Here is a 72089-nt window from a genome sequence, read left to right as displayed (position 1 = left end):
AACCCATGTTACTTAGTTCGATTTTAAGTGTTCTTTATTTTTTTGGTGTTTGATCCGTTTTTTCAAGAATTTTTAAGTTTTTTTACTTTTTTAAGTGTTTAATATATATATATATATATATATATATATATATATATATATATATATATATATATTTGCTTTGGTTGTGTTTTTTGGTTGTTTTCAGGTCCAACTAAGATTCTTGGTTCAGTTTATGGTGAAACCAAAAATTTTGGGTCAACCTGGTGAGGTCAACTCGGTGGGGTCAAGTGAAGAAATATGGGTCAAAAGGTTTATACCCAATTTGGTTTGCCCTTTTCTGTTACAAGTTTTTTGGGTTTAAGGGTGTGTTTGACAAACACCCTTTAAATTTATTTTGGATAGTTTAATTTTTTAAAAAAATAGGTTATTACCAAACAAAGCCTAAAAATAATTAAAAATATTTTCTTTTTTTTCTTGCATATAACCAAAAATCCTAAACTCATTTAGGCATATTTTTCAAAGAAAATTTAAAATATTTTAACATATTTAAAAAAATTGCATGGATTTTATAACAAGTTTATAAAATTTCAAAGGATTTTGGCATATATTTTAAAAATATTTAAAAATGTATTTTTGGCAAAGAGATATTATTCACTTTTAATATAAGGATGAAAAACCTAAAAGGGATTAATATCCAAAATATTATTAGGGATAATAAATATTATTCACTTTTAATATAAAGATAAAAAACCTAAAAGTGGTTAATATCCAAAATATTATTAGGAGTAATAATTTTATCACTAACTATAGTATAAGGATAAAGAAACTTGCATGAGGTTAATATCTAAAATATTATTGTGAATAATACAACTCATTGACTTCTAATATAATGATAAATTCTAGTTTACCTTGAAATAAGCCTTAACGATAATTGAGGATCTTTCATCTTCCTCAACTGCATTCTTGACCTAGAAAACCAAGTTTTGTTCATCGTAGCAAACTCACCATAATAGGACATTAGAAATATATATCATCAGACTATAGCAAACAATAAAAAAAAAATACAGTTTATCTCACGTAAGGCATATTAGTGGTGTTAATATCTTCCCTTTATGCAATTAGTCCTACCTAAAATCTCTAAAAAAACAAGTTAGTGTTCCTAGTAGCCGTAATACTATGTGGCGACTCCCTAACCAAATAAAAGACCTTCCAAGCCCCCATCCGGAAAGGGTCGCCACGACATCGTACCCTAGTGATCGAGGGTACAACAGTTTGATTTGCTTTGTTTTGCACAATAAAATCCTTTTTAATTTATGTTGTTATTTGATTTGCTTAGTTTTGTATAACACACACACACACACTAGTCCATTGGCCTACGACATAAAAAATTTTTAAAATATAATAAAAATATTAAGAACGTGAAGAATTCTTTAATTGTTTTATTCGAACCCACTTAATGGGTCAATTTTGAAATCTCGCAACTTAACTATTTGTCTAACTCGAGTTACAAACTAAATCGCGTCGGAGTTAGATTGAATTAAATTGATTGGTTTCATGAATCCAAATGCAATCTTGATAATTGGTAAAAACATGGCTTAACTTTTGAATTTCAAGATGATAACTTTTTTAACAAAAACTATTGAGCCTGTCACACATGTGCGGCTTCATGGCAAATGCATCCAATCTTGGATTGTATCTAGAAAATTAGGAAAATAGGGGAAACAAGGAATTCTTGTCTTTTATCAGTGGAAAGAGGGAATGAGAGTTGCCAGCTAATATTTTAATCACTAGAAACCCTAATTGGTCTTAAAGATCAAGTACGGGGACTAGCTGCGTAAAGAGAAGGTATTAGCATTCCAAATATGCCCTACCTAAGATAAGATGCATTATTTAATCGTGTAAAAACCTAACCGTTCTAAGGTCAATAAAAAAATTTTAATATCATGAATATATCACGTATAAGTTCGTAACCCCAGATACTAAAAGAAAACAAAATACTTTTTTTGGTATTTTTGAAATATTGGCGTAGTTCTTATAACTTTAATGAATTGGTTATTAAAGCGAAAATGCATGCTAATACATATTTTTGAATTTTTTTGTTGTATGAAAATAAAAATATGATTTTTTTATAAGCTTTGAGAGACTTGGGGTGTATGCATGAAAAAAAAACATTTTTTTAAAAAACTTTTTGCAACGTTTCAGAGAAAACAAAGTATTTTAACACAGAATTTGTATCTTTACAGTATAAAAATACAAATCAATATTAATAAAAAAATGGTAGAAAAATACATGACTAAACCATAAATTTTGTTTTTAATTAATATATAATATTGCATTATATATTATTATTATAATATTATATTGGGTTGGGCAAGCCAAATCAATGGGTCTGAGCCTAACCTATTTGGGCCGAGTTCGGCCCAAAAGGAAATTGGTTGAGTTCGACCCACAGAGTGTTGGGCCGATACTGGCCCAAAGAGTGTTGAGTCGATGTTCGACCCATTATACACACACACACACATACACACACTGGGCTGGACTCGACACAACCATATTGGTCTGATCCGGCGATGTCCAGCTCAATGAATTGTGAATTAATTCATTCTCCACTATTCATATTGCATGTGAACAATAGAGCCAAAAGAGAAGAAAAAAATGAAGGAAGAGAGGGGCTAACCTAGCGATGGTGGTGCTGTTGTTGGTGGTGTTGCTGGTGGGGTGGTGCTGGTGGCATTTGTGTTGGTGACTCTAAACAACGGTAAAAAAAAAACGGTGGTCGCTGTTGGTTGTTCTTTCTCTGTTTCCTCTTTTTTTTTCCTGTTCTTTCCTCTTTGTTATCCTTTCTTTCTTTTTGTTTTTTTTCTCTCATTTTTATCTCATAATTAAAAAAATATTTATAAAAAACAAATTAGTAATGTCAATTGACTCCATGACACAGTTTGTTGAGGGATTGAAATCGATCCAATTTGTAATTGTCTCTGTCATAACCTATTTTTTGGTTATTCTTCAAATTCACTTCTTTTTCTTTCTAAACAAAAATAAAAAAATAAAATAAAGACTGGCGATGCGGATAAAGCAGGCTGAGAAGGATCTCAAATATATGGGAAAATCAAGCTGCAATTTTGGATGAAATTTTAAGTCTAATTGTACCTTATTATACCAAAAGACTGAAAAAACAATGCAGATTCAAGGTCAAATTAAATGATTATAGGACGAATCTGCATAGAAATTAAATTTAAGGGCATAATTAGATTTTTAATAGGCCAATTTGATTTAATCATAGGCCAAATTAAAGTTTAATTATGTTCAAGAATTAATTTGAGTCCAATTAAAGAATTTAATTGAGTGTCAGGACTTAAAATAGATCAAATTAATTTTATTAGGGGTTTATTTGGTAAAAAATTAAGTTTGGGACCCTAATTTAGGCTTAATTAAGAATATTAGAATTTTAAGAGATCAAATTTAATTTTTACCACGTCAGTTGGTTGATATCAGGGGCAAAATTAGAAGAAAATCAAAGTTTTGGGGTCAATTAAAGGTTAAATTGAAGAAATTCGTAGCCAATGACCAAATTATAAAAGGCGTCAAACTCTAGGGATCCAATTGACAAGAATTAGGAGCCAAATTGAAAAGGATTGAAAGTTTGATGGTCCATTGGGGGTGAAATTACATATATCCAAGACCAAGAACCAAAATGAAAAAGGCGGCCAATTTTAGGCTGACATTTGAATTTGATAGAGATGCAATTGAATTGATTCTTGAAAACAAAATTGCAATTAAGGACTTGATTAAATAAATCATAAATTGAGGACTGATTTGGAATGTGACATGCTTTGGCTCTATTTTCTTTTAAATGAAACGACGCGCTTTGTGCAAATGACATCGTTTCATGTACTATTAAAAAAAAAAGATGTAAATGGTGCCATCTTCTTCTTGCAACACACGTAAAGGTAGGGGAAGAAATTATTTCTTCCCCTCCTTTGTAGTAGCTTTTTTCCCTTTCTCTCTCTCCCTCCATTTGCCCAAAAACCTGACACAACTCATACCTCCACATGCCCTGCCACCATGATGAAGAAAAGAGAGGGGAGTCATGCCCTGCGAGAGGCTCTAGAGTGGCTGTAGCCACCTTACCCTATCCCCATGACTGGACAGGGGAGGTTGACCCTCTCCTTTTGCCCCTTATAAATACTATGAAACAGAGGACAAATAAGGCGAGGCAAAGGGAGGTGAAAAACATAGACGAACGACAGAGAGAGAAGGGGACGAGGGGAGGAAAAACAGAGAACGACCTTTTAGAGAGACAAAGATTTTAAGAGAAAAGGGAACGAACAGACCGAAGAAAAGAGGGGGCACATTAGTAACAAAATTGAGCACCAACCTAAAAATAAAAACTTATTTGAAATAGTGATAACCCTATAAAAAGCAAAAATATAAAAATAAATCATGCAGTTTATTCTCCAACCAATCTAATTTTGAAGGATAAAATCAAGAAAAAACTATTCAAAACAATTAATGAATAAAACACCAACCTATTACCATAGTTTTTAGACCTAGCCCATTAACTTGATAAACCCAAGAAAATTTTTTAAAAAAATGGACTTTAAAAGATTTTTTATCTCACATTGAAAAGATATTATCTTCTCCTTTTAAGTTGAAGCATTTAAATCAAAAGAACTTTTTTTATCCCATATTGGAAAAACAAAACTTTTTTCTTGTGAACATATATATATATATGTTGTAACCCAATTCTGGATCCACCAAGATTTTCTCGAATGTTATTTTATTTCTATTATTATTTATAAAAATCCAAAAAAATTAAGAAAAAAAGTTTAAAAATTCAAAAATATACTTTTCTCGAGTCAACCGCATCTTCCCATCAAAACCGAGTCCACCGGGTCAATACGGGTCAAACCATGTCGACCAGGGTAAAAAATAAGTTTCGGGCCGTTTCGGGTCAAAACCGAGTCCACCGGATCAATACTGGTCAAACCATGTCGACCAGGGTAAAAAATGAGTTTCGGGCCGTTTCGGGTCAAAACAGTCATTTTTGACCAAAACCGAGTCCACCGGGTCAATACGGGTCAAACCATGTCGACTAGGGTAAAAAATAAATGTCGGGTCGTTTTGGGTCAAAACCGTCATATTCGGTCAAAACCGAGTCCACTGAATCCATACGGGTCCAACCATGTCGACCAAGGTAAAAAATGAGTTTCAGGTTATTTTGGGTCAAAACTATTATTTTCGGTCATTAAAATTGATTTTTAGCGGTTGAAACGAGATTTTTCTAATACTGATTTGTTTATTATTATATATAATAAAACAAAATTAATAATACAAATTTGTTATATTAGGCGGGGCAGTTATACTAATTGTAGGCGGAGTAGTTGTGCGTACACAATTTTTCTTAAAGCAGATCCGTGTTGTTCCCTGTCATTGGCTATAAATAGCCAGTGATCGTTCGACAGAGAAGGTGAAGAGAAAAAAAAAAGAAAAAAAAAAGAAAGAAAACAAATTTTTACCATTCACGTTTTTTTTACTATTTCTTCATGCGAGTAGGATATTGATTTTCAAAAAAAACAATTTGAAAAATACCAAATATATCCTAACCGTTAGATCAAATAGTGTTTGGATCTGAACTGTTGATTTAATAGGGTACAATAGGACTTACCACACTAGATTAAAACCCAAATCCATCTCAGCCTTTAAAACAATTTACTCTTAGTGGCGCCACGTCACACGGTGTACCAAGCTTTCGGTACACCGCGACACACCGGATCACACCTCTGATCATGCGGACCGTCCGATCAACCTGCAGATCCAGCCAATCACAGCCGTAGGATCAGTTCAACTGCGATCCAACGGTTCACAGCCTTCAGCTGCACCGTTGCACCATGCGCGCGTTCACACCGTAGCACTTCTCAGACTCCCTCTCTCCTCTCGCCGGCGACGCTCTCTCTCCCATCCGATCTCCACTTTCCGGCCGTCTCCAGCCTCCGCACCACCACAGAAAGGTTTCTCCCCTGCTGTAAACAAAAACCCCGGTGGTTTTCATCGTTTTCTCCGCCTCATCTGGCCGGAAAAAGACCGCGATCGTTGCCGGCCACCAAAGCTTCAAGCCGTCGATTCTCCTTCGTCAGCCATCAACGGCCATCGAGACCACCACCATCAGAATCCTCGACCTCAGATCTACCAGGATCGACCATCGTTTGGTCAGAAATCTCGCCGGAAAATCTCCCCGCAGCCAACAGTAGCTGCGCGTGTGCCACACACGCCGCCAGTGGCATTTTCATAATTTTCGAAGAACTTCGAGGGTATTTCAGTATTTTACCTATACAGTAGCACTCAGGTAATTTTTTTGGGTTTCTACTGGTATTTTGGATATTTTTTATATATATAAATGCTTGTAAATTTTCTTGCATGTTGTAAAAAATACAAAAATCAAAGTCGACACGTCTCTTTTTTAAAAGGACCGATGTCAAAAATGTAAATACCAAAATGGATTATATCCATTATTTCTTTTGGTAACCCAGACGTAACTCTCCTTTTTAGGGATAAACGTCAATATTTTAGACGAGTCTCCTAATTTTTAGGGACTGATGTCATTTTTAACGTGTCTCCTATTTTTAGGGACCGACGTTAATCATTTAAAAAATAATTACAAATAAGTCCAAAATATAATCGCATTTGAATCAAACAAAAAACACACAAGTAAGGGTAACCTTTCTATTGAAAGGATGTTTTAAGGGTGTTGTCTACCTTCCCTTAATCATAACTAACCCCGTACCCGAATCTCTGGGACCAGTGTCTAATTTGGGATTTCTAGTTTCCCTCAAATTACTAGATGGTGACTCCAATAAAATCTTTGTTTCCCCCAATTGAGATAAAACCATTTTTGTTAAATAAACAAAAAAAAACGGGAGCCGTCGCCCGACGTCGTGTATCGATAATATATATATATATACACACACACACACACACACACACTAATGGGCTTTTATTTCCATATTAAAAAATTAAAAGCTTCTTCTAGTGTTTATATAGTGAACTTTAATAAGAATTAGTAACAAACAAAGAAAATATGGTAGGCTCATGCGGCAATGCCTATGTTATATGTACATCACCTTTTTTTCTTCCTTGACAATTATTTTATTCCACATGTATGCCATATAAAAAATATGCCCCTCTAGCAATCCAGTGATTCTTTTGCTTGTTAATTGATTCATTCAATCTGTTTAGAAAAATTATAACCTTAAAAAAATCATCACAATCTAGTTAAAACATAAACCCAAAATTTATTTTAAAAAATAGCATATCAAATAATGCATTATCATTAAAAAAAAAAAAAAGGAGAAAAGAACAAGGCCATGCCAAGCCTAGAGCTTGGCCCATGCCTAAAGGGCTCGCGTGCAGGCTTGCAATGTCAGGCCTAGTTACGCGGGCCTTTATTATTATTTTGTTAGATAATGAGGTGAATAACATGTCGTCCGTCCCATCTGAATTAAAAGAAAAACATGGCAAATGACACGTCACTCATTATACCCAAATTCCAACCACCACAATAGCCGGAAAATCAAGGTTGTTTGTTTTTTTCTTCTAGAAACTCATTTTCAACCTATTCTCAACCCATAACACTTAGAAATCATTATAATAACCTTTTTAAACCAATCCTTAACCTCTAAAAGCGCAAACAACCAGTCAAAAATCCAAAATTAACCTGGAAACCAATTTCTTCTTGATCTCAGAGATGGGTTTTTTAGGTACTTTAAAGGTAAAAAAAACACCCAAGTCAAATTTCTCTCATCACATGGAACCATTTGGAACAAAAGGCTAATGTTTTTGTGGTCAGAATCGAAGATATGATATTTTTCTCTCTGTAAGCTAGATTTCGATAATCCTCTCTCTCTCTCTCATCTCACCCACTAAGAACTGAAAATGATGAAAATGAAGTTTAGTAGCGAAATGCAATTGTTAAAAATACAAAGGACAGGTCACCTTATAGCACAAAAAAATATAAGGGACAAAAATGTACTTCATAGATAAATTTCATCGTGCTACCCATGTCAGCCTTGTTTTGTATTTCAGTCTTCTGACTTTCAATTCAACACTCAGCTATAAAAAAAAAACATTCAATTAGGCTCTAATTTGAGCTCAATGGCGCTAAAATAAAGTTGAAGAACCAAATTGAGAATTTTTAAAAATCTTACGATCAACAGTAAAATGTGAAAGAAAGGAATAGTACTCGCGTTTTACTCGCGTTTTATATTGTAGTTTTATATTGTAGGTAATTTTACACACAAACTACTTTCTTTATTACGGCACAAACATTAGGTAAATTAAGAAGTCTGGCATCAAATTTATGGATTATTTGTTACATACGTGAAACTAGTGACAGGATTGCAGTGCTACATGTGCGTTTCACTATAGACGCTCAAGAAACAAATTATAAGTAAGTATCCTGACAAGCAATCGTAAAAGAAAATATAGTATGGCTAGCTCATGACCTGACCCAATTAAGATTATTCCTAACACATTAGATCACCCTGTGGGTTAATTTGAGTTTTCCAGAACCAAACGATCTCGGGGCCGAAATGTACCACAGAAGACTCCAACCTATAATATGGTTACTGGAGTCCAATGCAAATTAGATCGGCCTTCCCTTGATTTTGTATCAACTTTCAAAGGATTATTGAAGTCTTTGCATTTTTCCCTAAGGTTTTTCAGAGCCTACAAGATCACAAATTGGAATCTTAGAGATGATGATTTGCTCTTGTTTTAGTCTCAATTAAATATTATTACAACTATATTTTTTCACCTGATATGGAAATATTAAAGATGTTGGGTGTACACATGAATAATAAATATTCTACGTTAAAAAGAAATAGAAAAATAAAATGTTTATACATAAATTGACCTCATAATCTATTAGTTTAGACTTCTGGTCGAAAGTAATGTTTATACAAAAGTGGAGGTCTATGCATTTGAACTGTAATATATTACTTCATTATCAAATGAGTTTCAAAACTCTTGAGATTATCAATTTTGTGCTAGCATCATCCATTTAGTCTTTGTGGTAATTAAACGACTCTCTTTCAGTCCTTTCATTCAAAACATCAAAATGTTCGATATGAATGTGCTCGTTAAATGCTTTCATCCAAACTAACCTTGTCAAATGAACTTCTAATTTTTTTAAGCAGGCAAAATTGAAAATTGATTATATGTTACTATTCGGGATTCTTTGAATTAAATTTAATTTAGAGATTTTAATAGAATTTCGGGTTCAAAATATTTTTAACTAAGAAATTTCAATCTCTAAAAATACTATAAAAATAAATCAAAGGTTAGCTCTTGTGATTTACAATATCAAAATTAGGAAATTTAATCTAAAAACTAACTTTTCTAAAATACCCATCTAACCTTTTTTTAAAAGAAATTTAAAGAAATAAAATAAAAGTAACGAGAGTAATATAGAAAACAAAATGAATTGAATTTTATCTTTTCTAAACATGTAAATTTAATTTATTTATCAATTAAATTCAAATCAAACACCATAATTGAATTCATTTATAGCAAAGAATTGGATCCAAACATGCTAATAAAAATATAATTAGATTGTTATAAAAACTAGGGAAATGACTATTTAAGTTGCAAACAAATATATAAAGGAAGATATTTATTATTGGGTTTTTAAACTAAAGGGATCAAAGTGTTATTTTCCAAAAACTGTAGGGAGTAAATAATAGTTGAATCTATCTGAAAGGTGTTTGCCAATTTTCACTAGCCATTCTAGCTTGTAAAATCTAAAGGTTAAGCCACCTTAGTGCTTAAGCTATGATTTTGTCCTTGGATTGTGGCCATCATTTAACCATGTGGGCCAAATCATGTCGGTGAAAATAGTTGCTCATGGGGTCCACTGGAGTATATTAGCAAGCTAGAAAATGGAAATTGTGATGGCAAACACCCTCACCTAGACCAGTGGTGGTAGGAAGACAGTAATATTGCCAGGCATTTGCAAGGGAGGGGGCCTAAAACATGTACCAGACATGTTTCTGTGTAAAGATAAAGAAGCAAGAGTTTAAGTCAAGTTTCTCCCCGATTTTAATTTTTTCAAGTGGTTTTGCTTTATCTCGTAAGGGCAGGAATAAATGTCATGTTGCAAATTTCGATCGGAACCATCATCATAAATTATAGGCTATAAGTGCTTTAAAAATACTATTCTTTCAACTAACTAAAGCATAAAAGCACAACCCCACCACTTACATCCTTTCTGCAACAAAAGAGGAAAAAAAAAAGAGAGAGAGAGAGAAGAGGACATCCTTACACATGATCACAAAAAGAAGCCAATGAAGAAAAGGAGGATCACTCTGGGAGAGTGCATTGAATCTAGTAGTTGATGGGATTAGACCTAACTTCCTTACAGATACTTAGAATCAATTTAAAAAGAACTTGGGACCCTCCACAGGCTGCCTTACACGGTCAAATTATGTGAACATTGAAGGAAAGTTGAAGGGAAACACTGCATTTAGATTATGTTTGTTTTTGCGGTGCTACACGGAAACAAACGGATCCGTGTTGTCTGCAACTTAATTAAAAATCTTACCTAGGGTTCACTTGCTCTACAATATACAATAGTAAGACATATAGGTCAAGGGAAAACTAAAGTAAAATCATTATTTCAAGATATAGTATTTTCAGGTCCAACACGCTTAGAAGAGTTGAAGTTTTGGCTCTCTATGTCTTGTCCAAGAGAGTGATCATGTGATAGAGATGGATTGTAAGAATACCATTTTGACCAAAAAAGATAATTAAAGAAGTTGATGAGACTTAGGACAGCTAGTAACCAATAGAAAAGGTCTAGCTTGTCTTTGTTTAGGTCATTGTCACTAAGCCAGCCACCACTAGAAGAGCTAGAGGTAATTTTGTTCACTAGAGAAACAAGGAGGGAGCTCAGGTAGAAGCCAAATGAGTATGAGCAATAAGTCATGGCAGTTAGAAAGGATTGCATCCCTTCCAAGGACTGTTTGTAGAAGAACTCTATAAGACCCACTGCAGTGAACATCTCTGAGAGACCAAAAATGAGAAATTGGGGAGCAATCCAAAATATGGACAACGTTTCCTGATAATCCAGAGCTGAGGTTCTTCTCTTCCTTTCAATTACTGCAGCTGAAACCATGGAAAATGTTGCGATAAAGAGTCCAACGCCAACCCTTTGCAGAGGAGTGATTCCAGAATCTTTCCCGGTGATTCTCCGAGCAAATGGTACAAAGGCAGTTTCATAGAGAGGGACAACAAAGATAAGCATGATGTAAGGGATGGATTGAAGTGAAGCTGGAGGGATTTTGAAGCTTTTTGTGATCCGTGTGTTCATAGCACTTCCTTGTTGAACAGAGAAAGTTTGAAGCTGTGCTAAAATAGTGTTGAAAATTATAGTGCAGGAAAATATGGGAATGACTGAGATAAGTATCTTCACTTGCTCCACTTGGGCCACTGTGCATAATCTCCAGGTACTCTCACTTGCCTCACTTCCATCTTGGACTCTGATACAGGCCTTATCCAGGAACCTGTACTAATTTGAAGAATTCAACTATTAAAAAAAATTACTTGGTTTATATTGTAATAATTTATTAAAAAATAATTTTATAAACATATTTATTTTATGTCATGTCACCTTTATCTTTTCAACATAGAATCTCAATATTTTTTTAACTAAAATATTAGCCAAAAACAATGTAAAAGTCTCTACATGTATAGATCTACTTGATTAGGATAGACACTCAGTATTGTTGCATTGACATGATCAAATTAAAATGAGCAAAATTATCACAAATCAATGAAATTTTGAATTACAATTATAAAATCTTGATTTCATTTTTCGTATCGTACCTGAACTTTTCAGTATGAAGCAAGTTGCTGGCATCAGTTGACGTGGCTGGGACGTGGCTTGACACATTGTTGTGGCAGCCATGAAGCATCTGTGCGTTCGAGGGACAGATTTGCTTTCTTTTTGTTATTGCAGCAACAAAAACCTAATGAAGAGAATAGAAAATTAATCAAAGAATTAAAGGAGAAACAATTGTAGACATATATTGAAAAATTAAAAATAACAAAGCAGGTAGATCATGGGCGGTGGCATATATATGGTGATGCCAACTAGCTTTTTTTAAAAAAAAATTTATTCAGGAATAAAACACAAGGAAAAAACCGAGGCGCAGGATGCGATGATCCTTGAATCAGATGTGTATTAAGGCCATGGTGCATGAAGTCATAACATAGATCACTAAGCTGTATGCCCTTTATATTAAATAAAGCTATTTGTAATATTAAATGTTAAGGATTAATGTTATTTTAATCAGGGAAAGGAAACCAGACATAGCCTTTGATTAGTCAAATTATATGCACTAGTTTAGTTCTATAATCACAAAGATTGAATCTGAACCAAGCAAAGAAACAACAAATAAAACCTGAGCCACAGAAAAATTACAAAAGAGATGTTGAATTATCAGGCAAAAGGAAACTCTGATAGCAATTGGAGAGAAAGAAACTGGTGGATATATAGTTAATCAAAAGTAAAAAAAAAAAAAAAAACTCCACACACACTTTTCTATTTTAAAGCAAAAGGGAGAGGGATGGACTTAGGTTCAGGTTAAGCTTAAATCAAAGGTGGGGAAAGAGTTAAGTAGGAAAAGCAGACTTGCATGCTTTTTGCTCACAACCCAGAGGTAAAAAGCCTTCCTAACTTGTAAAATTAAACATAAAAAGTCTATAAAGCATTCAAAGTTAAAGAAGAAAGGAAAATGAGATTACCTGAGCAAATGGAGTGAAGATACTTCCTTTAGGGGGCTTGTTCCTGTACGAAAATGAACCTGAAATCAAGCAAATCAATCCTACAGCCATGGCAGCAGCAGAGACTCCAAAACCAACATCCATTCCTGAATGGGTTTGGACCCAAACAAGAACTGTTAGGGCAATAAGCTCTCCAATGCAGAAAGCAAAATAGGCTACATTGAAGTAGGTGGAGAGCTTCTTGGATTGCTTGGGGTCTTCCTTCTTGAACTGGTCTGCCCCGTGAGAAATTATGTTCGGTTTTAGACATCCACTTCCTAGAGCGACCAAGTAGAGCGCCAAAAAGAATATCAAAGCCTTGTAGCCCTTGGCTTCCACACAGTCAACTCCATCAGATACCATATCACATCTAGGTGGCCTCAACTGCGGGAGATGGGCTTGAACGGACAATAATATGAAACCCTGTAGCATGGGGGGGGATTAATGGTGGTGAATACTTCGAAGAAGAATGATTGAATATTTTTCATGTTGGAATTTCTTAGCTCCTTCGGGGCCAGAAAACAATTATAGGAAAATAATAAAAAAGAATACAACATGGGGATTCTTCTAAATATTTATGTAAGAATGGAATGACGAGGATTTTCAACTTATGCGGGATGTTCAATAGATTTCTTATTTACGGTAAGATTATTTTGAAGGATAATAAAATATAGGGGCCTCTATATTTCTAGACAGACAAAAGAATCTTAGATAGGCAACTTGTAGATAGTGTTTGAGTTTTAAAAGATTTAGACAGTACAAAATAAAAGATAATGTCGGAAGAAAAAAGGAGTACTTACAGAGAGCTCCACAAACCCAAAGATTAGCATGGTCCAAAAGCTCCCAAGGTAAGAATCTGAGAGGAACCCACCAAGGAGGGATAGGAGGAAGACAGTTCCTACAAAGTTCGTGACTATGTTCGCGGACTTTGACAAAGGAAAGTGCATGTCATTGAACACATATGTAATGAGATTGTTCCCAACAGCAGCAATTCCCATCATCTCAAAAGCCTGAAGCCCTGAATCATAATAGCAAACAATGAAAATGTCACTTTTTTCTAATGAAAATTCTGTCTTGCTTTTATGTATGATTATTGAACTGCTAAAAGAAACTAGAATATACGAACAGTATTAAAATAAAAGACAAGGAATACCACACCGAACCCTATAACAAAATCAATCATATAGCCTTGCCGAAACAAGGTTATATACTGTGGGGGAACCTAAAGACCATTAACCACTTCATAGTTTGTGAAACCTCACTGTTCCTCAATTCTTACAGAGAAACGAGAGAGTTACTAACTAGGCATGCATGGAGACAAGCTCAATATTTTAAAAGATATATAGTGAGGAATTTTTATGATGTGTATAACTATTAACTAAGTACATATATATGCACAAAAATACACACTTAAAGGGAGGGTGAGAGGGGAAGAGAGAGAGGAGAGAGAGAGAGAGAGAGAAACCAAGAACGAAAACAGCGGCAGCCATTCCACCATGCTTAGACTTGCAGATTCTGCCTCTCCAATCAACAGACGTCTCCTCCACAGCACCAGACAAGGAATCTTGTTTAAACTTCATTCTTGTCTTCTCCACACTATTATCCATAGTTAATATTCTGTGTCTTAAAACCTCTCTGTTCTATCTAAAAATTAGTGATCTTTATATATCAATATACCTTGTCTATTAGACACAAGAAAGAAAGACACTACTTGACAAACTCCAAATCCAAGAAAAAAAATACTATAATATTATGCTGAAATCAATAAAAGCTTTTAACTTATCTTCAAAGGGACTGCTTTTATGATTTTGAGACAAGCTAAGAAGATGGTTAGCCCCCATATTTATAATGTTATCCTTCATTTCCTCGCTGCCGATTTTTTTTCTCTTATCAGCACTCCTCGTCAACAGACTCACTTGCTAGTACTGCACTATAGTGGCATGGTCCCATGATTTGCTCAAAAACTTAGCTAAGCAAGAAGCCCCCCACAAACAATCCACAGTAACTAGCTAAGCATGTAAACTAAAGTCTAGAAATTTCTTTCCACTAACCGTAGATTGGTGTGAAATTATCCGGGTACAATGGACCGTACATGTAGCCAAATACAAGCCAGACGCTCGTGAATCATTGCCAATGTAGTTAGTATGTCATCTCTTGAAGTGGCATATATGGGCCATATTTACCACCCAAGTGGAGCATTAGTTCCACTTACTTTGTGCTCTCTAATTGTGTTTTAAGAGAGTATGCCCGGCCATTTATATATTTTCAAGGTTTCAATTTGTGTCTATGAAATTTTCTTGATATTGAGGTCCAAAATCGAATGATATCTTATGGGTGCTCATTTACAGTAGCTAATAAAATTATCTCAACTTGCGTGTTTACTTATTTATTATTTGTCAGAAATTCATTGTGTTTGCTTCTGTTTCACAAATAGTGAATCTGAATTCCAATTTTTAAAGTGGTGCAAATGTGCAAGTAAATTATGAATGCATTGAATTTTTTCAGGTAAAAGTTGTGAACGACAAAAAGTTATTAATATAAAATGGATTTCATTCTTTGTTGAGTAAAATATCAAGTTTACACGCAACACTACCATAAAATTATCTAACACTAATTTCAGGGATTGATTTGCAATAATAGTTGTAAAGTTATACTTGAAATAGAGATCTTGCAATATCCAGGAAGCTTTCTGGTACTCGGTTGAACTTGGTTTTGTGAAATAAAATATATTTTGGCTAATTTAAAACAATTTAGTATTAAGGGATCAAAATTGAATATAAAACAAATATAAGGATTGAGATAAGCAGGGAGGACAACTAGGTTGGCACGTATAGGAAGCTTCCACCGTCTTTAGACAGTAGACAAACACTAGCTTATAAGGTAGAATTGGAAGCGCCTAGTCACCCTTTCTAATGGTTAGACGTGTGTATACGACATCGTGACAGTTTGATTCCAATAAAAAAAAATTTCTCCTCCCTCTTTTCTTCCTTAGCTTGCTTGCTTGTAAAATTTAAAAGGTGTCATGTTATTTGTTAATTATATCAAATTTGATCCTTATTCTTTTATTTTTTAAAAAAAAATCCATTCATTTGCAATTGATTTCATTTGATTTTTACATCAAATTTGATCCTCATTCATTTAGTAGCTATTTTTTTTGTTCTTTTATTAATTGATTTCTTTTTCAATTTCATCTCAAAGCATTTTGTTTCATTTTATTTTTATGTCAAATTTGGTCTTTATTCTTTTAATAGCTATCCTTTTAGATCTTTTTTTTTAAAAAAATTCATTTCATCCTTCAAAATTAGGTTGGTTAGAAATTAGATTTCGTAATTTTTTTGTTGCGGTGATTTTAGTCTCATGTCATGGGTATGAAATATTAACCTGAATTGACATCAATCTTTTTTTAATCTTTTTTTACATCATTGTTTTTGTTATTTTATCCTTCAACATTGAGTTTGTTGAAGATTGAGATTCATGATTTTTATTTTTTTTGCTTTTCGTTTTATAATGTTATCTCAGTCTCATTATCTAGATCGTGTGTCCGACAAGTTTGTCTAAGTTAGCTCAAATCTTTTTTTTAGGTTATTTTTCAACATTCAATATTTTCCAACTCCATGTTTCAACATTTTTTATATATATAATTGAGCTTCAAATATTTTGTCGTTTTGCCTTATATAGGTTGTTCCATAGGTTTTACGAACTTATCTAGGTTTGGTAGTGTTTAATTTTTTTAAAGATCATTTTGTTGTCTTGTTTTTTTTTTCATTCTTTTTATATTTAGATTTTTTAGAATTAGGAATCTTTCTATTTTTTTTAATGTTAATTCGGGTTGGTTTTCTTTGTCATTTTTATCATGCTTTAATATTGAGTTTTTTTTTTAATTGAGCTTATGATTTTTTTCTTTTTCTATGTATCATTCATTATTACATATTCTTTGTAAATTTGGTCTATTTAGTGTTGATATTTTTTTTATCATATAATAAATTAATGGAATCATTTTATTGAGCCCAATGAGATTTATGACTTAAATTGTATATTTTTTTTATTTGTTTAAAATACCCTAGCAGCCCCCGGACTCATCCTTTTTTTTTTTTTTTTGGTCTTTAAGAAATTCAAAAATTCAGCTTAACTCCTGACGAATCGCCGTGACACCTATTTATGAAACATGGCGTAGAGGATAATATGGGCACCAGGCATGCAACAAGGAGCATCTATATATATATATAATGAACATGAGTTGGATGTAGGAGCCTAATCAATCCACTGTAATATATATGAAACTGAAGGTTCAATATTAGAAAAGAAATTTCCAAGATTGATTTGACAAAACATTGAACTTGAGACTGCATCACATGATTTTCTTCCGACCATGTTTTGTTTTATATGGAGTGACTCTATTTGAACTCATAACTTCCCCAACCGAGTATCTTTATTTGAGGGTTTATTTGTGGGGTATAATTTAATTAATTAGATTATAGATTTGTTTTATAAATTTAAAGATTTATATAATTATTAATTTTAGAGTATGTAGAATTAGTCGAGTTGCATATCAGACATCCATATTAATAAAGAAATATATCTTTATTTAATAATATTAATGATAATAATAGGCTTAAGTATTTATGATGCTGGTACAGTAGTTATTGATTATAAACCAAATTTGATAGATATTGAACCGTAATTGAATTTTTGTTTAGATAATTATTTTACTTATATATATATATTATTTAACTTGAAATTCCATTCAAATATATCTCTATATATATTAGTTTTTTAATAATAAATAACAATCCTAAAATAAATATAAATATTAAGCTAGAATCGTTTCAAAAAAATTAATTTTTGTATAAATAATTACTTTACTTAATATGTAATGAATAAAATATGAATATTAAACGAATCCAAACTTATTGTCATATATATATGTTTAATATCTATATTTATTCTAGGATTATTATTTATTACTAAAAAAATAATATATATATATATATTATTTTTTTAATAATAAATAATAATCCTAGAATAAATATAGATATTAAACCCAATCAATTCAAATAGATGAGTTTTTATATAAATAATTACTTTACATTACATGGTATGTAAGAAATAAGATATGAATTATCACACTTGATTTGAAATCTAATCCAAACTTATCTCTCGATATATCTAAAGTCTTGTTCAGCATCCAACACACGACACCTGTCCAGAAAGGGTATGATGATGGGTCAACCTTTGATTCCTAAAAATTCTTTTGTGGACTCCTTTAGCGAAGAAGTAATCTGTCCCCTCGTTAGTATTGTATTCCAGAAGAGATTGCACCTCTCTTTTTTTATTTTTCTTTTCTTTTCTTTTGAGATGGGGATGCACAGATTCGCCATAATTGTAGCCAATAATAAAATAAAATTAACTTTGAAAGGTATAATTTAATTAGTTAAATTTTAAATTTATGTTTTAAAAATTAGTTCAGGTGTTATAAATTTTAAAGTTTTTAAATTTTAATTTAATTATTAATTTCAAAGTCTTGAAAAATTAATCGATATATATATATATATATATATATATAATATATAATCTGGATCGGACAACTAACAACTAACTTAAAAAAAAAAGTGATGCATCAGCTGGGATAACATATGTGTTGTGGTAGCAAAGGAAATTTTTTTAAATTTAAAATAAATATTTAAATCAACTTGTATATAACCCAACTAAAATATATTGTCCAAGGGTGTTGCTGTGTTTATATAAGATGTCTCTATAATGTGTACAACTGTATTCCAAAGGCCGGAAGATATGGCTTTCAAAATACGGACTAAAGTCACACGCAACGTGGCAAAATCCCATGTGTGTATATATATATATATATATATCAAATACTTTTCTAACTTCTTACTTGTAATAGTTATTTATTTAAATATCTTCTTACAACTTTGATGAAAAATTCCATGTGTGTATATACTATGTATGTATGTATGTAAGTATATTGTAAAATTCATAAATTCATAATTTGTAAAATTCTTACAATGCTAGGTATAGAAATCTAAGATCAATAGGTGAAAAGCAACTCATTTCACCATAGAAAGAGAAAATACAAATTACAACAATGGAGGAGAAGAAACACCTCTCTCTTCTCTCAATACCTCTGTAATTCTTTCTTACACTCTCATTCTCCATACTGCTGTGCTGTTTATTTTCTACCCTTACAATTAAGCTCTCTATTTCTAGGTGAAAATGAGGAACAAGCCACCCATGTTTTTAGTAAATAATGGCAGCCACCTCCTCTGCATTTCCAGCAGATTAATTTCTAGCTATCATGGCTACCATCTTCGACATCTTTATACAACCATCTTTGATCTTCGCTTTCATTTATGACTTGGCTTTCTATGCAACCATGCATGCATCCTTTTACTTGAGCCGATTATATCCACACTCTTAACAATATCCTGCTGTAGACAAATGACAAACTCCCACTTGATTTGAGTGGTTCGTCTTCCAAGCTCATGTTCGAGTGATATATGACAATCTTTACAACGATGTCTCTCTTATGAGTCTGGCTTATTTGAATATAACTTTAATTCTGAGAAACGAGTGTTCAATTTTATCAGGAGCTCGCTGATCTTACAAGAACCTACTCATCCAGGAGTCTGTGTGCCTGCCCTCTACTCCAACATAAGTGTCGTGACTTGCTCCTCCACGAGTCAACACCGTTCTTCATCAAAAAGTCCAACTAGCTTTCCATTGTTATCATGGGGCAACCCATGAAAGTCAATATGCACTTCTCTTCATACCGTTGAGTGTTAAAATTCATTCAAGAGCTCATCATTTCAAGAACTCACACAAGATTCTACGCACTCAATAGCCTATGCATGCCCTCTGCTCCTACCTAAGAGCCTATCATACTACTTTATAAGTCTCTTCACTTTATCATTAGGACAACATCCATGAAAGTCAATCGGCTTTTATCTCCATACTCGTCTTAGCCAATACTAAATACTTGGCTAGGCAATCACTTGTCGTATCCACTTGTGTTTAGCGGTAACATCGACTCAGTAAATATTTGTACTTAGGCTCTCACTCAGGCCTCAAAATATGGCATGTTTTAATTTCTCAATTAACGTGTACCACTTATTTTTCAACATCATCTCTTACCTGGGTCTCAAAATTTGGCACACGTTACTCTTTTTTTTCTTCAATTAATGTGTCCCACCACTTCTTCTTCTTCTTCTTCTTCCTCTTCAACATCATTTGTCAGTTGATCCACCATCAATAAAATACCCTAAAATTAGCTCAACAATTAGACACACAATTGCATCAAGAATGATCCAATTATCTGAAAATGAGTTTAAAATCATCTGAATACCATTTCAAGCGGCTCTAATTTATGGCCTAATGGATGACCCATATTAAACAACAAATCTTGTTGTATGTAGGATTAACCATACCGGATCTCTACCCTCAGCTTGCATGGTGGCCCGACTCAGCTCAACTTCCTCTGCATTTCTTTATAGAGAGTGTAGGAAGATGTGGCTTCATTCGTGCTCTGTTTTGGGTGTAGTTTTCATATATAGATGAAAATGCTTACCCTAATGGTACTCCATTTGTAATTGTTAGGGTGAGATGTTTGATTGTCAACGATTATTTGGCAATAGAAATGGAAGGAAAGATTTACTTTAATGGGATTGAAGGTTTCAACTTGAAGGGAAATGGCTAAAGCATTGTTAAAGGATTAGTTTAGCATTTTGAAGAAATAGGAGAAATGACTCGATGTAGAGGATCGATATTCAAGACTGTCCTTAATTATATTTTAATTATGCCATTAATTCATTGATAAAATGATATTTCTTCAATATATCCTTTTAACTATGATTTTCATTCGAATTAATAGAAAAAGTTGAGTGGCTTCTGCATTGCATCACTTTAGTACTGTCAGATGAAGAAAATAAAAGTAATTATAGCCTGTTAGATAATTATTACTTTAACCATAGAAATACAAGGACACTTATTAGAAATACAAGGACAGTTAAGTAATTTCCTCATAAATATTCGGAATTATGATTACATAGTGTACGTTCGAGAGAAAATGAGGGAGGAAAAAAGAGGGCATTTTAGTTCTTTTATTTGAATAAGAGTGGAGAGTGCAGGGAAGGAGAGTGGAGAAAAAAATCAATTATTTTTTTATTTAAAACATGAATAAAAGTTTATATATATATATATATATATATATATATATATATATATATATATATTATTTTGTTGATTTTCTCTTCTATTTCTTTGTAAAAGGAAGCGATTGAGAAATGGGGGTCAACATTGATGTATGAATTTGTTTATGCAAAATTTAGTTTTAAAATACATTTTACTTAAAAAATATTAAGTGAAATGTTTTGTGTACTTTTTAATTATTTAATATATTTTTTGAGTATTTTTTTAAGACACATTTTGATATGTTAATATTAAAAATATTTTTTAAAAAATATTATTTTTAATATATTTTTTAAAAAAACATATTTTAAATTACAATTATTATCAAACTCCCGACCACCCGAATGTAACCATCATATCCTTTCCCTTGAGGAGTGAACCTATCCAATATTTGTCATTTTACGTTACAGTCATGGACCAACCTACTGACATAAAGCCTGTAAATGCTTTTTAGGTATAATGTTTGGATAGGGCAAGCACAGCATATATAGTACTAGGCAACAAATTAATGTGCGACTACTGTAAACAACAGTAGCCTTCAATCAGTGACGTGCCAAGACTCGTCCACCTGTAAGAAGCCACGTAGAGGCTGTCATTGTGGAAAATCAAGCCTCCGTTCTTTTTAACAAAGCCACGACAGTTCATGGGATAGTGGCAAACATTGAATAGGTAGTTGTCGTGAACACCGGGTGTGGTGGCCGTTATACTCGCCGTTTTGAACGCCACTTCTTGGCCCTGTCCCTGAGGCCTATGCAAAAGCATCTGTATAGGTCATAACCCGTAGGGTGCCTCGTGGTGGTATATCCTTCGATTTAATTATATTCCACAGAGCTAGACAGCGACCGATTTGTTTTTTTACAATTAAATCTCAAGATATTTTACACATTATTACAAAAAGTATAATTATTTTTAGTGAGAATATATTTCCAATAAAATAAAAATAAAATGTTTAGACTTTTTGGAATTAGATCTATATATAATTTGCAACTATCTCTCTTTTTTCTTGCAACACCATTTTTTATATATAAAAAAAAATTGTTGCAAATTTGCAGTAAAAATTTGAGTTTTTAGTATTAGTGTTATGAAATCGTAAAAAGTACATACTTACCCAATTCTATTTATTTTCTATATTAAATATATACATAATTATTTACACTTTTTATGTACAATAATGAATATTTTACCTTGTTATATATAGGCTATTTATGATATATATGAATTATGTAAATAAGTTAATTCTTATAGGACTTTAAAGTTGAAATAAATATGTGTATAAAAACTATACTAAATTAATATGATATTCCATCTATAATATAATAATATGGATTTTCATTTTAATGTAGCTACTAAAAGATTTATAATAAATTTATGTTCTTTATCATCATTTTAATTTAAGGAATGCAACAATATATCTATTTACAAAAGAACTTCATTGTTTATCATCAAATATTTTAATTGTTTTATTTTACGGTATCACATAACACAATTAATTAAGTATGAGGTAATATATCTTATTTTAATGAAAAAAATAGAATTGTGTTAGGAGAAAGAATAGAAAAAAATATAGATAAAAAGATACTAGTTGTGAAGGATAACCAGCTGAGCACAAGAGTTTCTTTAGCTTTGAAATGGTAGAAATTTGTGGAGATAAAATCTTGCAAAAAAGAGTAAAAGGGATAACAACTATTGAGTGAAGCTTCAAATGCATAAACCTTCTTTAAATTAGTAGTTGATGTTTATAAGACACACTTATAATTTTTCCTTTTATATTTTAATGATGTTTTGAACTTATTTTGGTATTACATTGTGTTGAGATAGGATTTTGACGAATGCATAAAAATAATGTTTTTCTTAGCTCAATCTTAATTTGAGTGTGTTATTAATGTTACAGGATGCAAAAAAAAATATGTTTGTGATTGTATTTTTTTTGGAATGAAGTGGTTTTGGAACCTATCAAAAATGGTAGTGCACTTTTGATGTTTGCTTTGATACATGTTCTTAGTTTATGGGTTTGTGTGAGTTCTATTGAATGTTAAAATGCTAGTTTTGAACACCAAATTATTGAATATACTTACTGTTTTAATTTGAAAGTTTTGGGAATTGGAATATTAGGCATGATTTTGATGATTTAGTGTTGTTTGTTGTTCATATTAGCTCAATGATGTGTAACAATGTTAATGTTGTTTTTTGAACCAAAAAAGCTTGGTTTTTGGGCTTGCAAGGCAAAATTTTAAGTTTGGCAATAGTTAGGGTATTTCTGGGCAATTCTAGGTTCTTGCTCTTCATGTTTTTTGGAAGAACATTGTCTTTGCTACATGATTTAGACCAGTTTTGGTCCGATTCTTTGCCACAACAATTTTGCGAGACTTGATTAATCAATAATCAAGGGTTCATTTACATCAAAAACTGTTTTTTTTTAGTTTTAATCTTAGGGTTTTATTTTTGCATCAAAATCTATTTTGATCAAATCATGATTATTGATTGATAATGAATGATATTTGATGCTTAATTATTGTTCATTGATCGATTTTCAACGTCTATGTCATTGGATTGTTCATATCTAGTCTGGATTTTGATTCATGTTTACTAGGCATATAATTTATGTTCTTGAGTTTTTTGGGTTTTGATCCGTTTTTGATAAAAAATAATTCATGTTTTGCAAGTTTGATATGTTATATGTTTTGATTTTTTTTTTCTGTCATACTAGTCTTTTTATTTTGGTTTATGGTCGAACCAAAGACTTTGAGTCAACCTGATCGGGTCAAGTTCGGGTTATTTGGGTGAGGTCTTGTTTGGTTTTCAACTTTTTTATAAAGAATTTTTTTACTTAAGGGTGTATTTGGCAAGCATACCTTTATGTCTATTATGGCAATTTTATTTAAACAAAAAATGATTTCTTGCCAAACAAAGCCTTATAAAAAATATTTTACAGCAATGATTTTTTTTTTTTGCATATGGTCAAAAATACTATATTTATAACTATTGCTTGGATTTTAGCTTATATTTCAAAAAACATAAAAAAATTATTTTTTGTAAAACCTATTACTCACTTTTAATACAAGGATAAAAAAAAACTTATAGGATATTAATATCTAGCATATTATTAGGAGTAATGACTCATTCACTTCTGATATAAAGATAAAAGAAAAAAAGCTTACAAGGGGTAATATTATTAAGGATGACACAACAGTACCTAGTACCCAAAATTCAAATTTGTTTAAAAGAAACCTCAACAATAATTAGAGATATTTCAACTCGTATTCCATGTTATAAGAGTCATGAACATTGAAATACTGAAGGAAAAGGTAAAATTTTAATATTCACCAAATTTCTTTGGATTTCTAACTTTAGCCCCTTCACAATCCATAAGTTGTGAATGAGCTAACTTTCTTCTGATATCTTTTTATTCTTGATCTAAAAAATCATGATTTGTTCATCATAACAAACCCGACATAATAAGCTGATAGAATTAAGAAATACCATTAGATCATAGCAACCAAAAACAAAGAAAAATGACACAACTTATCTCATGTAAGACGTACTAAGGGTGCTAATATTTTCTCTTTACGCAACCAGTTTCTTGCCTATAATCTCTAAAGATTAGTAAGGATTCTTAATAACCATAATATTAGATAACAAATCTTTATTCAACTAAAGACTTCTCAACTCATCCGGGAAGGGTTGCCACAACGTCGCACTCTCGAGAGGGTAGGACAACTATTATCAACAGTTATCCCCTTTAGAGATGAAAAATTGTTCCATTTGTTACAATAGTTTCTAAACTTTTAAACTCTTTTCACTTTCACCTTTACCTCTTTTATTATATAATCTTCCTTTTGAATTCAATTTTTTTTACTGTAAAATTCAACAAAAGGTGCAACATAGTAAAACAGTTAATTCAATACAATAAATACAACATAGGCCAAAGAGGTTGCAGAACACAAAGAGAATTCTCATATATTGAAGTTAATGTTTGGTTGAAATTCGATTTGCTTGAAAAATAAGGCATTGATCTTTTTTAAAAAAATTGTTTTGCTTTGAATGTAAACAATCCATCTCTAATTTATTGAAAATATAATTGTTTTGAAGGTAGTTGTTAGTTAGTAATTATCATTCTCGGTAATGCTATTGTTGTTTTAGTACAATATAGCAATAGTAATAGTTACCCCTTCCTAATTAAATAAAAGAAATTAATCATGTCCCTTCGTTGGAAACAATCGAGGGTCCACATATTCCTCATCAATACACATATGATACAGTTTGAAAAATATACAAGGCATGATGATGATCACCATGATGCTGAACTCCAGGTAATTAGGCTTAGTTTCTGCCCTCTTTAGTATCCCTGGAGAGTATTTAAGAGTAAGGTAATAGTTGTAGTTTAAAATATTTATTTTTAATTTTAAAAAAATATTTTTGATATTAGTATATCTAAATGATTGAAAAATATTAAAAAATTAATTAAAAAAATTTAAATTTTTAAGAAATACAGTTTCAATCGTATTACCAATAACCAAGTTAATCATTCAAATTACTAGTTCCATACCCTTTTCCTCTAAATCGATTGCCTTTTCTTTTTGAGTAAGTTTGGATACAAAGAATTCAAATTATCCTCAAGTCTTGGCATTGATGTTTGGTAGAGAAGTACTAGTAGAGTTGACCTTTCCTGCTATTGAGTTCTCCTTTGAATAATATTTCGTGGAGCCTATCACCTTCATGATCATTCCTCAAATTTCTCCAGCATAAGTCAACCCTTGTTTGATTTCAAAATCGCGCTATTCTCTCCCTCTTTCACTCACTCCAATAAACAAAATCATCGGCTCTTGAGTGTGTAAAGTAAAGAAGAGCAGACCATCCACTTGGCTGAAATCTGAAAAAAAGAGAGTAAAAATACATACTAATGGAACCGACCAAAGCTATCAGATCTCTCTTACAACTTCTTTTAATTGTTTATGTAAACAGCTTTACTAAACTTCTTCTCAAAAGGTCAAAAGAAGTAAGGATTAGTTGGTCGGCTCAAAGAAAATTGGATTAGTAGTGAAGGTAGTTGATCACACGAAATCTTCCCCTTTTTGTCATCCTTTTGGGCACCTTAATTTTTTTTTTTAATTCACTTAATCACTTCAAATCTTCCTTCCAAAACATTGTTCTTGGTGTGTGTGTGTGTCTATATATATATATATATATATATATATATATATATATTCTTAATGCTAAGGGTATATCTTGGATAAATTTAGCCAAGTATTTTTGTCACTATTATTTTATTAAAATCATATGCGAAATTTCAAGATATTGGTTTGGTAACTGAGGAGGTGAGCTCTCTTGAAGTTAGTATTTTAAAAAATTATTATATTCTTTCCAATGCATATATAAACCAGTATAATTGTGTATTCTTAAAATTATCCGGGTGGAAACTTAACTTTAATTATACTTATATTAATCCGAGAATACCCTTTTTAAAAAGAAGAAGAAGAAGAAGAAATGGCGGGGATCAATGGGCCCACATCTAAATAATATAAAAATATAAAAAATTAATTTTAAGTCAAGAAAAAAAAATTAAAAAAATTAAAATAAATAGTCTCTTAGCATTGAGTTTGCACTGGAGCATTCCACTTCATGCTATTACTCAACAAAACATCAATAGTGCAGTCAATATGTCTCTTCCTGGTTGGTCTCAGCATTTGGCAATGCTCGTTATTAGGAAAAAGGCATAGATGTTTCTGCCACAAGATGTCAAACAGCGCACTGATGGTCCGCATGATAGGTGACATTTTACATACCAAAAAAATTTCAATCCAAAAAATATGTTTAGGAGACAGTTTGTTTTCTAAAGAAGTAAAGTTTTGTTTTTGATAATTAGATTAAATTTTGATTAATTTAATAATATAATTAAAAAATAAGCCATAGAAACAACAAAATAAATTAAAACAAATAATATTATCCTGGGCAAAATGGGGTTAACATGCGAAACTCTTTGCATGGCATCTGAGATCGTGATAACATTATAGAAAGATGATAATAACAAAAATCAACTATAAAAAAACACATGAAAAAAAAATCTAAGTCAGCTCGGCCCAACATTTTAAACCCGTGATCCGAAAGAGTAACAAAATCTCGATTAATGAAATGCTGAAGGATAAATAAATAAAAAAGTTCCAACAAAAACAGTATTAAAAACAAAACAAATATCAGTAAAGAAAATAAGGATTAAATTTGACACAAAATAAAATGAATTAAAATATTGAGGGATGCAATTGAAAAATTAATAATTAAGAGAATAATATAAAATATTGAGGGATGCAATTAAAGAAATTATCCAATTAAGAGAATGGTATAAACTATTGAGGGATGCAATTGAAAATATAATTTAATTAAGATAATAATTAAAAAAAATAAAAATAAAAAGTATAGGGATCAAATCTAAAAGGTAAAAAAAACAAGAAAAGAAGGAAAGAGAATTCCAATTCTATGACTAATCTAAAACAAAATAAATAGCAATAAAAATAAATAAAAATTAAATATGAAAGAAAAATAAATTAAAAGGTTGATTTGAAAATATGCATTGTTGGCTCTAGAACCAAGAATGAGAGAGGAAAGAAAAAAAAATAAAACAGTCATCGGTGCAAAACCAAACACATTTTGGTCATACGTGTCACCCAGTAATGAAGGAGATGTCGTGAGGATTAAAACATCATCTTGGAAGTTATAAATTTTAGAAAGCTTCAATCCCAAAAACAAATACACACACACCAAGGTTATACAATGTACTAACTCTTCTCTTTCTCTTATTCTGTTATCTCAAAGTTTAGTTTAATTTAGTGTTTTTTTTTCCTAAATGAACCAAGGTTATTCATAAAGATCTTCCCTAAAAAAGGTAAGGTAAGGAAAGGTTGTGTTAGCCTCTAATGACTCTAATTTTCATGCATAAAATATTCTCAAGCTATCAAAAAAATATTATTTTATATTTTATCTACTTTAAAGCTAGCACTTATATTATTGAGATTCTAATATACTTTTCACGAAGGAAGAGTTTCTCTAGTTCACCTAGCTATTTCAATAAAGTCTATGATTGGTTCTAACTTCTTTTTCTTTTTTCAACCAAGCTCTTCTGTAGCCTAATTAAAAGATATTAGGCTTGAAACTATGATAAAAATATAACATTTAGAGATAAAGGATTAAAATATAAAACACGAATAAAAAATTATGGTTAACCATACATTAATGACAAATTTTATTTTGGTCCAAAAATTTGCTTTCTTCATTTTTCATTCTAATAGCTAAAGAGAGTAGAAAGAAACTTTCAAAAATGACGAGGAGAGAGAAGGTGATCAATTAACACCAATTTTGGCCACAAAAAAAGTCGAACTTGGTGTTAAAGAATTTTATATGACGAGAGGAATTTCATTATAGTGTTCTTTGGCCTTCCCTTTAAAATGATAGGCCCAAGCTCGAGAAGTTTTGTCATAACCTAATTTTTTACCTTTTATTTTTTTTGAAAAACAAATAGAAAAAACAAAAAAAATATTTCTATTTAATAAATTTAGTCATTTTTAGGTGATAAAAATAATCATATATATATATATATATATATATATATATATATATAGAGAGAGAGAGAGAGAGAGAGAGAGTTGGGGTTGGAAGAAGAAATTTAGAAAATTGCTTAATTTGATTTAATTTGGCTAAGATTGAAAGAATTTTGAAGTTCAATGATTGTTTTGAAATAAATAATCAAGTTAAAAATCAATAGTGGGCTTAATTGAAAAGTCAATTTGAATTTAAGAGTCAATTTGGTTTAAAAATGAAGATTGGAAGAACTAAGAATGAATGTGTAACAAATGGATAAATCTAGAGGAATAAAGCAATTCAATACGGGCATAATAAAACAAATATGATTTATGATAGAATGAGGTTAGTAAGCTTGAAAAAGCGTTGGGTATTGTGTAAAAAAAATGAAAATTGAACTGATGTCTCATGTATTGCACAACTGGTCAACTGTTTAGGATTACCAAACGATCTAGTCGACCATTTGATAGGAAGAATAATGAAATTGACAACTATTTGATTCAGTCAATCAGTTTGCTCAATCGTTTATTCAAACATTAGGAACACCAATGAAATTAGTAATGACTGATCAACCGATTGATTGTGTCAATGTGAACTGGTTATCGTTCTAACTACAGTGAACTATTACTATTTCAAAAAAAAATCAATTAGAAACCTATAATTTCACAATATAATGTTTGACCAAACAAAAAAGGAAGAATGAAGAGCTGAAATTAAAGTAATGAGAGGAAGTGAAACCAAATGAATGAAATAGTGTTGCATGGAACGAAACTAGACGAAAATCTTTATGAAAAGATCAAAAATAGTATATTAGAACCAATTAAACTTAGGATTGGTCTCGTGATAGAATGATGAAATAATTTATGGTCATAAAGAATTAATAAGAGTAAATAGAATTTTTGAGATACCAAAAAATAATTGTGATGGAACTGGTGACAAGATTAAATTATTTAACAAGAATATGAAAAATGATGAAATTCCTTAAACATAAAATGAGATTTGAATGAAAATTTAAAATGGTATCTTTATAATAAGAATCTTGGATTTGAAATATTTTTTTTTATTTTGGTGATATAGGAGAAGTTGCAAAGGTTGCAAAAGCTTCATAACTATTGAGGTTAGTTTGATGACAATAGACCTTAGGTACGTGCTTAACACCTCAATATTTAATAATCTTTCCATTAAAAGTCCATAGTAATTGTTTTCATTCTGACATTCTAGCCAGTAACTCCGACAATTCTTAGCTCAACATATATATAATTAAGGATTGTCGGAGTTACTGGCTTCCAAACAAGAATGTCAGAATGATAGGCATCCAAATAAAGATTGTCGGGTTAAATGGTATCCGTTTAGGATTGTTAGAATTATTGGATTCTAAACAGAAATGCCAGAATAAATGGCATCCAAGTAAGATTATCGGATTGATTGGTATCTATTTAGCATTACCAGAATTATTAGCTTCCAAACAAGAATGTCAGAATGATAGGCATCCAAGTAACGATTGTTGGATTGATTGGTATCCATTTGGGATTACCATAATTAATGGATTCTAAATGGGAATGTCAGAATAAATGGTATCCAAGTAAGATTATCAGATTGATTAGTATCTATTTGGTATTACTTGAGTTATTGGCTTCCAAACAAGAATGTCAGAATGATAGGCATCCAAGTAACAATTGTTGGATTGATTGGTATCCATTTGGGATTACCGGAGTTATTAGCTTCCAAATAAAAATGTCAAAATAAGAAGAAATAATGAGGATTTGTTGAGTTTATATACAACTGACTCAGAGTTATCAACAATTAATGACTGTGCCAGGTAGATCAACTTAATTAGGGTGTCGCTTATGAAAAAGTAAGATGATATTTTTTGACTTTGTATTGTTTACAAAAAATTGAATAGAACGATAATAAAGAATAAATACTCATTTTCACAAGTGTTTTCAAATATATATTTAGGAACAAGATATTATCAGTTGAAAAATAAAGAGTCTGATGTTCCAAAGACTACTTTTATGACTCATTATGAGCATTACGAGTTTCTAGTGATGCTTTTTGGGTTGACAAATGCTCCAGCAGTGTTTATGAATTTAATAAATAGAGTCTTCCATCTGTATTTGGATAAATTTATAACTAGTAATATTTATAGACGAGAATTTGATATATTCGAACTCAATTTTAGAGCATAAACAATATTCGAGATGTGTGTTGTAGACATTGAAAGACCATCAGTTATATGTCATGCTAAATAAATATGAGTTATGGGTAAAAAAAGTGGTGTTCTTAGGGAATATCATATTGGAAGATGGAAATATGTAGATTTAAGGAAGGTGGAAGTAGTATTGAAATGAGAGAAACCCACAAACATGACAAAGATTCATAATTTCCTTGGACTTACTGGGTACAATAGAAGGTTTATTGAAGGGTTATCCATGATAGCAACCCTTGTAACTCGACTAACCCGGAAGCTAATAAAGTGGGAATGGTCGAGATAATGTGAAGAAAGCTTTCAGGAGCTAAAAAAAAGGCTTATAACTATCCTTCTATTGACGCTTCCCTTGGGTTAGAAGACTTTGTTGTATATAATGATGCACCAAAAAAGGGATTGTGTTGTGTGTTAATGCATCATTAAAACCCTATGAGGCCAACTATCATGTCTATAATTTAAAGTTGGCAACCATGATTTGTATATGTCATAAGTCCAAATCTTCACAAATCATAAGGTTTGAAGTATTTGATGTCGAAGAAAGAGTTAAATATATGAGAAAAATGATGTATATAGTTGATTAAAGATTATGATTGTGTGGTAAACTATCACTAAGGAAGCTAATGTTGTTGATGATGCTCTTAGCCGTAAGGAAAAAGAAAATGGTTAGTGAATTGGTTGTTTAGGATAAAAGAGAAGTAATAGAATTAAAGAAGTTTGGTCCATAATTAAGAATTGGATATAAGGGGTTCCTGTTAGCACAACTTAAAACGTGATTAGTTTTTAGAGATAAAGTGTTAAAAGCTCAAAAAAATAATGGAGAAGTGGAGAAAGTAATGAATAAAATGAAAATTAGGAGTTAAAACTCCTTTCCATATTCTAGAAGGTAGAATGATAATAATGGCAGAAGGATGTATCTACCTAATGATAAGGTCTTTAGGAGGAAATTTTAAAAGAGACACATGAATCTCGGTTTTTTATGCATTCAGGAGGTATAAAAATGTATAAAGATTTGAAAGAATTTTATTGGTGGTCTAACATAAATAAAAAGATAGCAAAGTATGTGGCTTAGTATAGGATATGTTAACAAGTAAATGTGGAACATCAAAAGCCGAAAGAAGCCTAAAGGGACTTTACAATCCCTTTTGATACTTGAATGGAAGTGGGAAGATATTACTATAGATTTTGTATTCGAATTATTTAGAGGAAAGAAAGGCAATGATGTTATATTGGTGGTGGTGGACCAACTAAGTCTGTTTTGCTTTTACCTATGAAAATGATGGATCCAGCTGATAAGTTAGCAAGATTATAAGTAAATGAAAGGGTCAAATTACATGGAGTACCCATATTAGTTCTATATGATCGTGACATTAAATTTACTTCTCGTCTTTGACTTGGCATCCAAAATGCCTTAGGGACAAAGTTAAACTTGAGCTCTCTTTTTTGTCCTCAGATGGATGGATAATTTGAGAAGACAATTTAGATTCTAGATGATTTATTGAGATCATACGTATTAGAATTTAGAAAAAAACTTGAAAGACAATTCACCTCTAATGGAGTTCACTTATAATAATAGTTATCAGACAATGATCAAGATGACTCTTTTTGAAGCATTATATGGACGGAGGTGTCGGACTTCGATATATTAGGAAGAGGTAGGAGATATGAAGTTAATGGGGCCAGATTTAGTGTAGATCATCATTGAAGGTGAAGGTTATCAAAGAAAGAATGAAGGCAACTCAAAATAGACATAAGAGATATGTCGATAATGGGAGGAGGCCTCTTGAGTTTGAAGTAGGGAATCAAATGTTTTTAAAGGTCGCACCTTAGAAGAATATCATGAGAATTGGCATGATGGGAAGCTAACGCCGAGATACATAAGACCTTTTAAGATTATTTAAAGGATACATCTAGTTGTTTATAAGCTAATGTTGTCTCTGCATCTAGAAAAGACACAACGTGTTCTATATATTATTGCTTTAAAAGGCAGAAATAAATCTCACTTGAATATTGCCACAAGTTCCCCTATAGATTAAAGAGGACTTGACTTTGGATGTAAGACAAGTTAAAATTCTAGATCAAAATGAAAAGGGACTTAGAAACAAAAAGGATCCATGTGATAAAGGTGTTGTGGAGAAGCTCCCAAATCGATGAAGAAACTTGGAAAGGAGAATAAAAAATGAGGAAAAAATATCCTAAATTATTTTTGGATACAGGTATGGGTTTTAATTTCGAGGATGAAATTTTGTTTAGAAAGAAAAAATGTAAAACCATATTTAAAATATTGGGATATTAGTGAAATCCTAAAATTTTAACTTCATGATAAAAAAAATGAATAATAAAAATAATAAAGTATGTAAACTAAATAACTAGAGATGAATATTCATGAATTTAAATCTTGAGTTACAATAAGTTTTAAAAATAGCATGAGATGAGATAACCAGTACAAAAAAAAAATAGTTGGATTAAAGAACAAAAGCATGATCGTAAATATGAGTTATATGAGAAATATAAATAGAAAACTTGGCTTCCTAAAGAAGCCAAATGGTCGGCCATGTTGTAGAAAAAAAAAGAGGAAAATTGAACTAAATCTATGAAAAATTCTTGTTAAAAACACCAAAAAGAGATAAATTAAAGGATTAAAGAGAGATAAGGAAGGGATATAAGCAAGAAATTTAAGAATGTCATAGGTTTTTTAATAAAGAGGAACCATTTTTGAAAGAGAATAAGAGGAAGAAAAGAAGTAAACATTTTTCTTTGTTGTTCTTATTTCTTTAATTTATTGTGCTTAAGAAGTAAGTAATCTTGATTTGAATTAAGTTTGAATTAGTTAATGTAAATTTATGTGTTTTACCTATGAAAATGTGTGTAGAATAAGGTTAGTAAGAATGAAAAAACATTTGGTATTGTGTGAAAAAACTAAAAATTGAATTGATATCTCATATACTGCACAATCAATCAACTGCTTAAGATTAACAAATGATCTGGTTGATCGATTAATAAGAGGAACAATGAAATTGGCTACTGCTTGAATTGGTTGATCAAATCAATCAATTGTTTGTTCGACCATTAGGGACACCAATGAAATTAGTAATAATCGGTTGATTGATTGGCTGTGTCAATGTGAACTGGTTGACCATTGTAACTAACAGTGAATTGTGACTATTTCAACAAAAAAAATTCAATTAAAAACCCATAGTTTTGTAATGTGATGTTTAGCCGAAAAAAGGAGGAATGAAGAGGTAATTTAAGTTTAAGTAATGGGAGGAAGTGAAATAAGATAAATGAAACAATGTGGCATGGAATGAAACCAGAAGAAAATTTCATGAAAAGATAAAAAATATTATATTAGGATTAATTAAACCTTGGATTGGGCTTGAGATAGAATAATGAAATAATTTATGGTCATAACAAATTAAGGAGAGTAAATGGAATTTTGGAGTTACCTGAAAATAATTATGATGCAACTTGAAAGGTGACAAGATTAATTTTTTTAACAAGAATATGAAAAATTATGAAATTCCTTAGACATAAAATGAAAATTGAATGAAAAATTAAAATGATACCTTTACAATAAGGATCTTGGATTTGAAATAATGTTTTTATGACTTAACGTTAACATCTTCAACGAGTCTCTGATTTAGGGACCAACATCATTCCTCTTTTTATATAATCAAAAATAAATTGAGAATAATCTAAAAGTAATTATGATAATTAATGGCAATCAAAAAGATAAATTTAAAAAAAAAACACATAATAAAAGTAATCTTTCGTAAAAAATGATGCAGTAGAGGTGATGTTGTCTTCCTTTAAATATAACAAACCCCTACCTAAATCTTTGGAACTAGTGCTATTTTTTTATTATCCCTATTTTTCTCTAATTACTATGTGGCGACTCCTAATTTTTCATTATATATTTTTGTCCTCACTGCGATGTCCACTGAGATGCAACAAGTTTTATCAATTCAGTATGTTTCTTGGTTTTGCAACCCATGTTTGTGTTATTTGATGCCACAAATATAAAATGGTTCAAATGCATTTTTGGATCCAAAAATCATCTTTCTTGATTTTTCAGCCACCTTCATGTTGGCTAAATTCTAAAAAGAAGATGACAGGTTGTTTATCACATCTGTTTCTAATTTATTTATTTTATATAAAAACAAGGCTCCTGGGAATTGTTTCTTAGAGGCCCAAGCACGTTGGGCCACCTAAATGAGGCCTACATGTTTGACCTTTATTATTTTTTATTTTTTTCTATTTTTTTTTAATTTTTTAATTTGTACTATGAATTTTGATTTAAATGTATTATAAATAAATTTTATTCAATTTTTCCATCTTTAACATAAGACTTTGTTTAGGAAACAACACTTGCAATTTATAAAACATCTTAATATTATGTTGATCCTAGATTATGCAAGTGGCTATTTTTTTATATAATGTGATAACCTATGTTTTTTGTTATTCCTAAATTTTACCTTTTTTTCCCCATAAAAAAATCAAAAAATAAATAATAATACCAAGAAGATCGGCAATGTGGCAAAAATAGGCTGAGAAGGATTCCAAATATACAAAAAAATCAAGCTGTAATTTTGGACGGAATCGGGAGTCTAATTGTACTCCATAATACCCAAAACTAAAGAAATAATGCAGATTCAAGGTCAAATTAAATCATTATAGGATGAATTTGAATAAAAATTAAGTCTAATGGCATGGTTAAATTTTTAATATGCCAATTTGATTTAATGGCCAAATTAAAGGTTAAATTATGTTTAAGAATTAATTTAAGTTCAATTAAAGGATTTAATTAGGTGTAAGGACTTAATTCTACTTTAAATGGGTCAAATTAATATTCTTAGGGGTTTAATTGGTGAAAAATTAAGTTTGAGAGCCCAATTTGGGCTTAATTGAGAAAATTAAAATTTTAGGAGATCAAATTTGATTTTTAGCAAGTCAGTTGATTGAAATCAAGGGCAAAATCACAAGAAAATTAAATTTTTTGGGTCAATTAAAGGCTAAATTAAAAACAATTCTCAACCAAGGACCAATCTGCAAAAAACATCAAAATATGGGGGCTTAATTGGTTGGAATCAGGGGTGAAATTAAAAAAAAATTAAAAGTTTAATAGTCAATTAAGGGTCAATTTGCATAAATCTAAAACCAACTAATGTAAAAAGGACACTAAAATTCGAGGCTGAAATTGAAGTTCGTCAAGGGAAAAATTGCATAAAATTAAAAGTTTGAAGTTAATCAGGGATCTAATTGAGAGAAATCATAAATCAAAGGACTAAAATAAACTTTACCAAAACGACACTGTTTTGATTACTGTTCATCTTTTTCTTCTTTAGAATTTCCACCGAAAAGACTGCTCATGGTGCTATTTTTCAAGGGCATTTAATGCTTCATTTCTTTACCAAATTTGACAAAAATTGCATGAAAATGATCACCTGATATCTTAATACACCTCGAAATGGTCCTTTTTGATCAATTAACACCATAGCGGTTATGGCACCAGCCAAAAGAGACCAACGCAGGCAGCCTTCAACTGTCAAATTTGATAGTTCATGATCTCTACTTGACCAGGAACATTTAGAAATAATGCTTTGATACAATATAAATATCATAATTATAATAACTTTATAATTTTCTTTGCAAAATATTTTTATCCTAAAGATTTTATCTTTATTATAGACTCAATAATCAAATATTAAATTCATTAAATAAATATTTGATTATTATTAAAGATAAATAATTTTTTTATTAAAATTAAATATATTTACACGAACAAAATCAATATTACATATAATTAACCAATACACTAACAACAACGGGTGACCTTCATATTAAAAAATGAACTTAGCCTATCAAATTAAAGAAATCATTTTCCATTTCGAAAAAAGGAAAAAAAAACGTGAAAAGGTGGAAGTAGATGTTCGTCAAGTATTTTGAGAACATTTTCTTTGTATTTTTTTTCTTTTTACATTTTGGTTCAATGGGTCTTGGACTTTAAAATTGGGATTAATGAACTAACCTTCTCCAATTCCCAAAATCTACTCAAGCTTAGTTATGTTACACTTATTTTCTGCACCAATAAGTGAATTGCTAAAATATTTGATAATCCACTGCTTCTTTGAATTATAGGCAACTTGCAGCATGGTGGCCATTTTCATGGTTTTCATGCAACTTGCACCATCGTGACGAGAAAATACAATCCAACTATATATGCTCCCCGTATCCAACTCCTTCTTCACATGTTATCTCCAGCAAAATTCGTCATTTTTGACAGATAACCCGTCGGTAATATATTACATCTTTCCAACCAATACCCAATAGAATTACAGACAAGCATGTTTTGTTGGTATTTTTATCGGTCTATATCATAACATATAGAAACTCTCTGTAATTTTCTGAGAAAAATTGACATGTTGTTACAATGAAATAACCGATGGAGTTTTATATTTGTCGGTAGCGTACTAATTTGTATATTTTTAATGCTATCAAAACAATTTATTGACAGTATTTGAAATGGAATTTTGTGACAGAAAATACCGTCGGCCAATTTGTTAGTCAATAATGACGTTTCATATTAACGACAGAATTAACAACAGACTAAAGTTGAAGAAAAAGGCAACAGACGTTGAAAAGGGAAACTCAAATCCAGGACTGAAGTTGCATTTTCATGTGATTTACTACTTTTGCTGACATTACATTCGTAACTGTTTCAATATGAGCAGATTCTTATGCATGCTTATCATCTCCGCTACATCCTGCATGCACCCCTACCACCTTTATACTGTCTAGAACACGTTTCATCCCAAAAAAATCAATGTGTCCCTTACCTTTAATTTCTCTTATTTATATTGCTTTGAAGATATACCAGACTGAAGGTGGCTGGTAAAGTTAATGATGATGAAGGCTAATGCCATTAAATGGTCTTGGTTTATGAACTTGATCATTTTTTTCCTACACTGCTCAAATGGGATTGCTGTCGAGTCTGAGAGAGTTCCAGCATTGTTTGTGTTTGGAGATTCGTTGGTTGATGTTGGCAACAACAATTATCTCAGCAGCATTGCGAAAGCCAATTACTTCCCTTACGGTGTTGATTTTGCCAAATTTGGCCCTACTGGGAGATTTTCCAATGGGAAAACCTTTGTTGATATACTTGGTAAGTTACTATATGGCGCTATCACAGTGCATTAGATTCGCCAAGAGAATATTTATCGCCAGTCCATTAATGTTTTCTTCATGGTAGAATAGTACTTGTATTGTCGACGAGACTGAAGCCTGGCCTAGCTTATCCTGTTCTAATTAATTGATTATTTTGCACCTATTTGTTCATGCTTCATCATATCATTGTTCGCAGGAGAGATTCTGGGAGTGCCGTATCCTCCAGCCTTTGCAGATCCTAACACAGCTGGGCCCGTTATACTTGGCGGAGTGAATTATGCTTCAGCGGCTGCTGGCATCCTTGATGAGACAGGGCAACACTACGTAATTCACCCACAGATGTGCATAAGCATTTTGACACTGTTTGAAACAAATTGAACTACTAACTTGTGACTTGAAATTCGATTTTACATGATTTTATGATACGTATATATGATCCTGATTGTGGATACAGGGACAACGGTATAGCCTAAGCCAACAAGTCCTGAATTTTGAGACAACACTGAATCAAATAAGAACATTGATGAGCGGAACAAATCTGACCGAGTACCTGGGAAAATCCATTGCTGTTTTAGTGTTTGGAAGCAATGACTACATCAACAATTACCTCATGCCTTCAGTCTACTCTTCCAGCTTCTACTATAGTCCCCCCGATTTTGCGAATCTTCTGGTCAATCACTACACGCGTCAGCTTCTGGTACTTAAGATTTCTGATAATTGGTTGCGTGGCTCACACATATTCACAAATACAAATGCTTCGTGGCCAAAGGGATAGCTTTTAGACAGTAGCTTTCATAAACCAATTTAATTTCTGTTTTCTGAGTCGAGAATTTCGTACTGTTGCAGGCACTATATAATCTAGGACTAAGGAAATTCCTGCTACCAGGAATCGGACCTCTTGGTTGCATCCCTAACCAAAGAGCCTCTGCTCCCCCAGATAGATGTGTTGATTATGTAAATCAAATACTTGGAACCTTCAATGAAGGTCTGAGATCACTCGTTGATCAGCTGAACAAACATCCTGGTGCAATGTTCGTATATGGAAATACTTACGGTTCAGTCGGTGACATCCTAAATAACCCTGGTACTTATGGTAAGAAATGTTACATGCTTCAGAATTTCTTTTCGTTTACTGAAATTTGAAACAAAGCGCTAGCTGGCCATGGTTTCAAGTTACAAGGTTTTTCTTACGCTGAATCAAGGAGGATGTTTATAATTTCAGGATTCAGTGTTGTGGATAAAGGTTGCTGTGGGATTGGTAGGAACCAAGGCCAAATAACATGTCTTCCGTGGGTGGTTCCTTGCTCAAACAGAAATACCTACGTTTTCTGGGATGCCTTCCATCCAACGGAGGCTGTCAATGCCATTCTAGCCCTGCGAGCCTTTAATGGCTCACAGAGGGATTGTTACCCAATTAACGTCCAGCAAATGACCCTCATCTACTGATGTGTAAGAAAGTATTTAAGAAAAATACTCCATGTAATAAATGCCCATAATTAGAACAAGGTTTGTATTCTTGCTTTGAGATCTTAGCTCTCGATCGTTGTTTACATAATTTAGCAATTTTAGGATCATTTAGCTGTGTTTTAATCGTAATCAGATCCTTTCCTCGTCTTAGTTTTCAAGGGGCTGCTAGTGAAATAAACAAACTTCACAAAGAATAGATTAGTACTAGTTAGTTCACCCGCGATTTGCCCCGCTGGTTATATAATTTTTTCTGGAAAAAAAATTATGCAAGCTTTTTAAATATTTTTTTTTCAAAAATAAATCTAATTACAAATCAAAAACATATACATGCATTTAATCACATATATTAAGAATTATTTATACCAATAAATATGAAAAACAAAGCATTAACATGTTTATTCAACTCATCTCATTACAGGTCGTATAATTTGTTTTCGTTACAGGTTGTATATTTTTTTTTTTAATACAAAAAAATTAATGTATATGTATTATTAAAGTGTTTTTTTATATTAAGTAAAAATATAACCATGAATTAAAAAATCAATGCTTATATATAATAAAATATAGTAAAGATTTACGTTAATAAAAACATGTAAGATCTCAAACTAATTTTAAATGTAGTAAAAAAATGAAATAATATTGTAATTGATATAATGAAACACTATTTTCTTAGTTTGTGTAGAGTAATTTTTCAAAAACAAAAGTGTAAGGAAAAAATATTAAAAAATAAATTACAAAAGAATAAAGATAAAAATAAAAAAATGATATAAAGAGGCCAAGTGTAGAGCATAATTATCATACCAGATCTGGGGGTTGACCCGACCAAAGAGCTGGGTCCCGAGTTACACGGGTTGACTCGGGTCAACATGAATCAACGCTGAAAAATTAAAAAAATATTTGAAATTTTAATATTTCATATGAAAAAATCAATAAACAATTCATGTGAATATAGATTATATGTGTTATAAATAATAAAATTTAAAAGAATATTTCAAAAGGTTTTTTATCCCATATTGAAAAGATACTATGTTAGTATGTTATCCTTTTAAGTTGAAATATTTAAATCAAAATTATTTTTTATCTCACATTGAAAAAATATAACTTTTTTCTTCTGAATATAGAGTATATATACTAAAGAGCTTTAAATCCCACATTAAAAAAATAATTTTTTTTCTTGTGAACATAAAGTATATAGACTAAAGTGTTTCAAATTCCACATTGAAAAAATAAAACAATATTCTAGTATTTATATAATAAACTTTGAAAATAGTTAATAACCAACTAAAAAATATTAAAAAAAAATGTTGGTCACTGGTTAGGAGAAAAAATACATTTAAAACAAAAAAAAAAGATTTCAACCGGGTTTTTGTTTATCCAGATTTTTTGCCTTACTCAGACCAATTCAGTCACCGGGTCCCAAGTCAACGTACTGAGCTGATGCGGGTTTAATAACTATGGTGTAGAGTGATATATATTCAAAGTGTAAGAAAAAAAATATTTTGTTTCCAAAAAAAATGTAAAGAAAACAAATATTAAAAAAATGAAGAGAAGAAAAAAAATAATGACAAATAGGTCAATTATAAAATGATAAAAATATCAAATATAAAGAAAAAAATATATATATATATAAAACTTATTTTCTAATAAAAAAATAGACTGTCATCACTACAGTAAAATAAAATGACAAAAATTATAATTATATCATTTCTACATGAAAACATAATTTTCTTTGTATAGGTATAATAATTTTAGGTTAGCTAGTGTATCAAACAAAATTAAATTTTATATTCAAAGGATTTTAACTCTTATATTGATCTGTTTAGATGAATTGAATAAATTTATTTGAATGATGGTTTTAGATTTGAACTTAGAAAAAAAAAACATATCTCTTTAATTACTGGACCATCATTCAGAATTAACTAGATTATATTATGAATTATCATTTTTATTCATCAACATGTTCTTTAATGTTTTCTAACAAATAAGTTCATGTTTTCCCATTAAATTACCAATGTTGGATAGTTTGAAAAAAATAAACTATGGAAAAGTTTTTGAAAATAAATTTCAAGATAAAAACCATCAACACAAATCATTGATATTTACTTATGTAACATCTCACCCCCAATTTTCATCATGTATAAAAAATAAAAATAAAAAAAAAATCCTCCCAAATTTGATGCAAGTTCCCTGACTTTTTTTTTCTTTTTGTTTAATTTATTTTTCTCCAAGTAATTTGCTTCTAAAGCTGTTTAATGAGAACTAAATTCCCACTTTCATGGATCTTGTTTTTCTTAATTGTTACTGTATGAATATATTTTTAACTTTTCTTATTAACAAAATAAGGAATATGGGCCTATAGGCCCAAATTAACAGCACTACTTACAACAGGCCCATGAAAGTAGGAATTGTCCAAAATTGCCAGGTCGAACTGAAAGCATATGCTTCTGCTGTTTACTTTTCTAGTGTTATGGCTCGTATGTAATAAAATAATTGACAGGGAGTGAATGTGATCAGTCAAGAAATCTTCTCATATTTATAAATATTGAATAAAATGTCTAAATAATTATTTATATATCAAGGAACAAGCTTTGGGTAAATATGAAGCCCGAGGTTCTGTTTCTATATTTATGATTTTCTTTTCATTTGTTTAATAAAATTTACATTTATTTTTTATAAGGAAGAAATATTGTAGCGCTTTTAATTTGTTTGTGATTAGTTTTAAATGTATATTTTCTTTATTATATTCGTGTTAGACTATAATTTTTCCTTGCAAGAGTGATTATCAAGCATTTAGCCAAGAGGATTCTGCTACAAGACCAGATGAAGCTTGTGATGGTAGCTACTTTCCTTGCAAGGTACACAAAGTTTGTTTAAAAAAAGTTTGGTTCTTATGGATTAAAAAAAAATCAAATCAAAATTAAAAATAAAATAAAAAACGAAATTGATTTAAACCAATCGGTTTCGATTCGATTCAGTTTTTTTAATAAAAATTGATTTAAACCGATTTGGCTCGTTTTGCTCGGTTTTGGCTCGGTGTTTTCTGACTTGACTTTTTTTTTCCATTTTGATCAGTTTTGATTGGAGGTTTTATTTTTTTCAGTTTGACAATAGCATAATTGATCAGGATGGTGATCAGCAGTCACCTAGACTACTTATCCTTCAAGTCAGAGAGGTTGATCAGGATGGTGATCAGGCTGTTAAAGAAACCTGGTCGTCAAAACTCTTGAAGTTTTTTGAGATTTATAAGCCAAGTGTACATGTGCGTCCCATTTTTGCTTCTGTTGGAGCTGATACTGGGAAGCTATACAGTGGTGCTTCAGAAGCCTCTGATGTTGTCCTCAAGTACATTGAAAAGGGAAATCTGGTAAAACCAATGAACAAGTCCATTCTAGTTCTAGATCCAATGTTATGTGATGCTTTGCTCAAGGGAGCTATTAAGAAAGGATCAACTTACCAGACTGAGATTCATAAAAAAGATTTAGGATCCACATTTGTAAGACGGATGCAAGGCCACCACATTGTGACTAGAGGAAGTGAATCAGTTGTTCATAAAGGTGAAGACAATTCAGATACTGACTGCAAGACGTCAAGGTAACAAGAACTCGACGAAAGTTACCAGGTATTCTTGATGGATGCTGATGCATTGGCATCAGTGGCAGAGTTACCAGGTAAGTTTTTCTCGATTGTTTTGTAGGTAAAACATATTTGTGTTGCTTCTTTATCAAAGCATTTTGGTTTCAATGTGGCAGGGTGATAATTTAAGTAACTTATATGTGAGGTTGCTTGTATGCTGTTGTATCTGGCTTTAAAATATCATCCGTGTTCTTTAATTTGTGCGTGTGCGTGTGTGAGAGAGCGGGGGAGAGAGAGCTTGCAGCCATCCTTTACTTAATCAGCTGATACCATTGAATGGAGTTCTTCAGACATATCATTCCCCTCCTTTTGTATGGTGTAACAGTTTGGTGTTCCCAAGATAGTTCTCCTTGCTTCTATTCAGCAGCATTGAAGCTCTTATACTGAGACTTGTTTATATTTTTGAGCAATTTTCAATTTTTTTCAAAAAACAGTAGAGTAGTAAAACAGGTCTCTGAACCTTTTGGCTGGAAAGATGAGCACATGCTTCCATGGTATAGACAATACAAGAGATGAAAAATTCTCTTAGACAAAGAATACAGAAGATGAGCACATGCATTCAGACATCTCAGACAAGTCCATTAAGATTATGCCATAACTTCGCATGAAATGAATTGATAAGAAACATTCATACAATCCTTCAATATGCTATATCCTTACTAATCCAATTGGGACAATTCAAGAGGAACAGTAATCATCAGAATTCCCACCATAAACTCTTTCGATTCAACACTACATTCGACTCCCTTTTGAGGACCCCATGCCCTTAGCAATCCCTCTTAGCACAAACTTTTGAATCTTCCCAGTTGATGTCTTGGGAAGCTCATCTTTAAAGACCACAGTTTTAGGCACCATATAGTGTGGCATTTTTTCCCTGCAAAAATCAATTATATCCTTCTCACCAGGCTTTTGAGTCAACCCATCCTTCAAACCCACGAATGCGCATGGTGTCTCACCCCAGAACTCATCAGGTCGAGCCACCACAGCCGCCTCGTTAACAGCAGGATGTGTATACAGCACAGACTCAATCTCTACACTGCTCATATTCTCTCCACCGCTGATTATCACATCTTTGGACCTATCTTTGATTTCTAAATAACCATCTTGGTGCATAACACCCACATCTCCGGTGTAAAACCAGCCATCTTTCATGCACTTTGATGTGCCGGCTGGGTCTTTTAAATAACCCAGCATAATACACCCACCTTTTAAAACAACTTCACCGAGTGCTACCCCGTCTCGTTTCACACTCTTTCCTGATTCGGGTTCCACAACATCGATCTCAGTGAACCCAACAATCTTAACTCCTTGTCTTGCCTTGAGTCTAGCTCTTTCGCTTGCTGGAAATGTATTCCACTTTGGTTTCCATGCACAAGACACCACGAGCCCTGCTGTTTCAGTTAACCCGTATCCATGACTCACTACAAAACCCAATGACTCTGTCCTGAATAGCACGGCGGATGGTGGTGGGGCTCCAGCGGTTAAAATCTGAATTGGGTTTCTAAGTGGTTCTTTATTTGTAGAGTTTGTTAGCATGGTCAGCACCACAGGAGCACCACACATGTGAGTGACACCGTGTCGTTTGATCAAGCTGTAGATCGTCGGACCATCAAATTTACGGAGACAGATGTTGGTCCCACCAACGGCTGCTATGCCCCAAGGATAGCTCCATCCGTTGGCGTGGAATATCGGTAGGGTCCACAAATATACGGGTTGTTTTGGAACTCCCCAATCAATCAAGGATCCAACGGTGATGGTGAAAACACTTCTATGGCAATGGACCACTCCTTTAGGAGATGATGTTGTACCTGACGTGTAGTTGAGCACCATCGGGTCCCACTCACTATGAGGCTGGACCCACTTGAACCCAGGATCACCTTTCTCCACCATGTTTTCATAAGCGCAGCAAAAATCATCGGTTACAGATGATTCTGCTGCCTCAGCATCATCCGCGATGAGGACGAGAGTAGGGCGCTTGGTATTCGGAGGTAGCAAAGACATGGCGTCCAGGATGACGTCACGTGAGAGGCAATCAACGAAAACGAGCTTTGATTCGCTGTGACGCAGGAGTATGGACATAGTACGTGCATCTAGGCGTGTGTTGATGTTGTTGAGGATGGCACCAGACATGGGCACGGCAAACTGAAGCTCGTACATAGCAGGGATGTTGGGGGCGACAACGGAGACCACGTGGCCAGGCTTGATGCCGTCCGATGACAGAGATGATGCCACTTGGAGACATCGACGGTGGGTTTGAGACCACGTATAAGTTATGTTGTTGTAGATGACAGATGGGCAATCACCATATACAGTAGCAGTTCTTTCCAAGAAAGCTAATGGTGTGAGAGGAGATAAGCTTGCTGGTGTTGGCTTCAGTTCCTCCATTTTTGCTACCAGATGAACTTTTAGCTCTTGTTACGAGTTCTGGGAAGTCGTGGAATGAGGATTAATACCAAATACTGATAGGATTTGGTCAATTAATTAAAGATAATAAAAAAAAAAATAGATTGAGATAAGATTTTAGGACAAAAAAAAAAGACAAGAGGAAAGCTTGGAAGTTTCCTCACAAAGTCAAATAACACATTGTCAAATGATAAAGCTTTGGTGTAATTTGATTTCTTTTTTCTATGTTTTTTATACGGATTGATTCATGGATGGGTGATGTTGCATCCTCATCTTGTTTATAGTGCTAGCTACCACAAATTTTATTCTGTTCAAACAATGACTAGGTAATATCTTATAATTTACAATTTTATTTATATTAATTAATATTTCATATAATCTTTTAGTTTTGAATGTTGATATGGAAGATCATAAAGAGAAGACTTACTATGGATAGTCAAAACTTAGTTTAGAATAAGATCTAAATAATCAAAAGACAAAAAAAGTTAAGAAAATCATAGAATAAAAGTTAATCATGTTTTTCAAGGAATGTAATTGTGAGTTGAAAAAATCAAGGATTAAAAAAAAATCAACAATAAAAAAAATAAGAATCAAATTTGATTTAAAAAATAAATGAAACTAGAAGATGAGAGATGAATTTGAAGAAAAAAAATCAATTTTAAAAAAAATCAAAAAATCAAAAAATCAAAATAAATATCAATCAAAATAATAAGAACCAAATTACATACAACAAAAAAATAACATGCACATTTTTTTTTATTTTGATAAGGAGAAGAAAAACAAAGAGAGAGAGAAAAGAAAAAAAAATTGACCGAAGCTCAACAGCGTGCAGCCATGTACACATGTCTAACCACCAGGAAGATTACACTAGGATGCTTCCAACATAGCGGTGAAAGAGGGAGTTTAGTTGTCTAACTACTTTTGATTTTTAAATTATATTTTATATTTGTTAAATAGCAAATTTTCATTCAATTAACTTGATTATAATAAAAAAATATTTGGACATTAATTAAAAAAATATTGCTTTTAAAAGTAATTAAGTATTTGCATCGTGCTTTGAAAATGTTAAAAGATTAATTTTTTTCTCAATCATCAATATATTAATGACTAATAAATCTTATAAAAATATTATATTACTCCAAGTAGTTAGTTGAATGATTTTTTTCTGGAATGATAAATTTTTTTCATTTTATTATTTCAATTGATATTAAAATAAAACTATATATAGAGTAAAATACTAATTCCTTTTAATTTTAATGTAATTGTTCTCAAATCTCCATCATCACATCTCTCTCTACATCCTGTTTTTTTAATCAGAATTTTACAATTCTTTAATCATGTAGATATATGAATTCATGAAATTATTTTAAAAGCTATTTTTTTTTGTTATATTGCAATTAAAAAAATATTGAAAATCACAAAATTATAAATATTTAAAATTATCATCCAATATAACGTTTCCAATAAGAAAAAATTGATGGTCAAAAGGATGTGGCCTGCGTGCGTTAAGCTATATAATAGGATTTAGAGGGGGGCGGCATTTAACTTGAGCACGTGCCTAGTGTAGAGAGGACATTTAACTTTGATAGGGGCGTTTGGGGGTGTTGACATTTAACTTGAGCAGGTGCCTAACCACAATTAATTCATTCTTTTTAAAGTCTGTTTGACTAAGAAATTTATTTAATGAATTTTTTTGTTTTTTAAAAATTATTTTTTACATTAAAACCATAAGAAAACATGAAAAAGATAATTTGAAGTATAAAAACAATTCAGAATTTTATGAAACAAGGGTTGCACCGTTACCCAAAACAAACTCATAATAGAGTAAATTCATCACGTTTGCACATGTTATGCAAATATATTTACAAAATAAAAAAATATTTAAATATAGTAATTATCATTATAATTATCGCACCTCGTATTATGATAATTTTTAAAAATTAAAAAAATTACCAACAAACTCTGACTCATGGATCGATGGAATAGTTCAGTTGGTAAAATTATGAAATCTTGTAGTGTTAATGATCTGTTTATAATATTTCTGACTCTACTATTAATAAATATTATGATTAATATTTCTGAAGGTAGTGTCACTAAATACCGAGATTCATATTAATAATGAAAATAACTACCAATATTTAGCAAAACTAACAACTAATTAAATATATTAATTAGTTGTGCCAGTGTAATTACCGCAACCTTTAAAATTTAATTGGTGAGACAATATGTCATAATTATTATTTAGGTGACTTATTTTTTAAAAATAATTTTCCTACTATTTTATTTATAAAAAAAAACTCAAGTTAATTGCCAACAGCTGTTATTTTAATTCACTATTTTAAGTATATTTGTACATTTGGTGTCGTGGGACCAAATCCCATGGGTACAGAGAAATTCTAAATTAGTTAGATCGATTTGATTGTTTACTCGCATTGACATGACATTTCACCAAAGTCTGCAAATCAGTTGCCATCTCAACCCCATCAGCATTTCTATATGAGGAGAGTCTCCTACATGTTCTAACTACATGTGGTCAGTATTAGGTTGCAATTAATTTTTTCTTAACATTAAAAAATTATATATTCAGACAATGTAAATATATCTTGAAGTAATAATCGGAAATCAAATGCACTATCAAAGCAAATTACTTGGAAATCAAACTAAACAAAATATGTTAAAGTAAATATCACATGCTTCTATTCAATAAATTAATTTAATTTAACTCAAAAATAAATTTATTTTAAGAAAGCTAAATTTAATAGAGAACAATAAATAAAAAGACCCGAGTTAACTTGTGTCATTTTTTAAATTAGTAAAAAATCTTATAGAAAGCAAATAAATAAAAACCGAGTCTAATCTCTAATTAAATAAACGTTAAAAGATGAAACTGAAAAACATGAGTTTAAAAAAAGCAAGTACAGGTGAACCTCCTAAATCCAGATTAATCTCTCAAACTCGCAATCCATGAAATCCTATATCCGAGATCAATACAAAGCTAAAATTTCAATCAACTCAATATTGAAGAACCTAACTGAAAAAATATATCAATTAAAAAAATACCAAGGTAAAAAATATCAATAAAAAAATATTGATCAAATTTGATACGAAAACAAACTTATGAGGGTGAAATTGTAAGAAAGATAAATTTTAATTTCAAATAATATAAATAGTAATAAAAAAAATAAGGACCAAATTTGAAAGGTCAAAAATTGAAGGGGGTGAAATTTAAAAAAATATTATAAATTATTTCAAATAAAATAAATAGTGATTAAAATAGAAAAGGTCAAATTTGAAAGAAAAGAAATTAAAGGGCTACTTTGAAAATTTTAAGAAAAAAAAAAGGTTGTTTACGTCAAACTAGAGGTTTGTTAGCCATCCATTATATTTAGTGATGGAAGGACCACCAAGATGATTCCAGTTAATATATATATAATAAGTACTAATAACTTTTCATCTAGCTAACATTAATGAACCATTTTTTATTTAAATAATTATTTTTAATTTTATGTGATGAGAATATAAACTATCAATACATATATGAATTATTTGCTTTTATGTATTTAATTAATCATTTATATGAATTATGTTGTTTATTATTGATTGTGGATTGCTATTTTTTAAAACTTTTTTTAAAAATCAAAACTTAACATGACTAGTAAGAATTTTGAAAATAGTTTTTAAGAAACTGAAAATAAAAATAATAAACTTCGATGTAACAAATGGATAGATTAGTAGTGATATCCTTTACTTTCCCGGCCCGGAAGGGAGAGTTGAATATATATATATATATATATTGCCCTGCACTATACAAAATATCATGATATACAGGGATAGTTGTTATGAAAACAATTTCCGTTCTGACTAATCGGGTTGCTTTAAATTGTCAACGGTTTGCAATAATATCCCTTCTCCTCTATTAGATACAGCCATCCCCTAGCCCTGAGCTAACCTACTATTTTTTTTTAAAGTTAAAATCGGGGCTCAAAACGGCCAAACCTAACTTTTAAGAGGATGGGTCTGTTTATTTACGCAGCTGCGACTATGTTTTAATTAAAATATAGTTTATAGTTGTTTGGTAACAAAAAATACATAGTTTATTATGTATGGACCCTACGTGTTTTTTTATGTTTGTCACGCAGAAAAGAAAAGACAGTATTTTGCTGCTTTGTGTTTACTGTACATGCTAATTGCAATGTACTGAACAATGCAATTAGCATGAACAGTATATGCTAATTACATTGCTCCTGTGAATAGTGCAGAAAGTTGCATTGTTCACTCAAAAAACAGTGCAATTCACTGCACTGTTTACAGGGAATTGAACTGTTCACGTGAATGGATTTTTTTTTTTAGGATGTAAATTTTTTTAATATTTTTAAAAAACTAGTTTAGATTAAATTACATTCACTCGCACTATGATATTAACAATTTTTTTTTGAAAAATTAGTGTAAAGTGAATTAAATTTACTCGCACTATAATATCAATTTTATACCTGATAATATTTTATCTAATTTTATTATATGTATGAAAACTGTAGTTCTTATCAAATGAATTTTATACATATTAAAATTATAAATTGTTTAATAGAATAATAAAAAATATTTGATATATATAGTATTATTTATTTTATGATGTAATAGGAGTAATTAATTTTACAATATTTAAATTTAAAACCATCAATATTAATATATATTTTTAAATTATTTTATAACCTCAATTTCAAAAGTATTTTTAACCAAACACATTGAACTAATTTTTTTCAACCTCAATTTTAATCACAGTTTTAACAAAACACTTATTTTTTCAAACCAACCTGATGTTTATTATTTGAAAACTGGTTTTTTAAAAAATATTTTTTAAATATTTTTTATGTTTGTTTTTTATTAAAAAAGTTGGTCAATAAAAAAACTTTCCGGTCAACAAAAAATACTTTCCAGTCAAAGAAAAATTTAGCTTAGTATCCAGAAAAGTGTTTTCCTTTTATTTTGGACGGAAAATACTTTCTGAAAGTTGTGAAAAATTTAGAAATGTCATATTATTTGTTGATTATATCAAATTTGTTCTTCAAACTTTTGATTGTTATATATATTTTGTTTTGAATATTTTTTTTTCAATTCCATCCCTTAAAATTTAATTTTTATATTAATTTTGCTCCTTATTTTTATAATTATTATTTGTTTTTCCCTTATCAATTTTTAATTGAAATTTTTTATCTATCAAATTTGGTCCTTATTTTTTTAATTGTTACTTATTTTATTTGAAATAATTTATGACATGTTAATTATTATTATTTTAATTTCTTCATCTTTCAATTTTTTTATTTTTTAGATTTGATTTCTATTATTTTGATTATTATTTATTTTATTTGAGATAATTTATGAAATTATATTTTATTTCAATTTCATTCCCATTTAACTTTTTAATTTGTAAGATTTGTTCCTCATTATTTTAATAAACTTGAAAACATAAAATATTAATAAATTATTTTCCAACTTATTTTTCATAACATAATCAAATAAAAAAAATTATTTTCTAACTTATTTTTCATTATACTATTAAACATCAAAATATAAATTTCATAAATTCACTTTTTAAAATCAAACTACTTTACAAGCAAACGATCAGGGATTAGTGACTGTTATTTATCTAGCATTCTAACAAACTACTAGCTAGCGAAGAGCAAGATGGAAGAACTAAAGCCAATGCCACCAAACTCATGCCCCTTTACACCCATAGGCTTCCTGGAAAGAGCTGCCACTGTTTATGGTGATTGCCCATCCGTCATCTACAACAGCACCACTTACACGTGGTCTCAAACCTACCGTCGATGTCTCAAGGTTGCATCTTCGCTATCATCCAATGGCATCAAGCCAGGTCAAGTGGTTTCCGTTGTGGCCCCTAACGTTCCTGCCATGTATGAGCTTCAATTTGCCGTGCCCATGTCTGGTGCCATCCTCAACAACATCAACACCCGTCTTGACGCTCGGACCATTTCCATACTCCTGCGTCACAGTGAGTCAAAGCTCGTCTTCGTTGATTATTTGTCCCTTCATGTTATTCTAGAAGCCCTCTCTTTGTTTCCACCTGAGACTCCATGCCCTGCCCTCGTTCTCATTACGGACGAGGAGGAAGAAGCACCGCCACCACCATCACTATCCGTAGACTTTTGTACTTACGAAAGCATGGTGGAGAAAGGAGATCCTGAGTTCAAGTGGGTCCAGCCACAAAGTGAGTGGGACCCGCTTGTTTTAAACTACACCTCAGGTACTACCTCAGCTCCTAAAGGTGTGGTACAATCCCACAGAGCAACTTTCACCATAACCATTGGATCCTTGATTGATTGGAGCCTACCAAAACAAGCAGTGTATCTGTGGACCCTGCCGATATTTCACGCCAATGGGTGGAGTTATGCATGGGGTATGGCAGCTGTTGGCGGGACCAACATCTGTCTTCGTAGAGTGGAAGCCCCTACGATCTACAGCTTGATCAAAAGGCACGGGGTCACTCACATGTGTGGCGCACCTGTGGTGCTAAACATGCTAACAAACTCTCCCAACGCGGAACGCCTACAAAACCCAGTGCAAATTTTAACCGGGGGAGCTCCACCTCCATCCGCCGTGCTGTTCCGGGCAGAGTCACTTGGTTTTGTGGTGAGTCATGGATACGGTTTAACTGAAACAGCAGGGCTGGTCACTTCGTGTGCCTGGAAACCAAAGTGGAATACATTTCCAGCAAGGGAGAGAGCAATACTAAAGTCAAGACAAGGTGTTCCGATTGTTGGCTTCACCGAGATGGGCGTTGTGGATCCCAATACAGGAAAGAGTGTGGAAAGAGATGGGGTATCACTTGGTGAAGTTGTTTTGAGAGGTGGGAGCGTAATGTTAGGTTACTTTAAAGATCCATTAGGCACGTCGATGTGCATGAAAGATGGTTGGTTTTACACGGGAGATGTGGGTGTTGTGCACTCAGATGGATATTTAGAGGTCAAAGATAGGTCCAAAGACGTGATCATTAGCGGTGGAGAGAATATTAGCAGCGTAGAGATCGAGTCTGTGTTGTATACACATCCTGCTGTTAACGAGGCAGCTGTGGTGGCTAGGCCTGATGAGTTCTGGGGCGAGACACCGTGCGCATTTGTGAGTTTGAAAAATGGTTTGGCTAACAAACCTGGTGAGAAAGATATAATTGATTATTGCAGGGAAAAGATGGCGCATTATATGGTACCAAAAATCGTGGTGTTCAAAGATGAGCTTCCAAAGACATCAACTGGGAAGATTCAGAAGAATTTGCTCAGAGAATATGCCAAGGTCGTGGATTCTTCGAAGGTAAAAATGGCAACCGGACAGGTCGGGAGTGGTTTTTATCTGCCTCTAACTTCTCCTAGATGGCTTCAAAGACCCTTTATTCCCACCCCATACCCCGTCAAGGCCGTAAACATCCTTATCCCCACTCCCATCTCCACCTCCATTTGCATTCCCATTCCCCGTTGTCGTCCCGTCTCTCTGTACAACTCCAGTCGAAGCACATTTTTTGCCAAAAAAAGAGGTTCTGAAATATTCAGTATCTTTCAAAAGAACCAAGGAACAGTGCTCCATCAGCCACATCATTCGTGCAACACTCATGCTCGATTCCTCTGAGCTTCAAGAATAATTCTTGAAACTTAAGAGGAAGTTGGCGCAACGGCCTTCCCATCTGCTCCAAATTGGTACTATCCTATAAATTGCGATATGTTTTTTGTGTGAAATCCTACATTTTCCTTTGATGGACTTGTCAGTTATTCCATACCGAAACAGCTATCATGTCTCTTTCAATCACCACGTACGACACGATCAAGAGATGGTAACGCGCGCAGCATGTAATAGCCTTTGTCCACACACGATCAAGAACAGTTTCGTATTTGTCTTCGACTAGCTTAAGTTCTTGATTGGTACAGGTTAATCCTGTTGATCTTCACCATTCTCTTGCAACATAAATTGTCATTTGAAATTAATAAATTTGGTCAAGTTTTTAGTGTCTACGTTAATTAAAGCAGAAGTCATGTATGACTTTGCATCAAACCAAAATATTCAATTGATTGTGGGTAACATCTGGTCTCCGATACAAAATTAGCTAGTGGTCTGAAGATCAAGCACCCTGTAAATTTAAATGAGTGAACCAAAAGCACTCCTTTGATCTCTAAATTGATCTCTATCGCTCAATTTAATGTTAAAGAATATTTCAAGTTAAAAGGTTAAAAGAACCAAGTGTACTTATTTGGCCATCAAACCAAAAAAATCAAGTTTTCAAAGTTTGAACTCGGATTGAGTAGACTATATTGCTATTCACACTACAGTAGGTCCAATAACAGAAGTTACAAAAAAATACTTGAATTTTGCATTTACTGAAAGCAACAATGCACAATTATCTCTTTGGCTTAAGTAGTTATCAAACCCTTGATAAATGTTAAGAACTTGGGACAGGTTGGAAGAAAGCGAGAAAATGATATTTTCATATTAATTAAAAGAAGCTAAATGGACAAGTTGGAAGAAAGCGAGAAAATGATACTTTTATATTAATTAAAAGAAGAATACCGTAGCTCAAGACTCAAAAACATTGTTCACAATTTTTATCTTTTCATCTACAAAATTTAACACCAGATATTAAAAGCATTGATATCTTTTTACATGGTATATTTGTTATTATTAAATTGATTAAAAATAAATAAGTTTTTTTTTTCATTTTAATTATACGATGAAACAATCAAAATATCCACTACACCATTAATTAGTTTTACCGACGGACTAATTCCGTCAGTGTCAGCAATGAAATTCGTCGGTGAAATAATTACCGACGGAACATGTCCGTCGGTATACCAGTCGTCGGTAACTCCTATTTTCATCGCTAAGTCTGTCGCAAATAAAAAAAACACCCACCGACGGAACACCGACGGTTTTACAGACAGATACGCGCGCGCCAAAAAAAAGTTTCCCGCGGGAACATTACCGACGAAATAAATCCGTCTGCAATTTCAACGGTAATGACCGACGGACTTACCGACGGAAATTCCGTCGGTAATTATGGCATGGCTGGTAATTGTTTTGCAACTCTCTGTGAAATACAGATGGATATTATCCGTCGGTAAATCCGTCATATATTCCGTCTGTGATCCCGTCGGTAATTATGGCATGGCTGGTAATTGTTTAGCAACTCTCTGTGAAATACCGACGGATATTATCCGTCGGTAGGTATTTAAAATATATATAAAAAATAATTTATTAATAGTAAAAAACCTTAATAAACAAATAAAAATGGATTAAACATTAAAAATATAAAAGTAATGTTAAATAATATTCATTACAAATTTAATGTGTTTAAAAAACAAAATTAAACTAGAATAGCGGCGGAGCTGGAGGAGGAGGAGGTTGGTTGTTCCCGGGACCATACGACCAAAAAGAAACTGCACAAGTATCGTCACCCATCTTTGATCTCATCTCCATGACTATTTGACGGAGCTCATCATAATTCGTCGAGAGTTGTTGATATTGTTGTTTCAACACAATGAACTCCTCAGACTAGGTGTTCGATACTGATAGAAAGCTTCCAACAGTTGAGACATTACGAGCCGAACGCAAGTTTTCAGCCGTAGTGTTAGAGAGCTCGTATATCCGATTTTTATGGGGTCCACCAGACGATCCCGCCTCCATCCACAAATCTGGATCAAAATCTAGATGGGTCGATGGATTGTCGCCATATCTCTCCCTCAACCGGCTATTATAGGTCTCCTGAAAATTCCGTCGATAAAAAAATCATCAAATGCAATTCAAGATGCAATTCAAGAAAATAATAACTTACAAAATAAAATGAATGAACGAACATACAACGAAGTGCTGAGCACGGTTGTCCACGAACTGCTGCACCCCCTTTTGGCGGTCTTGACTCCCCACATGCCTCTCTACAAACAGCTCCATTGGACTCGGTTCACGTTTAAGAGACGCAGCCTGTAAGGAAAAAATAGGTTGAAAGTTAAATATATTATAAGGAACGACAAATTAATTAACGATATATTTCATTAAAATTAATCTTACCATCCGTTTTGTATGTGCGCTGAATGGGACGGATCTGCTAGTGTGCGTTGTCACCGAACCATGAATTTTCCGGTGCTGGTTGTCAGCGCCGGACTGTGAGCGCCGTAAGAACCACTCTGAGGTCACGTGCTCAATATATGCCGTCCATATTTCCCCTGAGATGAATGACGGTTTGAATTCCTGACAAACCGCCACCTCATTCCATCCTTCAAGACCGTTATTCCTCGCATATCTTTTTGATTTTTTTTAGGTGTCATACCAAAAATCACGGAACCTACTTCCATAGTAGCAAATTAGGATTTAAAACATAAAATTATAAAACAAAAATAAATATTATTTTTGATGTTACCTAGTTGCCGCGTGATTCTCCCATACCCTCTTCACAACATTGTTGTCCGCCCTATCCCATTCAAATTTGTTCTGTGTATATAAATAATTCATATAAAATAAAAATAGTACAAGATATAAAATTATAAAAATCATTTATTAAAAATAAGCTGGAAATTAAAAATTAACACCGACCTAAAATCGCTTAAATCATGCATCGATATTAGGTTTCCACTTAGGATGTCTGGAAACCTGGCTCCATTGAAACAATGGAATCTCCATCGATGATTTAAACGTCAATGTTATAGTCCTTGCAGCCTCAATGTTTGTGAACCTGAAATTAAATAAAAGTAGTAATATTAATTAGTTGTTCATAAATTATGTTATAAGTATATTAAAAAAAAAACTAAAACCAAAACAAACTTACATTGAGAGGTCATCCTTCCATTGTGCCTGGTACTTGCGGGTGAATTGACCCCGCTGTGAAGGCACACCGCTTCTGCGGTGTGAAACCGCGCTAGAAGAGGCATCATCACAAGTTGGCGTAGATTCCTCGCCGTGATCAGCACCTAAGGATACGTCCTCCTCACTGCTAGAAGAAGTAGCTGCAACCGTCTTCTGATGACGTGCTGCAGATTTCATTTTATGCATCTGCACAAATTTATACGAATATTTACATAATTAACTTCGATTATTTTTTAAAAAATTCAATAGAGTCTCCCTGTACTAGAGGGTCCTAAGTTGTCGACAAAATCATATTACACTTCCAATTTTATTTCACATCCCGATCCAATCATCCTGGATCTCAACCCAACTCATCATCATCAACACAACATTTTATTCAATAACATCATATAGAATTACAACTATGAATATTCATTGTTAAATTGATACTTAGAGTTACAAACATTAGATTAAAGTCATACATTTAAATTTATGGATTAATATTACATTTCAAGTTTTAGGAGACAAGACTCTTAATTTATAAATAATTACATGGTCAAAAGCAAAAGATAACTAAATCAATATCATTCCTAACATGATCGACCCTAATGGACCTCAAAATAGAAATTAACGTGTACACATAAATATAAAAATATAATAACAACCAATAACAATGACATGGAAACAATAATATCCTAAATTAAGATAAACTAATTAAATGTAATTATATATATATAAATTAACATTTTTATCATAAATTGAACAATAACAATTATAGCAATACAAAAAATAATATCCTAAATTAAGATAAACTAATTAAATGTAATTCTATATATATAAATTAACATTTTTAAAATAAATCAACAATAACAATTATATAAATAAATTAACATTTTTGACATAAATTCAACAATAACAATTATATATATCTAAATTAACATTTTTAACATAAATTCAACAATAACAATTATAGCAATACAAACAATAATATCATAAAATTAAAAAACTAAAAAACACTACACAAAACTAAAAAACACTATATCAATTCAAAATAAGTCAATCCCTTAATACAAACACCGCTGTTGTATGTCTTTCTTCCATGCCCGTATTCTTCAGTATGAAAGACATATCCATTGACAAAATACCCATTATAGCACTTGACTTTTTTTTCAGGGACCAGACATAGTAAAGACAGTGAAATAGTAGCACTACCTCCCATTTGATAAACCTAGCTTGTAAATTAAATACAACAATAATCAATAAACGGATATTATGTAACATTGACTACAATTAATTACATAGCAAGAGATAATGAGTTTGTGATAGGACTTACATGTGTTCTAAACCATGTGGCAAATTGTTCATCTTGTAATTGAAAGATCTGGGATTCAGTCAGCTGTGAGTTATTGGACAATAAGTATCGTCGATGTTGCCTGCAAGGTTGTTCCAAATTATATGAGTGTATGGTATCACAAAACATAAATAGTACACTCTTGACAAAGTTTAAGTCGAACATCTACTTACTTAATAAAAGGTCTCAGCTCATCACAGTTAAATAGGACATAATTGTGTGCTTGTTTGAACTCTATTTCAGACAAATATCTTCCCCTCACGGCATTTTTAGGTGTGGGTTGTCCAAGATTGGAGAATATTGACAAGTTCCCACTTAAATGCATTCACCACCATCATCATGCCGTGGAACACGGTTTATCCTCGTTCTCAAATGAGGTTTGAAATAGTATGAGATAAATATCGAGATCTCCTCAACAATATACGCCTCACATATTGACGCCTCAACATGCGCCTTGTTCTTAACCTTTTTTTTAAAGATTGAACAAGTACCTGCATATATATATATATATATTAATAAAAAATTATCAATTAAAAACATTAAAATACAAATAAAGACATTTAATTATAAATGTCATAACAACTGTAATATCTAATCTCTCGAATGGATACATCCATCTGTACTGGATCGGTCCTCCAATTTTTACCTCAAATGGTAAATGTATGGGTAGATGCTCCATTGAGTCAAAAAATGATGGAGGGAATATCATTTCAAGTTTGCATATTGTCTTGACGATATTCTTTTCAAGCCTTTCAATGTGATCAACATTCAACTTGCTGGAGCATATATCTCTGAAGAAATGACTAATCTCCGTTAGTGCATCCCATATCCCCTTTGGCAACAAATCACGAAATGACTAATTTGTTAGCGTGAATGCCTTGTTGTTCTCCATACAGTATGGACATGCTAGCTTTCCATGCGTGCTCCAACCAGAAACCATTCCATAAGCTGGGAAATCATTGATAGTCCACATCAAAGCCGCTCTCATAACAAAATTTTATTTCCTCAAGATGTCATAAGTCAAAGCTCTAGAGGACCACAACTGCGTCAACTCATCAATTAACGGACGAAGACAAACATCTATATTCTGCCCTGGACTGCTCGGACCTGGTATGACCATAGATAAAAACATGAACTCCGGCCTCATACACATCCCCGGTGGCAAGTTATAAACTGTCAGTATGACCGGCCAACAAGAATAAGGAGCAGCAAATGACCCGAATGGGTTGAATCCATCTGTACACAACCCAAGATGCACGTTCCTTGATTCAGCTGAAAAGTGAGGATGCATACTGTTAAAGTGTTTCCAGGCTTCACCGTCAGAAGGATGAACCATCACTCCATCAACCGCATGGTGTGATTGGTGCCATGTCATGTGTTCAGCAATCCTTGGTGACATGAATAACCTCTAAAGTCTAGATGTGATTGGGAAGTATCTAAGTTTTTTATATGCCACGAGAGTCTTCCCTCTACCAATTCTGGGTTTGTAACGAGAATGCCCGCATGTCATGCACTCGGTCATCTTAGTATTTTCAAGGTAGTATAACATGCAGAAGTTAGGGCATATATCAATTTTCTGGTATCCTAAACCGAGGGGTTTCATCATGGACTTGGCAGCATAGAAGTTCTCTTTCAGCCTGTTCCCTTAAGGTAAAATGCTTCTCGCCCATTCAATAATCTTATCATAACCGACCTCACTCAACCCGTGATCTGATTTGATGGTGAACACCTGTGCTACGGCTGATAATTTACTGTGGTTCGTGCAGCCATCCCATAATAGTTCGTCAGAATCTCTCAACAGATCAAAAAACCTTGTTGCATCTGCATTAGGTTCTTCTTCTATGATTGGACATTCCTTGACATTACCTTCACTCATTCTCATTGCATCCACAACCATATTCCTGTAATGATTACTGTTCTCATTTCCAACTTCATGCATGTTGCTAGCACTAGAAGTTGACTCAACCACCTGTTCTTCCATGATCTCATCAGGAACAAATAGTTCTCCGTGAGCATACCAACACAGGTAATCTTCCATGAACCCTTTGGTTAGAAGATGCATCGTTACAACATCTTGATGCAGAAACTTTAAATTTTTACACTTCCTGCATGGACACCTAATACCGCCATCAGTAAAATTCCTCATAATAGATGTTGCGAAATTAATAAAACCCTGGACACCGTTACAATAATCCATCCTCCGTAATTCTTGGGGTGAGTCCCAATACATCCATGAACGATCATCCATGACTTCTATTGAACCTCTATAAAACATAACAAAAATATTGGTTTTCCCTGACATTATCCAACAAACTAAACCAACACTTATGTTAAATATTCGTTATCAATTATCAACTATCAACATTCATACATACAAATTTATACATATATAAATTTACAGAAATCACAACTTCGAAATAGAATTGATAACAATTAAACAAGACTCGTCAAACAAGCTATTAATTATTTATTTCATCACAACGACACATTTAATTCGGTGTAATTCAAACAAAATTTCAATAATTTACAAACAAATATAATTTGACAAAATCTAAAACAAACTATAACAACTATAAAATTATACATTCATACTACAAGTTTCTTTGACAAATAACAATTAAACAAGTACAAAAGTTAACAAAATACATATACTAAAATAATAAAATTCACAATTAAATATTAAAACTAAAAAGGATAGATTTACTTACAAAAAAATGATAAAATCTACAAGAAACGGATATTGTGACCACGTACAAGATATAAGAAACTTGAGTGCTCGTGTTGAGAATAGTGGAGAGTTGGGATGGGTGCTTGGCTGCAGTTTGGGAGGGGTGAGGTGGGATGGGAAAGAAGAAGAAGGAGAAACAGAGGAAGAGAGTGTCGGCAGATCAGTGGGCATATAATGGTTTTTTCCGATGGAATCACCATCGGAAATAATCCGTCGGTGATAGTGTCACGTCACTGTACGACTATCTCAGTTTGAATCTCTCGGTCATTCCGTCGGTAAAATCGTCTGACGTCACCACATCGTTGCATATTTCCAGACAAACTGTATACCCCATCGGCGAAACCGTCGGTATATACCGATGGTTTAGTCGACGGGTTTGTTCCATCAGTATATACCGATAGATTTTGAGACAGAATTATTTCTGACGGTAATAATTACCGACAGAAAAATTCCGTTAGTAATTCCGTTGGTTTTCTCTGGTTTTCCGGTAGTGATCATTGGAAACAAAAAATTTAAAATTGGAATCAATGAGTATTTTTGTGTTTCCACAATAATTTTCTCGCTATTATAATGTCAAATGAAGAGCAATTTGATATTTGATCAAATATAAAAAAATAATAAAAAATTTAAAAGCATAATGAAATGAGAAAATTTCCCTTAAAAGAAAAAATTTTAAAATTGAAATCAAAGGGTTTTTTGTTCTTTTTACAATGATTTTTTTTTTGTTATTATTAAGTCATCTTAGGAGCAATTTGATATTTGACTATACATATAAAAAAAGGGTGAAGCACGTGAAGCCCACTCCCTAACGTGTGGGAGGTGCTCGTCCACGTCTAAAAAAATGATGTTCCATTGTGTTATTGTAAGTGTCACGTCCTTATCCTAGTAGAATGGCACGTGTTGGTGGTGATGGTTTGATTTATCGCTAGTTGACTTTTTTTTTTGTCTCTCCTCCCTAAAATATTATAATTTGGTCTACTTTGTTATAGGTTTTTCAACTTCCGTCCTTATTTTTTATTCAAATTTTTATTCTTGACCTTTTTATAGAAGTTTTATTTATTTTCAATTTCATCTTTCCATCCCAATTTGCTATATATATATATATATATATATATATATATATATATATATATATATATATATCTAATTTGATCCTTATTCTTTTGATTATATATTCACCATTCAATATAAAATTTTTTATTTCAATTTTGATCCTCATTCTTTTGATTTTTTGAGTCATTTTATTCATTTTTTTTTCAATTTCACACTTCAATAAAAAATAAGATTTATTTTGTATGTCAATTTGACCCTCATTCTTTTAACTATCATTTTTTAAATACTTTTATGTAATTGATATTCTTTTTCCAAGTTAATCCTTCAACATTTAATTGGTTGAGAATTGAGTTTCATGTTTTTTTTAGATAGGGTATTTCCAATCTAATGCCTAGGGTTAAGGGTTTGAAAAGTTATAATTCTCTTTATTTTTTTTATGAAGTTATTCTAATCTCATGATCTGGATCGCGAGTTTGACAGAATATCTCGTGTTGGCTCGACCCTAATTATTGAGATTACAGGTTTGTTATGTTAACTCGGGTAAATAAGAACCAATTTTTTTATGTCTTGTATTTACCTTAATTTGTTCTTCTATATTTAATGAGTTGTAAATTGAGATATATTATTTTTTCTTTTTTCTAAGAATATATTTTTCCCATGGTATCTTAATCACTTTTTTTTTTAATTTGATCCATGCACAGTTGTTTCCTTCTTTTATATATATATATATATATATATATATATATATATATATATATATATATATATATATATATATATCAACTTATTTGACCCGATCGAAGTCTTATATTTGTTTATATTTTAAATCATGTTTGCGGCACCTGAACACCAATTTTTATACCAAAAAAAAAAAAAAGTTTGGTTCAATGATAGTGCGGGAACCAGGGCTTGCTTCTAGTTATCTTACTAAATATAAGCCAAATTTGACACAAAATTAAAGCAAACTTAAAGAAGAAAAATCCCTTAGTACCAATAATTATCACAAATATGAAATAACTTGTGAAATAAAGAACATAAAAAAGATAAATGGTAGTTATTTATAACAAGTGGTAAAAAATATTAAAAAGTATTTAAGATATTAATAAAAATTGTTATTATTGTTATTTGCAATTCAATGTATAAAATTATTAGAAAACACCGTTGACATATTATGGTTGGCAATGAACGGTTTAATCTGCACTCCTTTAGATTTTTTAAACAGAAAAAATATTATAAACTTACTGCTATAAATATATGTTTTACAAACAATTCTAGTAGTAGAATTCGAACAACTTTAAACCTTGGGCTCTTAGGAAAGTTTTTGTTTCAAATAAAATAATTTACAGAAAAATATTATTAGTATAGGGATTGGAGTTGACTAGTTGCTTTGTAAACCCCCACCTACAATATTTCTGGGTTAGTAATATATGAAAATTTTAACTCGATAATAAAATGAATTGAATAAAAAAATACTTAATTAAGATAAAAAAAAGTGAAATCAAGAAAATAAAGAGTGAATATACTACTAAATTGTTAGGGGAAAAAAACTTTATGGAAATAAAATATAATAAGCAAGACCAAGAGGAGTCAATATATAAATTCAAAAGGAAGAGGGTCAAGGTGCAATTAACAAGAGGACGATATTATAAATACACTTTCATTCTCTTTCATGTCATGATCTTGCAAGAACAAAAGAGAGGTTAGGGTTATTTGATTTTTTTTTTTTTGATAAAATCCTCAACAAAAGACTAACTTGTGGTGATTGAAAGAGTTAGTAAGTGATCATAAAGAGGTATTTGAGTAATTTAGAGAGTTCTAGAAACTTAAGAGTGAGAACAAGAGTTGGTGAGAGGAGGAAATAGAAGGATAAAGGGTTGATTTCTGTCTTAAATCTCTTTTGAATCTTTGTTATTTCAAGATAAGCATGGCTTTTATTGTGTTTGGTTTGGATAATTCCTTGAATGCGAGCTTGAATGATGTCATGAATGATTATGGGATTTGTATTTGAGAAATTTGTTTATTTAATTTGGAATATTATGTTAGAATATTATTTATAAACATGAATAAATATCAGGTAGGTAGGAAATTATTTCCATGATAATGCCTTTGGCTAGAGAGAGAGAAGATAGAAATTTTCTAGAACAAAAAAACAGTCTTGCTATTTTGAGAAACAGCTAGAATGATTTAAAAAACAGTAAGATCGTTTCTCAAAATAGATAAACTGTTCTGGCTACTATTGAATTTTGGTATGTTTTTGTGTTTTAGTCTTTTCTTAGTTCTTTTTGGCTCTTTTGAGTTTGTTTAGAGAGATGAGAATTGTTTGTAATTTAGTATGATATGTATGTTTAATGATGATGACTGAAACACTTAATGTGAGGTTGAGGATCAAATTATAAAAAGAAAAGATGAAAGAAATGGGCATTTTTGCATGGTGAGAATTTGAAATTTTCAATTCGATTAAATTGAGAATTTGAAATCTATATGGAGAATGAAATTGATTTTTATGGTGATAAATAACAAATGATATATTAATTCTACACGTAGTCAGACATGATGCATGTGCTCAACACCTTAAAACTACAATATTAATAAAATTGTAATTGCAATTTTCTTTAATCTTATTTTAATTTTTATTTAGAAAATGTTAAACAATTACAGAAACTAATTTCCTAGTTAATAGGATTAGTGTCCTGGTTAATAGGAGATATGAGAAACTAATTCTTTAGTTAATGGGATTAGTGCCATAATTAATGAAAAATTGAAGAAACTAATTCTATGATTAATAAGATTAGTGTCCTGGATAATAATGAGAGATAAAAGAAACTAATTCCCTAGATAATAAGATTAATACCCTGGTTAATAGATAATTAAAGAGATTCATTACCCAGCTAATAGGATAAGTGCCAAGATTAAAGAATAATTGGAGAAAAATAATTCTTTTGTTAATAGGATTAATATCATGGATAACGGCAATTGAAAAAAAAATTATTGAACTATATCTTCCAACAATTGTTGTTGATTCTGCTATTACATCTCTTCCGGTTGTTTCATTCTTGTTATCATTTTTATTAATTGTAAAACTCTAGTGCCCTCAGCCATCCAATAAATATGGCTCTAATACAAATTGTAATGGTTTTAGATCGTTATTTTAAAATTAGAATTAACTAATAAAAAAAGAATTGTTGGAGTGTCTATTTTGGAATCTAAATTAGAAAACTGAAGAAAATTGAAGAACAGAATTGTAAAGGACAATTTGAGGTAATACATCTTAACTAAATTTCTGGACAGATTCAAGGTGACCCGAGACTCCTTGGATGAATATGATTTCCTTCAAAGTAATTTCTTGCATCTCCTGCTCATCCTCGCCCTTCTATTTATTAACTAAATCTTAGAATTTGAATTTTAAATTCGAGAAGAAAACTGCCTGGGTACAGTCCTGTGTTGATTTGTATGTTGATGACTTTTCTTATATAAATGACATCATAGCTGGAAACAAAATATCCTTGTCATGTGTCAACTAGTGATCGGAGAGCCTCTTCCAACCTTCCACGTAAGTTTCCCGATACATCCCAACCATACACGTGCTAATCTCCTTAATTTCTTGCAGGTTCTCTTGTCTCCCTGTAACTTTCTTTTTCATTTCAGAGCAACCACCACCTGGCCCCTGCTGGACCACTACACGAATCGGGTAGGTCATACTTTTCCATCGTTGAATGCAATGCCATACCACTTGCCTTAATTGTCGACGGTTGGCAATAATATCCTTCTCCTCTTTAGTTACAGCCATCCCCTAGCCCTGAGCTAACCTTCTATTTAGTGACTGTTATTTATCTAGCATTCTAACAAACTACTAGCTAGCCAAGAGCAAGATGGAAGAACTAAAGCCAATGTCACCAAGCTCATGCCCTTTCACACCCTTAGGCTTCCTGGAAAGAGCTGCCACTGTTTATGATGATTGCCCATCCATCATCTACAACAGCACCACTTACACATGGTCTCAAACCTACCGTCGATGTCTCAAGGTTGCATCTTCTCTATCATCCAAAGGCATCAAGCCAGGTCAAGTGGTTTCCGTTGTGGCCCCTAACGTTCCTGCCATGTATGAGCTTCAATTTTCCGTGCCCATGTCTGGTGCCATCCTCAACAACATCAACACCCGTCTTGACGCTCGGACCATTTCCATACTCCTGCGTCACAGTGAGTCAAAGCTCGTCTTCGTTGATTATTTGTCACTTCGTGTTATTCTTGAAGCCCTCTCTTTGTTTCCACCTGAGACTCCATGCCCTGCCCTCGTCCTCATTACGGACGACGAGGAGGAAGCACCGCCACCACCATCACTAGCCGTAGACTTTTGTACTTACGAAAGCATGGTGGAGAAAGGAGATCCTGAGTTCAAGTGGGTCCAGCCACAAAGTGAGTGGGACCCGGTGGTTTTAAACTACACATCAGGTACTACCTCAGCTCCTAAAGGTGTGCTACAATCCCACAGAGGAACTTTCACCATAACCATTGGATCCTTGATTGATTGGAGCCTACCAAAACAAGCAGTGTATCTGTGGACCCTGCCGATATTTCACGCCAATGGGTGGAGTTATCCATGGGGTATGGCAGCTGTTGGCGGGACCAACATCTGTCTTCGTAGAGTGGAAGCCCCAACGATCTACAGCTTGATCAAAAGGCACGGGGTCACTCACATGTGTGGCGCACCTGTGGTGCTAAACATGCTAACAAACTCTCCCAATGCGGAACGCCTACAAAACCCAGTGCAAATTTTAACCGGGGGAGCTCCACCTCCATCCGCCGTGCTGTTCCGGGCAGAGTCACTTGGTTTTGTGGTGAGTCATGGATACGGTTTAACTGAAACGGGAGGGCTGTTCACTTCGTGTGCGTGGAAACCAAAGTGGAATACATTTCCAGCAAGTGAGAGAGCTAGACTAAAGTCAAGACAAGGGGTTCCGTTTGTTGGCTTCACCGAGATGGGCGTTGTGGATCCCAATACAGGAAAGAGTGTGGAAAGAGATGGGGTATCACTTGGTGAAGTTGTTTTGAGAGGTGGGAGCGTAATGTTAGGTTACTTTAAAGATCCATTAGGCACGTCGATGTGCATGAAAGATGGTTGGTTTTACACGGGAGATGTGGGTGTTATGCACTCAGATGGATATTTAGAGGTCAAAGATAGGTCCAAAGACGTGATCATTAGCGGTGGAGAGAATATTAGCAGCGTAGAGATCGAGTCTGTGCTGTATACACATCCTGCTGTTAACGAGGCAGCTGTGGTGGCTAGGCCTGATGAGTTCTGGGGCGAGACACCGTGCGCATTTGTGAGTTTGAAAAATGGTTTGGCTAACAAACCTGGTGAGAAAGATATAATTGATTATTGCAGGGAAAAGATGGCGCATTATATGGTACCAAAAATCGTGGTGTTCAAAGATGAGCTTCCAAAGACATCAACTGGGAAGATTCAGAAGTATTTGCTCAGAGAATATGCCAAGGTCGTGGATTCTTCGAAGGTAAAAATGGCAACCAGACAGGTCGGGAGTGGTTTTTATCTGCCTCTAACTTCTCCTCGATGGCTTCAAACACCCTTTATTCCCGCCCCATACCCCGTCAAGGCCGTAAACATCCTTATCCCCACTCCCATCTCCACCTCCATTTGCGTTCCCATTCCCCGTTGTCGTCCCGTCTCTCTGTACAACTCCAATCGAAGCACTTTTTTTGCCAAAAAAAGAGGTTCTGAAATATTCAGTTTCTTTCAAAAGAACCAAGGAACAGTGCTCCATCAGCCACATCGTTTGTGCAACACTCATGCTCGATTCCTCTGAGCTGCAAGAATAGTTCTTGAAACTTAAGAGGAAGTTGGCGCAACGGCCTTCCCATCTGGTCCAAATTGGTACTGTCCTATAAATTGCGATATGTTTTTCGTGTGAAATCCTACATTTTCCTCCGATGGACTGGTCAGTTTTTCCATACCGAAACAGCTATCATGTCTCTTTCAATCACCACGTACGACACGATCAAGAGATGGTAACGCGCGCAGTATGTAATAGCCTTTGTCCAAATAGCGAGGAAAAGTACAGTTTCTTAATTGGTACAAGTTAATCCTGTTGATCTTCACCATTCTCTTGTAACATAAATTGTCGTTTTGAAATTAATAAATTTGGTCAGGTATTTATTGTCTACGTTAACTAAAGCAGATGGCATGCATGACTTTGCATAAAACCAAAATATTCAAATGATTGTAGCTATCATCTGGTCCAAAATATACAAAGTTAGCCAGTGGTCTGAAGATCAAGCACCCTATAAATTTAAGTGAGTGAACCAAAAACACTCTTTTGATCTCTAAATTGATCTCTATCTTGAAGAATATTAAGTTATTGATCTCTATTGCTAAATTTAATATTAAAGAATATTTTCAATTTAGAAGGTTAAAAGTATACTAATGTGGCCATCAAACCAAAAAAATCAATTTTTCAAAGTTTGAACTCGGATTGAGTAGACTATATTGCTACTCACACTTCACACTTTAGAAGGTTAGATAACACATTAAATTTTGCCGTTACTGAAAGCAACAATGCACAATTATCTTTGGCTTAAGTAGTTATCAAACATTTGATAAATATTAAGAACTTGGGACAAGTTAGAAGAAAGCTAGAAAATGATATATATATATATATATATATATATATATATATATATATAACTGTGTTATTGGACCTACTAAAGTGTGAAGTGTTTACATTAATTAAAAGAAGCCAAAAGGACAAGTCGGAAGAAAGCCAGAAAATGATACTTTTATTTTCCCACCTAGAAAACTTAATACTGGATATTAATATCTTTTACATGCTCTATTTGTCATAATAAATTGCCCGGAACAAATAAATTTTTCTTTATCTTAATTGCCCTGTAAAACAACTAAAATATCATTGAAAAGAAAAAATTTAAACTTGCATCAATGAGCAATTTTATGTTTCCACAATGGATTTTTCGTTATTGCAGTGTCAAGTGGGGAGCAATTTAGCATTTCATCAAAAATAAAAAATAATTAAAAATTAAAAAGCATAATGCAATGAGGAAATTTCTCTTAAAATCAAAAAATTTAAAATTGAAGTGCAAGGGCTTTTTGTTCAATTTACAATGATTTAAAAATCAAATAATTAAAAATGTGTCATTATAAGCAATACCACGTTCTTTTCCAAGTAGAATGGCACGTGTTGATGGTGGTGATTTAGTTTGTTGCTAGTAGACATTTTTCTCCTTTTTATTTTATTTTATCTCTCATCTCTAAAATTTTTTAATTTGGTCTATTTTGTTATAGGTTTTTTAACTTCAGTCCTTATTTTTTTTATTCTAGTTTTTGTTCTTGGTTCTTTTATAGAAGTTTTGTTTATTTTCAATTTCATCCTTTCATCCCAATTTGTTATATATATATATATATATATATTAATTTGGTCATCATTTATTTATTATACTTTTTAGGCATTTTATTGAATTAATTTTTATATGTAATTTCACCCTTCAATCAAAAATAAAATTTATTTTGTATGTCAATTTTGATCCTCATTCTTTTAACTATCATTTTTTTTAATCATTTTGTGTAATTGATATTCGTTTTCCAAATTAATCTGTTAATATTTAATTGGTTGGAAATTGAGTTTCATGTTTTTTTTCCCAGATAGGGTATTTTCAATCTAATGCCCAGGGTCAAGGCTTTAGGGTTTGAAAAGTTATAATTCTTTTTATTTTTTATCAAGTTATTCTAATTTCATGATTTGGATTGCAGGTTTAACAGAATATCCTGTGTTGACCCGATCCTAACTACTGAGGTTACAGGTTTGTCATGTTAACTCTGGTTAATAAGAACCAATATTTTTATGTCTTTTATCTACCCCATTTTGTTCTTCTATATTTAATAAATTGTAAATTGGGATACATCATTTATCTCTTTTTCTAAAAATATATTTCTCTCATGGTATCCTAATCAGTTTTTTTTTGAATTTGATCCCTACACTTTGTTTCCTATTTATTTTTATATTTAATTGAAATAAAATCAATTTATTCGATTCTAATCAATTAGAGCTATGACTGAAGTCGTATATATTTTTTTTTGTTTTAAAACATGATTGTGGCTTCTAAACACCAATTATTGTACAAAAAAAAATAATTTGGCCCTATGGTAGTGCGGGCACAAGGGCTAGTAATAATCTAAATTGCTTCTTGCTATCTTACTAAATATAAGTCGACTTTGACACAAAATTAAAGCAAACTTAAACAAGAAAAATCCCTTAATATATAAATGACATCAAATCAACACAAGACTATACTTTCAAAAGAATCAAGAAACAGTGCTCCATCCGTCACATCGTTTGTGCAGCACTCATGCTCGATTCCTCTGAGCTTCATGAATAATTCTTGAAACTTAAGAGGAAGTTGGCGCAAGGGCCTTCCCATCTGCCCCAAATTGGTGTCCTATTAATGGCGATATGTTTTGTGTGTGAAATTGTACATTTTCCTCCGATGGACTTGTCAGTTGTTTCAATCACCACGTACGACACGATCAAGAGAAAGTAACGCAGAATGTAATAGCCTCTGTCCAAATATCGAGGAAAAGAACAGTTTCGTATTTGTCTTCGACTAGCTTAAGTTCTTAATTGGTACAGGTTAATCCTGTTGATCTTCACCACTCTCTTGCAACATAAATTGTCATTTGAAATTAAAAAATTTGGTCAAGTTTTTAGTGTCTACGTTAATTAAAGCAGAAGGCATGCATGACTTTGCATCAAACCAAAATATTCAATTGATTGTGGGTAACATCTGGTCTCCAATACAAAATTAGCTAGTGGTTTGAAGATCAAGCACCCTGTAAATTTAAATGAGTGAACCAAAAACACTCCTTTAATCTCTACATTGATCTGTATCGCTGAATTTAATGTTAAAGAATATTTTCAATTTAAAAGATTAAGAGAACCAAGTATATTTATTTGGCCGTGTTAGAAAATAATATAAATTATATTCTGGAATCTCACCTAACAGCTTAAGTTATTGGGTTGAGATGGTTCTTTGATATAGTATGCCTGTGTAAGTTTCAAGCCCAAAGGACTTTCACTTGTGGGGGTGTGTAGAATAATATAAATCATATCCTGAGACCTCACCTAACAGTTTAATCTATTAAGTTGAGATAGTTCTTTGACAGACCGTCAAACCAAAAAATCATTTTTTCAAAGTTTAAACTCGGATTGAGTAGACTGTATTGCTATTCACACTATAGTAGGTCCAATAACAAAAGTTATAATTTTGTTCTTGAATTTTGCGCTTACTGAAAGCAACAATGCACAATTATATGTGGCTTAAGTAGTTATCAAACCTTTTATAAATGTAAAGAACTTGGAACAAGTTGGAAGAATGCGAGAAAAAGATACTTTTACATTAATTAAAAGAACACTACACCAATAAATAGTTTTATCAACAGACTCATTTCATCGGTGTTAGGAACGCACTTCATCGGTAAAATATTTCTCGATGGCCACATCGACGGAACACGTCTGTTAGAATTTTGATCGTCGGTAATTTCTCTTTTCATCGCTAATTCTGTTAGAAATAAAAAAACCAAAACACCGACGGAATTACAGACGGCGAAGTGCACCGAAAAAAAAAAATATTTCCTGCGAGAACTTTACCGACGGAATAATTCCGTCTGTATTTGCAACGGTAATCACCGACGGTCTATCCGTCGGTGATTGTGACATGGACGGTAAATATTTCTGAACTCCCTGTCTAATACTGGCGGATATAGTCCGTTGGTAATCGTAACTGTAAACACCGATGGAAATATTACGTCGGTGATTGTGGCATGAGTGGTAATTTTGTTGCAACTCTCGGTGAAATACTGACGGCTTGGTTCCGTATGTAAAGCTGTTGGTATTTATGTATAATATTTTAAAAAAATTATTTATTAATTGTAAAAAAACTAATTAACCAAATAAATAACCAAATAAAATTGTATTAAACATTAAAAATATAAAAATAATGTTAACTAATATTCATCAAAATATTCATTACAAATTTAATGTGTTTCAAAAACAAAATTAAACTAGAATAATGATGGAGCTGGAGGAGGAGGAGGCTGGTTGTTCCCGGGACTATACAGCCAAAAAGGGGTTGCACATGTATCATCACCCATCCTTAATCTAATCTCCATGACCATTTGACGGAGCTGATCATAATCCATCGAGATTCGTTCATATTGTTGTTTCAAGGCCACAAACTCCTCAGACTAGGTGCTCGATACTAATGGAGAGCTCCCAACAGTTGAGACATTATGGGTCGACCGCAAGTTTTTGGCCATAGTGTTGTAGAGCCCGTATACCTGATTTTTATCGGGTCCATCAGACGATCCTACCTCCATCCACAAATCCAGATCGAAATCTTGATGGGTCGAAGGATCGTCCCCATATCTCTCCCTCAACCGACTATTATAGGTCTCTTGAATTTTTTTTTAAAATCATCATATTCAATTCAAGAAAATAATAACTTACAAAATAAAATGATTGAATGAACATATCACGAAGTGCTGAGCACAGTTGTCCATGAACTGCTGCACCTCGTTTTAGCGGTCTTGACTTTGCACGTGCGTCTCTACAAACAACTCCATTGGACTCGGCTCACGTCCAAGAGACGCAGCCTGT

At 32.3% G+C, this 72089-nt stretch overlaps 5 protein-coding genes across 7 annotated transcripts; 3 read left to right on the top strand and 2 right to left on the bottom strand.

Annotated features, from left to right (window-relative positions):
* Positions 1-10323: 10323 nt before the first annotated feature.
* LOC133668180 (protein NRT1/ PTR FAMILY 4.4-like) lies at positions 10324-14623 on the bottom strand. The gene is made up of 5 exons (XM_062087925.1): positions 14267-14623; positions 13602-13819; positions 12784-13224; positions 11863-12005; positions 10324-11540 (listed from the first exon to the last, which is right to left on the bottom strand). Exons 1-5 carry the CDS (start codon positions 14406-14408, stop codon positions 10655-10657), a joined length of 1830 nt encoding a protein of 609 aa, XP_061943909.1. The 5' UTR covers positions 14409-14623; the 3' UTR covers positions 10324-10654.
* Positions 14624-37675: 23052 nt separating this feature from the next.
* LOC133667850 (GDSL esterase/lipase At1g71250) lies at positions 37676-39385 on the top strand. The gene is made up of 5 exons (XM_062087531.1): positions 37676-37937; positions 38136-38263; positions 38394-38636; positions 38786-39032; positions 39162-39385. The coding sequence occupies exons 1-5, from the start codon at positions 37676-37678 to the stop codon at positions 39383-39385; spliced, it is 1104 nt and encodes a 367-aa protein (XP_061943515.1).
* Positions 39386-43626: 4241 nt separating this feature from the next.
* Positions 43627-45600, bottom strand: LOC133668755 (2-methylpropanoate--CoA ligase CCL4-like). Its single transcript, XM_062088739.1, has one exon. It carries the CDS (start codon positions 45422-45424, stop codon positions 43772-43774), a length of 1653 nt encoding a protein of 550 aa, XP_061944723.1. The 5' UTR covers positions 45425-45600; the 3' UTR covers positions 43627-43771.
* A 3712-nt stretch (positions 45601-49312) lies between these two features.
* LOC133668170 (2-methylpropanoate--CoA ligase CCL4-like) lies at positions 49313-69385 on the top strand. Of its 3 annotated transcripts, XM_062087911.1 has the most exons (3): positions 49313-49391; positions 65214-66917; positions 69188-69385. In XM_062087911.1, exons 2-3 carry the CDS (start codon positions 65277-65279, stop codon positions 69191-69193), a joined length of 1647 nt encoding a protein of 548 aa, XP_061943895.1. In that variant the 5' UTR covers positions 49313-49391; positions 65214-65276; the 3' UTR covers positions 69194-69385. The 3 variants fall into 3 exon arrangements, with proteins under 3 accessions (XP_061943895.1, XP_061943896.1, XP_061943893.1); XM_062087912.1 differs by lacking the exon at positions 49313-49391 and having other exon boundaries at positions 65187-66899; XM_062087909.1 differs by lacking the exon at positions 49313-49391 and having other exon boundaries at positions 65187-66917.
* LOC133668301 (2-methylpropanoate--CoA ligase CCL4-like) lies at positions 51078-53455 on the top strand. Its single transcript, XM_062088075.1, has one exon. The coding sequence runs from the start codon at positions 51125-51127 to the stop codon at positions 53075-53077; it is 1953 nt and encodes a 650-aa protein (XP_061944059.1). The 5' UTR covers positions 51078-51124; the 3' UTR covers positions 53078-53455.
* Positions 69386-72089: the final 2704 nt, after the last annotated feature.

The sequence above is a fragment of the Populus nigra genome, chromosome 11 (genome assembly GCF_951802175.1).
Source record: "Populus nigra chromosome 11, ddPopNigr1.1, whole genome shotgun sequence".
In the NCBI taxonomy this organism is placed as follows: Eukaryota; Viridiplantae; Streptophyta; class Magnoliopsida; order Malpighiales; family Salicaceae; genus Populus; species Populus nigra.
This window is presented reverse-complemented; position numbering and strand designations above follow the sequence as displayed.

Excerpts from the sequence above, each read along its gene's own strand:
- LOC133668180 (XM_062087925.1), bottom strand. The coding sequence starts at position 14,408 with ATGGATAATAGTGTGGAGAAGACAAGAATGAAGTTTAAACAAGATTCC. Across the intron at positions 13,820-14,266 it reads TGCCGCTGTTTTCGTTCTTG|GGCTTCAGGCTTTTGAGATG; the intron begins GTTTCTCTCTCT and ends ATTATGATTCAG. Across the intron at positions 11,541-11,862 it reads CTTCATACTGAAAAGTTCAG|GTTCCTGGATAAGGCCTGTA; the intron begins GTACGATACGAA and ends AAATTAGTACAG.
- LOC133667850 (XM_062087531.1), top strand. The coding sequence starts at position 37,676 with ATGATGATGAAGGCTAATGCCATTAAATGGTCTTGGTTTATGAACTTG. Across the intron at positions 38,264-38,393 it reads ATGAGACAGGGCAACACTAC|GGACAACGGTATAGCCTAAG; the intron begins GTAATTCACCCA and ends TTGTGGATACAG. Across the intron at positions 38,637-38,785 it reads ACTACACGCGTCAGCTTCTG|GCACTATATAATCTAGGACT; the intron begins GTACTTAAGATT and ends GTACTGTTGCAG.
- LOC133668755 (XM_062088739.1), bottom strand. The coding sequence starts at position 45,424 with ATGGAGGAACTGAAGCCAACACCAGCAAGCTTATCTCCTCTCACACCA.
- LOC133668301 (XM_062088075.1), top strand. The coding sequence starts at position 51,125 with ATGGAAGAACTAAAGCCAATGCCACCAAACTCATGCCCCTTTACACCC.
- LOC133668170 (XM_062087911.1), top strand. The coding sequence starts at position 65,277 with ATGGAAGAACTAAAGCCAATGTCACCAAGCTCATGCCCTTTCACACCC.